Source organism: Canis lupus, chromosome 17, assembly GCF_003254725.2.
Source record: "Canis lupus dingo isolate Sandy chromosome 17, ASM325472v2, whole genome shotgun sequence".
Classification (NCBI taxonomy): domain Eukaryota; kingdom Metazoa; phylum Chordata; class Mammalia; order Carnivora; family Canidae; genus Canis; species Canis lupus.
The window spans coordinates 8,942,478-9,014,566 of NC_064259.1; positions in this window are offsets into that span (position 1 = coordinate 8,942,478).

A 72,089-nucleotide genomic window follows, 5' to 3' on the forward strand; every position below is an offset into this window, starting at 1 on the left:
GTCACCGGACCAATTATCATAATTTATCTTAATATTATCCCCCTCCAAATATCCATTAGGTCAATGTTGTTATTGTAACCATTTTATGGGGAGACAGACTGATAAGACCATCTTACTTGATGAAGCCAGTGTCAAAGAAATGAGGTCTAACTGTGAAGTCTGTGCTCCTAACTACTATTTTGTATCAGCTCTTGAGATCTGGGAAAATGAATGATGCTGTGGAGAAGAGTAGAGAGACCATGGCCCTGGGGACTAATGGACAGGCTGACAGGCTGTCATTTACTTTTAAATGACAGGAAATCCCTAGCAAGTTCCTCCTCTTTCTGGATTTTGGTTCTTCTCCATCCACATCTAGGTAGACAGATTCACATGGACATGCCCAACTTTAGGTCTCTGAACACCTAGGGTCAGCAAAGCTGGAAATTAGGACTTTGTGAGCTGTTTTTCACCAGATAGTGCTAAAAAAATTTTAAATATAAAAAATTTGGAAGCTTAGTATAATGAACACCTGCATACCTGACATTTAACATTTGTTAACATTTTGCCATATTTGCTTCCCATTTTCCTCACTCTCTCTTGCCTTGCCCCACCCGCATTTTTGCTGAACTCTATGAAGAAGACATATATATCATTCAGTTAAACCCCATGTATTTTAGCCTCCATCTCCTCTGTATCAAGGACAATCCCTTTCATAACCATGATACTATTAGCAGCCCTAAAAAGATTAACAATAATTTCACAATATCATCTAGTATCCTGTCTTTATTAAAATTCTAGCAATTGCACCAAATTGTATTTTATAGATTTTTTTAGAGATTTTAATTATTTATTTGAAATATATATATATATATAGAGAGAGAGAGAAAGAGAGAGAGAGGGAGAGCATGAATCAGAGGGAGGTACTGAAGGAGAGGGAGAAGGAGAAGCAGACCCCCTGCTGAGCAGGGAGTCTGATGTAGGGCTTGATGCCAGGACCCCAAGATCACGACCTGAGCTGAAGGCAGACACTCAGCCAACTGAGCCACCCCAGTGTCCCTATAACTTCTTTTTAAAAATGAAGAATCCAATCTGGGTATGACATTTCATTTGATTCTTATGCCTTTTCAAACTCTTTTAGGCTAGAACTACACTGTTCAATAGAGTTCCTCGGTAGCCTTAGCCTCATTTTAAGTGCCCAATAGGCACTTGGGGCTAATGGCTACCCTATGGGACAGCAAAGAACAGTTTCATTATTGCTCTATGTTTTGTTGAACAGGTCTGAGAACAATTCCTGTTTATTTTCTTTTCATGGCATTGACTTCTGGAAGAGTCCAAGAATTCTATCCCATAGAATTCCCACATTCTGGGTTTGTTTATTTCTTCTCAGTGTCTTAGAATAGGAACTCAGATCTAAATTTTGTTTTGATTCAGATTAGACATGTTTTGGTGTGAATAATACGTGGGAAATGCTATATTTCCTAAGGTATCATATCAAAGGTCTGTAATATCAGATGTACAATGCTGCCAATACTATATTCTATCATTTGTTAAAGAGGCAATCAATCATCAGATCTCAAAAGGTATATTTTCCCCTTATAACTATTTAGCGATGTGTAAGGTAATATTTGACACCATGCAAAGGTCCTGTTTCCTGAGCAGACATCACCTAATGCATTCTGCATTTATCGATCATTCTTGCTTGAATCAATTATTATATACTGAACATTGAAAACTTATTTTTAATAAAATTTTATCATTAATTATATACTTATTAACTGGCATTATTTTGTAAAATAAAGTTTCCTTTTCTCTTTTTTTTTTTTTTTTTGGAATGTAACTATTAACTCACAGTTTTTCACTTATTCAAAGTTCTAAAATCAATTAGATCCCTTCTTTCTTTCTCTCTCTACTCACATATCCTAAATTTGGTCAATGGGCATTTCCTAGAGCTGACTGCTCAGTCATCTTATTGTGATCATATTAAACTTCAAGAATTTCCCTTTTGTTTCTGGCACATCAAGATTTCTTAAGCTCATCTTGTACTTTCTCTGGCTTAGACCTGGAAACAGCAATTTTTCCAAGGAACCCAGGTTGTCTCATGGTTGGGAAATGATAATTGGCATCCACTATGGGTGTAGGCAATGTGTCTACACGCTATTTTAATATCCAAAAAAGCTAACTGGTAAAGCATTAAGTCTCTGCTTTCAAATGAAATTATATCAAATTTATTTTTATATAATAAACATTATATTGATTATTCCATATGAGTTAGAAACTCTGAAAAAGATTGCCATTGATTTAAGTTAATCAATAAAGGGTAAATAAGCAATGCTTTGTTTGCCATTGCAACAGGATCATCTTTTTCTTTTAATTTTTTTTTTTATTTATTTATGATAGAGAGAGAGAGAGAGAGAGAAAGAGACACAGGCAGAGGGAGAAGCAGGCTCCATGCACCGGGAGCCCGACGTGGGACTCGATCCCGGGTCTCCAGGATCGCGCCCTGGGCCAAAGGCAGGCGCCAAACCGCTGCGCCACCCAGGGATCCCAGGATCATCTTAATCCCCTTTCAGCTCTCCTTCTCTATTTGAAAGGGCAATTTTCAATTTCAAGCCATCTTTAATGATATTTTAAACTTCTATCCATCTCAGGACCAAGAGTATAGCAAGATTAAAGACAGTAATCCTGGGGCACCTGGGTGGCTCAGTCAGTTAAGCATCTGCCTTCAGTTCAGGTCACTATCTCAGGGTCCTGGAATTGAGCCCCACATCAGGCTCTCCACTCAGTGGTGAATCTGTTTCTTCCTTTTCCTCTCCGTCTCCCTCTTCCTCTGTGATCTCTCTCACTTTCCTTCTCTCTCAAATAAATAATTAAGATATTAAAAAAATAAAGTGGGTAATCCTGAAACTTCAGGCTAAGAAAACTTCCCAGAGGGACTGAGATTTTACAAATTCTGTGGCTATTTAGTTCTCATATGGTAAATGGACCCTACATTACCATAGAATGCAGTTGAGTAAAACTGATTTGACAGACTATTTAGGATGGAGCTTCTTCTGGTGAATTATATTTTTTTGGTAGACTAATATATAATAAGAAAATCTGCTTTATTTCGCCTTTCCCAAATGTCAAAAGTTTACTTTTAAAACTTTAAATAGTCAAACACCTGTTATATGCCAGGTGCTTGATAGAACACTTCTATATGTGTCATAAGTTATAGACTTTAAGATACCACCCATTATACACCATACATCTAAGAACTAATTTTTAAGGACAAAAAAAAAAAAGGTACAAAATCTGTAGAGTATATTTTAGTAATTGATGGGACCATTCATTTAGCTGTCCAATAGAAACCAATCTCTTTTTTACTTTTATAATGAGGTTTAATTTAAACCTCTTCACATTTAAAAGATAAAGACTTATTTGAATCACTTGCAGCCACTGGAAGACAGTCATAGGTTACTGAATGTGATGGCATATTGCTCTCCATAATCCCTGATCTGATTTAGACTTTTCAACAGCTGACTGATCAATGTCAAAACATACTGAAGAGCAATAGGGCTTTGTATACATTTCTTCTTCAATTAATTTTAAATTTCTTTAGGTAGCATATTTTAATAATTTATTGAGGTATAATTTACATAGTGCATCCACTGAGTTCTGAAAGATGTGTTTACCTGTGGTATCATTGTAATCAGTGAGACAGGATATTTCAAAGCTTCCTTGTATACCCTCTAATCTCCCATCTCCAGAAAGCCCTAATCTACTTTTTGCCCTTATATGTTAGCTTGTATTTTAAATAATTTTCTGTAATAGAACCATCCAGAATGTACTTTTTTGTATCTAGATCCCTTTACTCAACTATTTCAAGATTCATCCATATTTTATTACTGAGTAGTATTCCATTCTTTGGAAGCATCATATTTTGTTTATTTGATCACCTGTTGATGGGCATTAGGGTTGTTTCCATATTTTTACTATTTTTAATAAAAAATAACATTTTATTTGAGATATTGTATCTTTGAATTTTAAGATTTCCTTTTGGTTCTATTTTGCATCTTTTATTTCTCTGATAAGATATCCTATATTTTCATTTAAAATGGACTTATTTTCTTTAACCTCACTGAGCAGATTTAGAGAAGCTGCTTTAAAGTGCTTACCTGTTAATTTCAACAGTTGCATAATCTTAAGTTTTTGTCTCTGGTGACTATTTCTTCCATTGAGAATGGTCTCATTTTCCTGGTTCTTCCTATGTCAGGTAATATTAGCTTGCATCTTACACATTGTGAATGTTTGTTGATGAAGCTGTGGATGTATTACATTGCTTTTAAGAATGTGATGCCTTTGTTTTAGCTGACAATCACTTGGCTAATTCAAATTGAAATACTGTCTCACTCATGTTGTGAAACCATATTCACTTTTTTGATCTTTTAAGGGGATTGTTTTGAGTTTGCCCCAAGAGTGAGCCAGAATCTTTTGGAATTTGCACCCAGAATCTGGGGTTTCCCCTTTTTCTCTCTTTTCCAGAAATCCCCCCTCACCTTCTGGTGGATGTTATTACCCCGGTTCTTATTCCTCTAAGTAGAAAGGGAGTGGGGTTTCTATTGGAGCTTTAGCCATCCCATGCCTTGGTGCAACATGATCACCCTCTGGCAAGACCTGCAAAAATGTGAGACTTAAATTATATTATTTCTTTATTCGAAATGTCAATCTCCCTCTGAAATCTTTCTGGTTTTGATTTCTATTCAGAGTCTTCTAGAAGTTGTTTCATGTATTTTTTTTCCATGTTTGTTGATCTTTTAGAAACTTAACCCACCATATATGGGTGGAACCACCTTAGGTAGAAACTATATGGTAGTATAGTTTCTAGTGGTCTAGTGAGAAGTCAAAATGAGAACAGCTTGTTTTTTGCTTTCTATAGTTTTCAGAGTGAAGATAGAGTGAGGAGCTGATAAGATGAAGGAGAAAGGTTTTACAAAATTAGGCCAAGAGAGGATGCCTATTTGAGGTTGTAAGGAGGGGGGCAGATTTGAAAGGAATTTAAGTAACATCAACAAAGTTCAGCATGCTAAGATTTGGTCAGAGAGAGTGGTACATGAGAGTGAATCTCAATGTGTTTTTGGATGAGTGACTACATAGATTATAATCAAAGAAATAGAAGGAGCTATTTTTCATGGGAAGGAAGTGGGTATAAGGAGACCAGTTTTGGAAATTTTGAATTTGAGAAGCCTGTGGACAACCAAAATGGGTATGTTTATCATATGCAATTTGATATGTGGGTTTGGACCCTTAGCAAAGAAGTCAAGATTCCAGAGTCATCAGCACATACGTGGCAGTTGAAGCTCTAGAAGTCAATGGGACGTTTTCTGTGGGTAGCGGCAGCTGCCAGAACTTTGTGGGGAGGGAACAGAGGTGACCCAGTGGAAAGCTTCATCTCCTTTAGTGGAGGGCAGCCTGGACTATTTGGGTATGAGCTTGAGACCAGGTAGGTCAAGTAATGAACCCACTTCAGGAATCCAGGCACGATAGCATCTGAGGTGATATGTCTCAAAATAAAGAGGGTTCGAGTAGAGATAAATAGATATGAGACTCCTGGAAAGTTAAAGTGAAAAGAACTTTGAAAACATTTATACATTCTCTTAACACATATTACTCTTTGGTTATCAATGAAAACAACCAAAATAAAAACAAGGTTTCCCACCAGTACATCATGTTCAGCCAGTCTTCACACTACACTGTTGTGATCTAGTGATAGGGAGGGAGACCACAGTCCCCTGATGTTGATGTAGATTGAGTAAGATAGAGCAATGGCTGAACTTAATGGAGAAACTAGATTTCAAAACAAAGGCCTAAACCTCCAAAGATCACATTCAACCCTGGAAAGTCTTAAATTATTCACTCTTTTTACCACTTGCAAACTCTTTTCCTCTGACATTCCACAAGGCTATTTCTCTCCTCTGAATCCTTCAGAGCCTTGCTTTTATCACTTGCAACATTAAAAATAATCCCTTAGTCTTTGGACCTGTCAGTTATTTATAGACAAATAGCAGAGCTGCCATGCCAAGGCTGTGGGTACTAAGTGCCTGAAGACTCCTTTATACTGTGCATTATTCATGTCATAAGAAGCCTAACTTTTCCTGAAGTCCCTCTTCCTTGACTTCTTTTTACATTCTGGAAGCTCCCAAATTGAACTTTGGAGATGAGAATAGTTCTTAACAGACGGCAAGAGGAAAAACAATCTCCTTATCAAGAGTAGAGCTATTTTTATTCACAGGCAGCTCCAAATAATGCAATTTGATTTCGTTGATGAAATGCCATGATGCAGTGAGCTGAAGCTGTCTTTGTGTTTCAAGAAAAAGTGGGTGCATCCATGCCTTAAAACAGAGATATTGACCACATGCCTATCAAATTGTCTTCTGATGAATAATCAGACTTAGATTTACCTTAAGATATGTATATATGTATGTAGGTAGGTATTATTAAGTACTTACACAAGACTTCCCAGATGGCCAAGCTGCCTTTTAGGTGATTTACAAATATTTACTTGGGAGATGATTAGGTTTTGATGAGGTCATGAGGATGTGGCCTTCATGATGGCATTAGTGTCCTTATGAGAAGAGAAAGGGAGAAAGCAGATGAAGAGAAGGCGGCCATCTATAAGCTTGGAAGAGAGCCTACCTCTGTAAGTGAATCAGCTGGCTTCCTGATCTTGGCTTCTCATCCTTCAGAACTGTGAGAGACAAATGCATGTTGTTTAAGCCACCCAATCTATGTTTCTTTTTTCTTTCTTTCTTTTTTTTTTTTTCAGTAGCACACTTAGACAATAGATTGACCCTCAATGGTCAATCCCAATAACCCATGTCTTATGAAAAGGTCATAAGACATGGGTTAGATAATATAATTTTTAAAAATTTCATCATGGTAAAAAAGAGAGAGGGGGAGGGAAAGAAAGAAGAGGGTGGAGAGGAGGAGAGGATGGGGAAAGGAGTATTCTGTATGATAAGAGAACATTCTCATATATTATCTGTTAGGAGTATAATTAAGTACAAACTTAGTGCAAGTCATAAGGCGATATGTACTGAGTTTTACAAATACATCTATACTTATAATGCACAAATTCTCAAGGAAAATGTGAAAGTGAAATGTGGTTATTATCTTAGGTTACATTTACTGAACTTGACTGAGGTATGTGTTTTAGTTTAGTTTTGTCTTGAGCCACAAGATGGTTTAAACAAGAGAAATCTATTTTCTCCTAAATCTGGAAACTAGGAGGTCAAAATAAAAGTTTTAGACCATTTGACAGTCAAACTTTGTCTTGCATCTGTGGTTGATTTTCGACTGGAACTTCCTGCCTTTCCTTCAGTGGTAGGACATTTCTGGTTCATACTGGATTCGGATTCTGGGTTCAAGATGATTTACTTCTTCTCCCATTGGGATAAAGGATTTTTTTTTCTTCTATCCTTCCTCAGCTGCAACGCGTCATTGCATATACTCCAGACATGATGCACCTTACTCCCCTCTCCCTAATGGCTTAAGGTATTCCAGTCTAAGAAAGTGGGTGGTGTTTCCTGAGTGGTACCTTATGGTTGTCAGTTGCCTCCTGCATGTCTGCATAACTGAAGAGCTTCCTCCAATTGACACTGCCCCCAGTCTTTCTAGGGAACAAAGTGGTCGAGGTCTGAGCAAGGAGGTTGGATATGAGTATAAATTTCCCTTGGTGGTGGTTATCCTGAAACTACACGTGAAACACACTTGGCCTTTAGCAATTTGTTAAAATTTGAATCGCTTTCTTTGTACTCACCTATATGGTAGCCACTTATAACTCTTGTGTTTTGCTACAGGTGAGAGAAATTGAGTTCCCTCTTGGGAAAGATTGAGCCTGTTTAGAATTCAGGCTACGTGGTTGTCTCACTACATCAGCTCTCCGATGGGCTCAAGAAAAGTGGTTTAAGTGATCAAACCAGCTATATTGTCAGAGGTACATTCTTTGCAGCTTTCTTCACCCCAGGTGGAAGCAGAATCACACCTTTTTAAGAAATGAACTATAACATAAGACTTTTAAATGAAAAAAAGAGTTGAGGGCAGCAGTGGAGGGGAAGAAAGTAGCGCCTTATCATTCATAATGTACATTCCCATGTCTTGTGTCACTAACCAATTCTTATCAAGCCTTCATTGAGCTAGATCTTAAGCCAGCCTATGTTAAGCAATTCATGTATCTAATCTCACTTAGTCATCATATCAATCTTATGACATGTATGTAGCGACTATACTAATTTTACATATATTGAGACTTAGAAAGTTTATGTTATTCAAGGTTATCCAACTAGACTTTTTTCTTTTTAAAAAATATTTTATTTATTTATTCATAAGAGACAGAGAGAGAGAGGAGCAGAGACATAGGCAGAGGGAGAAGCAGGCTTCTTGCAGGAAACCCGATGTGGGACTCAATCCCCAGATCGGGGATCATACCCTGAGCCAAAGGCAGATGCTCATCCACAGAGCCACCCAGGCTTTTTTTCCCCCAACTAGGCTTTTTTTCATCAGCATTAAGCTTATTCCTTTTATGTAAGCCACCCAAAAATATTTGTCGTATAGGCACTGTTGCTTTATTTTACAGATGAGGGGACTGCAGTATAGAAATAATGAGTAACTGCTTCAGGGTCATGGAGAAAATACATATATGCTGGAAACAATTGGAAGAAAATGGGTGTTTGATTTTGAATTATGAGTGCTCTTCTTTCCACAGAGGTATTGGAAATGGCTTAAAGTTGGGCTCATGGAGTATCTTCTCTAAATCTTCCACAGCACTTTGAACAATGCCCAACACATAATGGAACTTAAACAGATTCTTGTTGAATGAAAAAGAGGGAAGGATGATGAGAGAGAGGTGCAGAGAAGGGAGAGAAGGAGAGAAATAAAAATAGGAGGATTATAAAGGTGAAAAGAACAGGAAAAAGAAAAGTCCACATTTATACAATATTGTTGAATAAAACATAGACTTTCCTTTTCTGTGCTATTAGGACATGATTTTTAATTTGTGTAAGTCATTTAGTGCAGATGTTGCCTTGCATGTAGCTGGTCTGATCACCATGACAAAGGCACTGCCTCATCTATAAATAGACGGTCAGATTGATTTCACATCCTGCCCTGGTTCTCCTGACTGTTTGATGAGTGTGACGACGCGATCGATGAGTGATTCCATCCACCCCGACTGCAGAGGCTCACCTGCACTCTCTTCTGAAAGATGACAATCAGGCTCATTAAATTCAGCACAAAGGAGCTTCAAAGACATGTGTCCTATCAGAGAAATTGAGCCAGAGCCCATTTCCATTGCATCAAAAGGAACTGTGATATAATCGGCCATCCAGCCCAAATCTATTGTTAGCAAGACAATTTGGATCTTTCCTTTGCCTGTTTGTGTCAATTTCAACTGGGACTCAAAGGGGCAGAGCTGATGTCAGTCAGTGCTCAGGTATAAGAAAGCTATTCAAGTGGACATGGACAGGTTTCCACTATGTTGCTGTGATGTACTGAAGACATTTGGAACTGGGATGCCAAGAATGAACAGGGGGTCCTACCATAGAAGCTCTTGACCTTGAACAAGTCATTTAATTACCCCCAAGGCTGAGCCTTCCCTAGACCACTAAGAGCATAGCCTTTGTCACAAGACAGCATGAGTTAATGCACCTACTTAGGAACTCTGTGACCTTCACTACTAAATCACTAGTGAAGTAGTGATTTACTTCACTACTCTAAAGCTGTTTCCTCAACCGTTGGTTGAGACAGTGCTAGCATGTCCCTTAGGGGCTGTGGCCAGCACCAAGTGAAGAATGTGTCTGTGTACAGTCTCCACATCCTGAGATGATGTCAAGAAGGATGAATAATCTCACGGTGTTGTGGACATTAGACGGCACACTGTTTAAGGGGGTCTTTAAATATCTAGGTGCATTATTATTATTACAGTTAGAAATATTAAGGATCTTTAATCAAGGTGTCTAATAATATACATTCATTTAATTAGTATTTATCATGGATATATGAAGCAATTGAACTACCTACAAAACTAAAAAAGACTTTTGTCCATTGTAACAATGGTCAAACATCATATACCCCTTAATCTATTAAGACCAATCTCCTTTTTACATTAAGCAATTCTGTACATGCACTGCCATACAAGTGATTAGAACAGATGTCATTCCTCATCCTCGTCTTCAAAGCTGGCATGTTTGTGAACAAGAAAGATGAGGTCAGAAGAGATAAGACAACCTTGACGTTGCTGCTCTAAGTATCCAGAATTCCCAAACCCTTCTATTTAGTTTACCCTTATCTAAAGATTTCTTTGATATTCTGCGCTTGTTTTGTACCCTGTAATGATATACACACTTTCACAGCTAAACTAACATATCTATGGAAAAGCCAGTGAGGGAAACTGTATACTATTTAGGGTAGAAATTTTGTCTCTAAACAAATGGATTGTTTGACACAAGTGTTATCACCTTCCCCAGATGGTGGAATTTGAGGTCCAAAATGGAGTGTGCTGAGGTGGAAAAAGTCCAAGTCATGAGAGGCCCTTTGTGTCATGTTCAACTTTTTCCTGTGGCAATGCAGAGCCAGACAGGATTAAGGAACAGAGTGAATTTGAGTGTTAGAAGGGTCACTGTGCTCAAAGCATAAGAAATTGATCATGTGCTTTAAACCTTGCTGTGATGCTGAGAGATTTTCAGCATCCATTCCAAAATGTTACATGGGCCACGTAAATTGCACCAATTGGAGAACTGGTTTGGTGTTTGGTCAGCCTGAGCGATTTTTACTTGTGGCTGGATTGACTTGGAAGTTTAGTCAGTAATGCCTGAACATGGGGAAACCACTCAAGAATGGATGCACAGAGATCCTTTTACTGAGAGTGAGACCTTCCATTCCTCAAAGGAAGCAAATTTACAAGGCTAATGTCCCCGACAGGAGAAGTTAGGTGAATGAGCAAGCTCCATTCCTTCCTTTTCTAATTGTTGGAGGGATACAGATTGGGATTGCAATGGGGGGATGCATAGTACAAAAGGCAATAATGGGGAAACAAGTGGATTGTTAAGATGATTAAAACAGGTGGAATAAATTGAAGGATGTGTATTCATTAATAAGAGATTCAAAAAAAATGAAAAAATTGTAATTATTGTTCTTATTTCACTAGAAAGTAGGATTTCTTTAAAAAAAGAAGTACCATGCCTCTGCATGTAGACAAGTAGATAGCTCACTTGGGTGCAGGTCAATGCCCCTTTGTATGTCCAGTACAGGGAGGGTTGTTTTGGTCCCTCAAGGCAGCAGGGCGGGAGACAAGTGGAGGGAAGGATGCTCAGAGAAGGTGAGGGCTGAGCTGCAGAAGGATGGAGACCTCAGACTGTCACAGGATTGGAGCCAGAGACTTGGATCTTTTTTTGAATAGGACTTCTTTCTAAAGAATGAAATATAAGAAGTGAAATTCAGATTCTTGTGGAATCGGTTTCCTTTATTAATGGTGCCTAATGGCCTGTAATTAAGCACAACTTGTTAGCTAAACCAATAATTACTGTTTGTTTGAAGTGCAGAGAGAAAAATGAATGCCCTTACTCAGCAGTTTGCCTCTTTAGCAAGCCTTGGCTGAGTTTCAGCGTCGCTGTCTCCATCTTCCTCCCTTTCTCTCTACATCCCCCACATCACCCAGACACATATGCGCACATACACAGAAGTTGAGTTCCTTAATTTATGCAGAAATTAGCCTTCTTTTTTTTTAAGAATGTAGGGAAAATTTCCCTTCATTTAAACTTATCTCACAGTTTTCATTACCATTCCACCTTTGCCCCAACTCTTGGTATCAGTATCAAAATGAGTTTCAAACAGGAAGAAGGATGAGGGTGGATGGATAGGATGGTCAGGCAAGTAGCCATGGCTTGGTAAGAAAACATCTGAGAAACAGGACTACATTGACAGTTTTGATTCAGCCCCATTATGAGAGAGATATCATATTGGAAACAACTGCTGTTGCTGTAACATAGGAAGAAATGAAAGAGAGAGAGTGGGAGAGAGAGAGAGAGAGAGAGAGATAAAGCTATGACATGGAGTGTTTTTGGAGACAAATGCATTTGAGTTGAAGGTCTAATCTGTCATTTATTTACTATCAATGTGAATTTTCAACCTCTTTTTAGTTTTTCTTACCTTTAAAATGGGGCTATAACCTCATATCCATTTATGCAAATGCTAGAAAGATTTTATAAGTGTAGAATAAAATAATGTAAACATTCATAGTATGATGCCTATCATATAAGAAGTGCCCCATATATAATAATAGCTGTTATTTATTGCCATGGACTGAATTGTATACCCCCCAGAACCTATGTTAAACTCCTAGCTCTCAGTGTGTGACTATATTTGGAGATAGGGCCTTCAGGGGGTAATTAAGGTTAAATGAGATCAGAAAGGTGGAGACAATGGAATATTACTCAGCTATTAGAAATGACAAATACCCACCATTTGCTTCAACGTGGATGGAACTGGAGGGTATTATGCTGAGTGAAGTAAGCCAGTCAGAGAAGGACAAACATTATATGTTCTCATTCATTTGGGGAATATAAATAATAGTGAAAGGGAATATAAGGGAAGGGGGAAGAAATGTGTGGGAAATATCAGAAAGGGAGACAGAACGTAAAGACTGCTAACTCTGGGAAACGAACTAGGGGTGGTGGAAGGGGAGGAGGGGGGGGGGTGGGAGTGAATGGGTGACGGGCACTGGGGGTTATTCTGTATGTTAGTAAATTGAACACCAATAAAAAATAAATTAAAAAAAAAATAAAAATAAAAAATAAAAAATAAAAATAAAACCAAGTATAAATGATATGTAAAAAAAAATTAAAAAATAAATAAATATTAAAAAAAAAAAAAAGAAAGGTGGAGACCTAATCTTATTGGATTGGTGTATATACCAGAGCTTCTTCCAAGAGGACAAGAAAAAAAAGGCAATGTCAGGACACAGTGAGAAGGTAGCTGTCTGCAAGTCAGAAAGAGAGCCCTCACCAAAAATTAAATTTGCAGGCACCTGGATCATGACCTCCAGCCATCCCAACTGTAAGATGACTCTTGTTTAAGTCATCTAGTCCATGGTGTTCCACTATGGCAGCATAAACAGAATAACAAGTATTAACTGCATCTTATATTACCTCTCTTGCCCCACCCCAACCACCTCAAAGTCATGTCCCCAAGGCCAAGAATAGAACTTTGTGTTGCAATGCAGTGGGGCTGATCTTAGGGGGGTGGAAGTGGGGTTTGGGGCACTCACTACCCAGAACATGAATCATGAAGTCCCTCACAGCCCTGATGATCCCAGAGACCCTGACTCTAGCTCCATCTAACCCTCTGTAGTTCTTGGGTAATGTACAAAACAGATGCACACAGAAGAGGTTAACTTCTCCTCTCTAACTTTATGTGAAGGCCGTTTTCTTCCAGACTAGGTGAGCTCCGAATTACATGAAGAATTTCAAAGAGTATACGTGGTTTCCCCAGGCACAGTATATATATTTTTAAAGAGGATTTCAGTGAGTCCATAAGAGAAAAGACTGGGGAAATGTCCAACAGGATTCTTTTAAGGTGAAATCCATTAATACTATGGGTACCAGTGGTGGCAGTGCATAAAGAAGTGAGCAAGGTCAGTAATCAAACATGATTAAGTCATGTTGCTGCAGACTACTGTTCCCCAGAGGTAGAAATCCAAGCTAAAAATATGACTTCTTTCTAGCTATGTGCATTCCAGTGCACACACCTTATAAACGGTCTCTGGTTGTAGGTAAAATTCTCTCACGGCAAACTCAAAGATGGTAGGCAGGGCACACCATACCACTTGATATTGAGCAACCAGAGTTTAAGTTTGAGGATAAAGCAGATTAAAATGAGCTATTTTCAGATTCTTTTGACTCATAGCCCCTTCTTTGCCCCTCTGTTATGTGGATCATAAGGGATGATGAAAACAGCATGGATTATCTGCTTAACTTCTCTGGGTCCAGTTCTAAAATCTGCCAATGTTGAATTGAATCACCTGGCCTATTACTTCTCAGGTTTCAGCATCCTCATCTGTCAAACCAGACTAATAATGCATATTTCTCATAGTGTCTGGATTATATTTAAAATATTAACTACGAAGCCCATAGAAAAGTTCCTGGCGCACAACGGCTGCTCAAGTATGATCTGATTTCTTCCTCTTGTCATATTATTGCATTCTTTTAAACATTAAGAAGAAAGCAGGATCCATGGGTCTCGATGTCAGAAGAGCTGGGTTTGAGACTCAGGTCTGGTGTTGAATGACTGATAAAATGGCTATGGGAAAGGCACCAACCCTCATAGATTTTAATTTCCTCATCTGTACAATAGAAATAATGTCCCACATACTTTTTTGGGGTTTGTCCTATATTATTGTTGTTCGAGTTTAAATGAGAGAGAGAGAAGGAAAGTGTTTGAAGGGCTCTCTAAAGCATCAAACTAATGCCTGGAAGGTAAAGGTCTTATTGATGAGACAATTCTCTTTCTCAGAATAACCTCATGTTAATAACATGAAACACAAATTTTCTCCCTTGAAGAATGAGAAATTCCAGGAGGAAAATGTGCATATAGTAAAAGGCGGTACTTTTACTGGACACATCTAGCTCTTAGGTTATTCTAAGATGTCCTTCCTGATGAGAACTGTCCCAGGACACAAAGATTGGTAATACTATGCTGACCAGAGAGGAGTAAATGATAGTGTTATCATCAATTCCTAATCACCTGCATATTTTTATTTGGCTTAGCATTTAAACTAAGGTGCTTCTGTGTGGCTCAGTCTATTAAGCATCCGGCCCTTGATTTCAGCTCAGGTCATGATCTTAGGGTACTGAGACTAAGCCCGTGTTGGTTCCACACTCAGCACAGAACCTGCTTGAGTTTTTCTCCATTTGCCCCTCCTCCCAATGGCATGCACTCATGCACTCTCTCTCTCCCTTCAATAAATAAATAAATAAATCTTAAAAATAAAATAAAATAAAATAAAATTTACAACTACATTATAAAGTGAGAATTATTGTCTTCATACTAAAAATAAAGTTTTTTAAAACTATGCAGCTGCTTTAAGAGAAGATGAATTTCAATCATGGGGCTTGAATTCAGATGCATGCCTGTCTCACTCACTGTCTCCATCCCAGATGTGTGTACTTAGTGTCTCAAGGTCCACTAACTGTTCTTGAAGGTAGAAGCCTCAGGATGGAGACTCCATTGCTCATCATTAGATGGGTGATATTAGGTAGGTATTAGTTTTATGTGTCACTTTCCTAATCTGACAGGTGAATATATTGGTGAGTAAATGAATACTGTAGGGTATTTCTATATAACAATATTTAACTTCCAGCAGTTGTGTAGAAGAAAAAAATCTGTTAGTCCAAATTTTGAATTTTTCTCAGTCAAGGACATGGATCTATTTCTTGACCATAATATTATAGGTGAGAGAGTGAAAATGAAATGCTAGAGGAAAATTAAGGATATGAGGGGATATTCTGGAGCTTAGGACTTCCAAGTTTGTAAACCACCCTTGAGACCCATCAGTAGTGTTCTACAGAGTATACATAGTGGGCACATCTTAGGGTTCCCTTTCCCCACTGGTAGTGACTTTACTGGCTCTACTATGTTATAATGCTTCTTCTGCTTTGCAAAGAAATGATAATTTTTTTTGTACTTGACTAAATGAATGAAAGAGTTTGAAATTATTTACATAACTTGTGAAAAATAACTTTAAATTATCTAACAATTTCAACATAAAATACTTCATTATCAATAGAAAACCCCAAACCAGGGCACCTAGGTGGCTCAGTGGTTGAATGTTGGCCTGTGGCTCAGGTCATGATCCTGGAGTCCTAGGATCAAGTCCCGTATGAGGCCCCCTGCACGGATCCTGCTTCTCTTTCTGCCTATGTCTCTGCCTCTCACCGTGTCTTTCATGAATAAATAAATAAAACAAACAAATAAAAAAAAGAATAAACAAAGGTAAACTCTAAGTACCATCTCATAAATAGACACATAGACTCACATTTTGGATGGTCACCAAAGATTGTCACCAATAATCCCTCCTCTCCCCAGACACACATCTTGTTCCTCCTCTCAGAAGTAGAGGCAATTTCATCTTCTCTTGAATCCAGACTGCCTGATGACCTGTTTTGACCAATACAAAGGTTATGGAAATGTCCCTGTGGACTTCTAGAACTTGCCTTGAAGAGGCATGGAAGGTTGCATTTTCACTTTCTTGCCACCTGGCTGCCATGCAAAGAATGTCCAAGCTATCTTGCTGGAGAGAAGGGCCACAGACAAAGAGACCTTTAAGGATAAGACCTCACTTATCCATAAGGGGAGTGGGGTCACATGGAGGAGAATTCAGATGTCCTATCTGACAGTCAGCTCCAAGGCCCCAGAGACAGATGAGAGGCCTTCTTGGATATCCTAGGCTAGTCCAGCCATCAACTGAATGCAAAACCATTAAGAGACATAGTAGATACTGTGGGAAGCAGAAGAGCTACTTAATCAACCTACAACATCATGAGGAAAGAAAATCATTGTTCCTTAAACCAAGGAGTTTGGGGATGGTTTTTCATGATATAAAAAGAGACTAAAATCAAATCTCCAGTCAGGGTGTCCCTGTCGTGCTATAAATGGGATGGGATAGAATATTGTGTGCAAGGTGTGTGTATGATGGGATGCAGGGGTCTGTGCACATTCCCTGGTACCAAACTGCAGTGGCTGTGGTGCCATTGATAAATACATGAATGGCTTGTTCAGCTAAACAATTATTATTTATTTATGATGTGTCTTGAGAATGTACTGATTAGCCTTGCCTCTGATGTTTGCAAATGTTGCCGATGAAAGTTTACAGTAGTTCACTCCACAGGGCTCCTGATTAAAGTTATACATCAATCAGCTCCCTCAAAATCCATCAATTTTCTGGACCCTGTTGAACTCTATGCTTATTCCCTTGATCAAAACTGCTACATAAACACTTGAAGAAATTCCCTCCTTGTCTCTTGACAAAACTGATGTGAAGCAATCAATGCCACTGAAGGAAATGAAGAGCAAGTAATGTGAGAAGATTCAATTATATATGAAATCCTGGGTTTAGAAATAAGTGGAGTTCCAAAAACAGACCTGACACCTTTAGTATTGCCTTTAAATGGTGAGGAAAAACCATGGAGAAAACACAAAGATTATGAGTTAACTCTTCCTACCTTACCCCTCTCAAATAGATGTCTTGTGTGTATTAGTCTCCTGTCACTGTGTAACAAATCACCACACACTTAGTGACTTAAAACATTATGAATTTGTTATCTCAGTTTCAGTGGGGTCAGAGTCTGGGTAAAACTTAGCTGTGTCCTCTGTTCGTGGTCTCACAAGGCAGAAATCAAGGTGTTTTCTTTTTTTTCTTTTTCTTTTTTTTTCCCAAGGTGTTTTCTGACCTGCATTCTTCTCTAAAACTTGTAGTCTTCTTCACATAGTTGACAGAATTCAGTTCCTTGAGGTTATAAGACTGAGGTTCTTGCTTTCTTAGTAGTTGTCAGTTGGGGTCAGTCTTAGCACCTAGAGGCCACCCAGAACTCCTTGCCACATGGTCCTCTTACAGGTTCCCTTTAATGGCTCACTTCCTCCAGGTCAGCAGAAGAACCTCTCATTGAAGCCTATGATGGAGTCTAATTAATATAATATAATATAATATAATATAATATAATATAATAATCACGGGAGTGACTATCCCACCATCTTTGTCATAGTTTATTGACTAGACATAAGTCACAGGTCCCACCTGCTTTCAAGAGTCTGTAAGGGCAGACTCCTTGGGGGTCATCTTAGAATTCTTCCAACTGCATTGTGTTGGCAGTTGTCATTCCCAAAATGTCTTCAGATAAAGATTGCGATCGTTAAAGCCAGCAGTGTGTGGCATAGCCCTCAGAAGATTGTTGATCCCTCTGTGAAAAGGCACACACGATGCCATTGTAGAACTAAAGGAGGCTGATGAAATTCAGAGGTAGAGGGATGAGGTGTAGGATAAAGATTCTGTTGTCGGAATGCACATTTAGAGTGCCAAGATGTTAGAGCAAAAGCTGTTAGATGAAAATCCGAACGTGTTGAGTGTGGCTGAAAGAAATGTGTCCTTCTCAGCATTTTCCTTAAATCCTGAGGCACTCCATCAGAAAGTTCCCCATGATTATTTTCTTCTTGGTCTCCCCAAGTGAGTTAGAATAGCTAGAGAAGGAAGAGTCTAACTCGTGGAAGGGTAACTGTGTGCAGGGTTGGGGACTCTTGTGAACAGTGTTCTACTGAGGACCTTGCTTTTGTGGAAGTGAATTTTAACTGGGCAGCCACACTGTCTCAGGCAGCTTCGTGTAAGAATTGCATTTAATCTTCCCAGGGAGATAATGCTATTTCCACTTTCAGTTGTAGAAAAGAAAGCCCAGAGAAATTAAGAATTTCCTTTATCTAGATTGTGGTTGCCTTAAGAGCAGGCAATATGCCTTGGCTGGGTCTGCATATCCAGTGCCTTCAGACCATAGGCAGTCAATCATATCAAGCAGTGGATAGCACACAACTGCTAAGTGGTATTATCAGGATTCAATCCCCAGTTCCTCTGACTTTAAAGCCCCTGCCGTTCAACCACCACAGCACCCTTTCCATCAAAGTTAGGAATTCTTTCTTTCTTTCTTTCTTTCTTTCTTTCTTTCTTTCTTTCTTTCTTTCTTTCTTTCTTTCTTCTTTCTTTCTTTCTTTCTTTCTTTCTTTCTTTCTTTCTTTCTTCTTTCTTTCTTTTTCTTTCTTCTTTCTTTCTTTCTTTCTTTCTTTCTTTCTTTCTTTCTTTCTTTCTTCTTTTTTTTTTTCATCTTTATCAAATGATTCTGGGTGGTCATTGTTTCTGTTACTCACCATGTGAGCTATCAGTGGGAAAGCATTTAGCATTTCAGAAGGGGAGCCTTGCATTAGAAAATGATCACAAAGTCTCCCAAACTGACCTTTTTGTGGCATACGGTTGAGACAGTGGAGGGAGAACAGGAATGGGACAAGATGTGATGAGCCTAGGGCACTGGACTTAGGCGCAAACTCTGAGACACCAAAAACCTGAGTAATTTCAACAAATGATACTTCAATATTTTAATGCATTATTTAAAAAATAAAATTAATGCAAAACATCCATGATATATAAAATATCAAAATGTTACACAAAGGCAAGGATCTGGCTCTGCACTTGCCTTCCCCCATCACTTACTTCACTCTCATTGCTGCCTGGAGGGAGGAGAGGTAGAGAAGGAAGCAGTGAGAATAAGGTCAAGCAGAATGAGAGTGGAGAAGATATCTTTCATTCTCCCATCTCTCCAGCCTTCCAGAAACTGAAATTGGGGACAAGCAAGAAACCCCTGGTTCAGAGAGATTATATTCCAGAGACATGACTGTAGTTTTTAGAAGAAGTGCTAAAGCACAAAACTTACCCAGTAAACTCCCAAATACACTGTTAGGGAAGATTAGGTATCAGGAGACTGTACTAGTCTAAACTCCAACACTAGTTCATTGTGTGATATGGGTCTAGACTCACTCCTCTCTGGGCCTCAATTTATCTACTTGTAAAATGGAGTGTGGGAACAGATGCTTTCTGAGGTTTCATTTAGTTCTGACATTCCAGAAGGCTATGGACTAGCAGCTTCCAAGGAGGATGCTATGTCTCTTCCTCCACGTGAAAGTACAGCATTCCAGAAAAAGCTTTCCAATGGGTCAATCATGGACGTCTGCCATCTACTGACCTTCCTGGGCTCTTCCTCCTCCTCCTCCTCCTCTTCCTCCTCCTCCTCCTCCTCCTTCTTCTTCTTCTTCTTCTTCTTCTTCTTCTTCTTCTTCTTCTTCTTCTTCTTCTTTCTTCTTCTTCTTCTTCTTCTTCTTCTTCTTCTTCTTCTTCTTCTTCTTTTTCTTTCTTTCTTTCTCTCTTCTTCTTCTTCTTCTTCTTCTTCTTCTTCTTCTTCTTCTTCTTCTTCTTGATAGTCAGTGGATCACAAGAAGAATCTAACAGCTTTTCCCAGTAGTCCCCAAACATGAGTCCTGTGGAGAGTCAATTGAAGTAATTATCTTCTTCTGACTCTAGAATATCAGAGGTAACAGTATATTGTTCAGCTATGTCAAAACTGGGTTTATGTGTAACACAGTGGCCTCTGTGTAAGAATCCATCATTATGTAATATTTGAGAGGCAGTATAGCATAGTGGTTGGCCCCCACACACAGTTGGCTGGTTTAGAGTTCTGGCTCTCCCCCCTTACCAGATGCATTGGTCAGGGTACAGCCAGAAGGCAGGTCCCACAAGTCACTTTGACCAATGGAGAGAATTCAATACAAAAGATTGTTAACGAGGTATAAAATTGTCAACTAGATCACTGAGAAGGTAAGAAGTGGTTTCAAAGGTAGCAACTTCAGGATGCATCTACAGCCCCTGAGGCTAAAGGGATGAAGAGTATTAGGTGACTAAATTATTGAACCATAGCATAGGGGCCCCTGGAAATAAACCACAGACCTCAAAGAAGAGGGCTGGCTGATGTCCTTAAGGCATCCACAGTAGAACTTTTCCTGCAAATGGCAGGAAAACTACAAGGTAGAATCAGCTGCTGCAATAGAAAGGAATTGCTTCTTCCAGAGGGAACCAATTTTTATGGGGAAATAGTAGCAGTCAGGGAATGATGCAAGAAGAAAACAGGAAGGAACAAGTCCCTTCAGCCTGGCAGAGACTTGTGGGTATCCAGTTGGCAAAAGAGATAAGTGCTTTGCAGAGCCCAGGTCCCAGCACCACGAAGCAGAGTAGGGTAATTTGGAGTTGAGACTCCATACTTTAGTAACTGGCACAACTGCTGCTTGATCTTAGGCAAAGCACCTAACTTCCTCTGTATCAGTTTACTCACCTGTAAAATAGGAATAATAATGAATCCTCTGCATTAGGTTTCCGTAGAGATTAAATTATTTAATACATGAAAAGTGCTTAGAACGGCTCCTGGAACGTGCTTGGTTAAAATTTACTGAGCATTATTATACAAAGGGAAGAGAAGAAAACAAGTATGTCTGCACTTCCTGAGGCTCTGGGGTGGCATTTCCCACATATTTTGTGGCTTAATTTCCAGAGTGACTTTGAGAAGTGAGTGTTGATTCCCCTGATGTTTATGCATGAGGGGAATGAAGTCTGAAGATTCGAGGAGTTTACTGAAGTCACTCATGTGGAAGGATTTGGTCGAGCTGGATTTCAAGTCTAGCTGTGCTCCACTCCAGTGACCATACTGTTTACATAGCAACATGCTGCTTCCCCTGGAATGAGAGACACAAGGCAATTCTAGTTCTTATTTCACCACTCACTTATGAAAAGCTAACCTAGGCTTCACTCCCACTACACCCAGATAAGCCACCTGTGAAATTAGAATAAAACACTTGCTTGGAACACCTGCTCAAACTTTATAAAAAATAGCAAAATTGATCTATTAAGACAACAACTCCAGCAAGATAAGAGTCACAGAAACCTGAAGTCCTGTACAGTAAATTCTGCTATATCACGACATATGTCTTCCTATACATGACAGGACTGGGCAAAAGTATGTAATTAAAAACCACAGAACTGGGGCAAAAAGTGGGGTTACAATGCTCAAAACCTCAGTGACACACATTCACAAAGACAGGTACCTAATAAAAATGGTAGCAGAGGGTTGCCTCAGTGGCTCAGTCAAGTAAGCAACTGAGTCTTGGTTTTGGCTCAAGTCATGATCTCGGGTCATGGGATAGAGCCCTGTCTTTGCACTCAGTGCAAAGTCTGCTTGAGATTATCTCTCTCCCTCTCTGCATTCTCTCTCTCTCTCTCATAAATAAATCTTTAAAAAATGGCAGCAGAGTTGTACTCATGTTAGATGGTGAAGACATGCATACCTACTACAATAAATATGCTACTTTTCCTTTGAAAAGACCTGGAGTTTGCTGGCTGGAAGGGAGCAGCTTGTGAGTGCTTCTGAAGTAGAGGATGGAGTGTGATCTGACATCAGAGAAAGTTCTAGCACCAGACATAGTAGGGTGTGATCACATGATCACTGTATATGCGGCCATGCGCCGTAGCTAGTAGATGTATGAGGTATGTGCGCTTTGCATATCCCTATGGCGCTCAGGTTAGCTGTATGCAGTTTCCTGCACATGAAATAATGCATATACAAGCACATATTCACATTATGCTCAGATTATCCCCTTATGGATCAATCATGCTACAACAAACTCATATATTTCAAAACAAGTGTTTTGAAACTGCTTTTGGATCAAAAACCTTAGCTGGCAAAATACAAGATGGAAGATACATGAATTAATGATCATGTGGGACATCTCCTGGGCTGGAGCACAGTGCGAAACCAGTGTAGTAGGTTAGTGAAAACCCAGGTTGCCTTAGGAAGTGATATAGTGTGACAACAGCAGCAATGCTAATGAATAACGATTCAGTGTTTAATCTGTCCTAGCTGTGACACAGGGTGCTTTACTTATATCATCTTGTGGTATCCCCTGATTCTCCAGAGCAGCGCTAGGAGGAAGAATCATGCCAAAGAAGAAATCGTGGTGTACGAGTTGTAAAAACGTGCTCAAGGGAGATTTGAACTTAGACCTTTGTCCCTGAAGGTATTTCAACAGACTAAATGGTCATGTTCTAGAGAAGAGACACAGGTGTCCAGAAAAAGTTTGCTTATGCTTGTTCGTGTGGTTAAAAATAATAAAAATCATCCCATGTAAAAAAATGTCTTGGAACTTTTAGAGCATTCTTCAAAAATAATGGGAAGTTTTACTTTAAAATGGGTTATTTTAACACTTTATATTTCCTCTTACAATGCTTTCTTTTATATGACCACCTCAACACTGTGAAAATAAAGCAGATATTCCATCCCCATTTCATAGACAGGGTTCTGGATGAGCAAGATAAGGCTCATTTATTCAACACTCAGTTAGAGGGAAGCTCTTCTGTGCTAGGCAGAGCCAGCACCTTCCCGGGGGGGGGGGGGGGGGAGGGATTCTGGTTTGCAGAGATGAGTGACCACAGAATATGTTTACTGCATCAGAAAGCACATAATCCCCATTGATGCCAAGACCAGGATTTAAAGAATTAAATGGTCCAAAAATAACATCCACTGCATGATACTACTCCCTGTGTCTTCTAGAAAGATGACTTGTGTCTTTCCTGCCCTGCAAGTTTAAGTTTACTTTTTTTTTCTTCTTTTTTGTTAGAGAGAGAGGGGGTTGGAGCAAAGGGTTGGAGCAACTAGCTCTCAGTTAGGGAGGGAGAAAGAGAATCTCAAGCAAGCTGTGCACTGGGCCCTGAGTCTGAGGTGGGGCTCAATCTCACAGCTCTTGAGATCATGACCTGGGCAGAAATCAAAAGTCAGACACTTAACAGACTGAGCCATCCAAGCACCCCATAAGTTCATCTTAAATGCCATGTGCTCTCCAAATAACCAACCAGGCCAGACTCTCTTGGGCAGAGTCGCATCACTAGGACACGGGGTAGCCTGTATCTAGATGCTTTGAAACAGAACCAAAATATCTGCCCAAACAATGACATTTTGTTCTGCAGAAGTTCTCCATGCCCTCCCACCCTTGCCACCCCCACAGCTGTGCCCCTCGCCATTAGTAAGGGCAGAGCATCCTCCTCATGCCACACTGGTGTGACTGTTTTTGGACCACCCTCCATGCTCCCTCCCTAACTGAGAGCTCCCAGGAAGCAGGAACTGGACTGTGGTCATCTCAGGATTACAGGATTCCATGTAGGGTTTCCACATACAGGTGCACACACATCACCTCCATGAAGGTAAGGACTGTGTCCTCATGTTGCCTGCAGTGTCTAGGCCAGGCCCCAGCATCAAGGAAGCATGCAATAAATATTTGCTGACCGATTGCATGATTGTTCATGAAAGGTAGTTTTTGATAAATCAGTGAATTAAATAACAATACATCTGTGCAAAATTCTATGGGCAAAAACAACAACAACAAATCCCATGGCTTTTTGATGACATGAAGGAATGTTCAGAATATAATGATGAGTGGAAAAAAAAAATTGGGCTATAAATATTTAAGTTCCCTGTGATCTCTAGTATGTTAAAGAAATGGCCTCTGGTTTACAAAGTCTGTCTCTGGATTCTGAGAAGTGGGGTGACTTTGATTCTTTTCATTATACCATTGGGTCAGTTTTCCCCAAATTATCTAAAACAAGGGGATCCCTGGGTGGCTCAGCGGTTTAGCGCCTGCCTTTGGCCCAGGGTGGGATCCTGGAGTCCCGGGATCGAATCCCACGTCGGGCTCCCGGTGCATGGAGCCTGCTTCTCCCTCTGCCTGTGTCTCTGCCTTTCTCTCTCTCTCTCTCTCTCTCTCTCTATCATGAACAAATACATAAATAAATCTTTAAAAAATAAATAAAACAAATATGCCTTACTTTGGAAATTGGGAAGAAATCACTCTAAGAACAAATAATTTCATTTGATGCTTTAGTTGGTGTGTTCATTCATTTGGGTGCTTTCAGGGATAGGATGACTTCCGATAAGGAAAAAATTGAACAAAATTGTTTTCTTGGCCTTAAGAAATCCAACTTTTTTCTCAGTTCAGTGATTCTGGGAATTCTTACAATTAACTGGTGGTCTCCACAACAGGGGCAGGCGGAGGGTTGCCTGAGGGAGAGTATCTTTATTTCTGAGTTTCTATTACGGAAGCAAGAATAAATCCAAGAACATGAGAGCCTTCCAGCCTTGTTTTATTTTGCTTTGTTTATTCTAATTGTGTGGGTTTGTTACAGTGCCTGAGGGTGGTACAAAATTAAAATACACTAGCATTGATTGAATCAACAATGATTTCCAGTATTGTTTTTTGCAGGGTCTCTGAGTGTTCTGTGGAAAAATTGTTTAAAACATTAGTCACACACCTTCATTTTTATTTCATCACAATATATAACACTTCAAAAATAAAAAGGAGAATCACCTCTGTGAGTATAAGCCCTTTACACAATGATACAATCACTCGGTATTCAAAAATCCTGGGGTCAACATTGCGTGCCTCATGAGCCAAATCTGGCCCACAGCCTGTTTTTACATTCCCGTGAGGTAAGAATGTTTTTCGCATTTTTAAATGATTGAAAACAAATCAAAAATGAATAATGTTTCATGAACTGTGGGAATTATATGAAATTCACATTTCAATGATCACAAAAAAAATTGTGTGGGACACGCATGCCCGTTCTTCTGCGGGCTGTCCCTCTTGGCTTTTTCTTAACAACAGCAGGGTTGGGTAGTTGGAATAGTGACCAAATGGCCTGCTGGGCCCTCTACAAAAAGTTTGCTGACTCTCATAGACCTATGTTAGTACTAGAAAGGTACTTGGAATGATGTCAACCTCTATAAAGGTGAGACGAGTTCAGACTGAGAAATAGATGTAGAATTTTGAGGTGGGAAAAATTGGGAAAACATATGGACTTCTATGGAGACACGGTTAAGACCCTCACCATCTCTTATTTCAATGGCTCTAGGAGCCTCTGAACCTGCCCCTGCCTCTCACCTTGACACACACTCTACATACCCTCCGTCTAACCCACTTCTCACTGCCTCCCTCCACAACTGTGCCACATTCATCTTTCCAAAGGGAAAATGTGATCACACCACTTCCGGCTTTGGGGAGCCCTCGACATCGTGGAGAAATACCTAAGGTGCAGAGATGGTACATGAGAGCTTGTGGAGCAGGCAGATTTATGGATCCTCCTCTCTGTGCCCTCATTTCCACCAGAAAAGCTCTATTTTTGCCTTATTTACATATTATACTTTATTTGAAGAAAGGATTCTGTTGATTAAAAATAACAGCTTGAAAACCACTAACGGGTAGAGTTTAAGCTTCTTGCCGTGGTCCTGTGTGACCTGGTGCAGTAGACGGTGAGTGCTCATCATATGCTTGAGGTGCCCCTTCCATGCCCAGTCTCCCTTTTAGGTAATGGGGTCATGTGGCACATGTTTGCCAATGACCTATGAGTGGAATTGACTACTCTCATTCCTGGGCTGAGGTAGCTAAGCACCAGGGCACTCCTCCATTTCTCCTTTTCATGATATTGTAGCTAAAAGATGGGAAGTCATGCACCAGCCCGGGTTCCTGAACAACCATGCAGAAGATCAGCCTTCACTCTCACCTATTTTAGACGTATAAAATTGAATTAAAAGAAGCTTCCATAGCAGAAACCTCTGGAATTTGGGAGCCTATGTATATTATTAGAGAATAACACTCGTGTCCTGACCATCCAGCTGGCCCTTGTTCATTCATCATTAGTCAATTGGTTGATGTGCTACTTGATTGATTACCTGATCCATTCATCCCACAAGAACAAAGACAGGCATGTGTGAATAGACTAGAATATATTATGCAGGGTAGTAAGGATATAAATATGTAACAGCCAAATTCCCAACCTCAAGGGGTTTGTGGTTGGGTTTTCCATAGAGAACACGAGAACTTGAGAACACAAGGCCCCTCTACTCCCCCCACGGACCCCATAGCTCAGTCGTTCTAAACTACATGTATTTTCCTGAACTCACCAAAACATTAAACATCTCTGTGCTCTTTCCAACAATGCTTTTCTTGACTATGGATGGAGAAGTCCCAGAATCTGAATCACCGATTCCATAACCTGGTGAAAACATATGAGAGCTGTGGCTTGTTGTGCACAAATCTGTTAAATTGTTAGAGGAAAAAAAAAAAAGTGAATGTGGAGCCTAGCAGAGGCAACTTTGCCTATATTGATGTGGCTATTGTGTCACATGATCTAACGAAGCGTAAAAAATGTTCACTGTTCGTTGCGATGCCTTTGTTTTATGGTGCCAAGACCTCTGACCTTAAGAAACACATATGGTGCACTTCTGCCTATGATGATGTGAGTGTTTCTACGTCTACTTAAGATCCAGCAGCCACTGGCCATATGTAGGTATTAAAAGATGACCGTGAGGCTACAGTGATGAAGGAAGTGGATTTCACCTTTAATCACTTTAAATTTAAATTCAAGGCCAGCCCGGGTGGCTCAGTGGTTTAGTGCCACCTTCAGCCCAGGGCCTGATCCTGGAGACCCGGGATCAAGTGCCACATCAGGCTCCCTGCATGGAGCCTGCTTCTCCCTCTGCCTGTGTCTCCACCTCTCTCTCTCTCTCTCTCTCTGTTTGTCTCAAATAAATAAATAAATAAATAAATAAATAAATAAATAAATAATCAATTTAAAAAAAACAAAAAAATAAATAAATTCAAATAGCCACATGTTTGCTCATTGCCACCTTAGTGACTATGGAGCTCTAGAGGAGATTTAGACTTGCTTGTCTATTTTTTTTTTTTTCCTTTTGTCAGCATAGCCTAAACGTAATATTTTTAAAAATACAACTGTGGAATACATTTGGAAATAACAAAAGAGAGGTTGTTGCCAGCTAAATGCTAAGGCTTAATTTTCTCCACAAGTGCTTCCTTCAGGCTTCTTTTGGCTCTTCCCTCAGTGAACTGCAGCTCTGGGCTAAAACCCAGGCCACTACACCGCCACCCACCATTGCCAGTTAAGAGGTCCCCTGAGTTGCTGAGGCCTCTGCTAGGAGTCTGTCTTCCAAATCAGCAAAGCAATAAATTCCGTGATATCATTGGAAGCATTCAAATAAAGATATTTTTAAGATATCCATGCATTCTTTCAACAACTACAAAACATATTAAAAGCCCGATATATGGCAGATACTATTACTCTAGGGACTTGGGTTACATCAGTGAACAAATCAGAAAAAGATTTCTGACTTTCAAGAGCTTATGTTTTAGTATGGAGACCCAGACAATAAATATAAATAAATATAATAACTAGGGAGTATTACGAATGCTATTTAGTAAAAAGTAGGGTAGGATAGGAAGGGATACACAGTGATGTTTGAGAGAAGACTAGAAGATGGTGAAAAAGCTACATGAATACATGGGTATGGTACATTCCAGGCTTACCTTCTAATTCCCTGCAAAGTAGACTCTTTAAAGTCTGAGGAAGGACAGGCTCAGCACCTGGCACCCATCCTGAGTGGGTCTGAACCAGAGTCATGGCATCTGTACCTGGAAGACTGGGATAGGATATAGGGTGTCTCAGCAAACCAAGCAGGAGGTGACCTTGAAAGTCTGGATATTTATAGATTGATTGCATTTTTATATTAAATAACTTCGACTTTACCCCCCATCGATCTCTTAGCAAACACCCACCATGCTTCTGGTCACTAGAAATCCAGGCTTCTAGTCAACCCCTCACTTCTAGGTATAGAAAGATCTTTCTAAATAGGACTTCCTTATGGATCATAAGGTGATTGTACTGAATGATTTCTAAATGTGCTTCCCAGTTCCAGTAATCCCAAGTCTCAGAAATATCAGGCAAATACAAAGCATATTAGTTTGCTGGGGTTACTGTGACAAAGTGACAGACCGGGCAGCTTACATGGGAGATATTTATGCTTTCACAAGTCTGGAGGCTAGAAGTCCAAGGTCAAGGTGTCGGTGATGTTGGTGCCTTTCAAGGCTGTGAGGGAGGATCTGTTCCAGGCTTCTTCCTTCCTTCTCCCTGGCTGCTGGTGGTTTGCTGGCAATGCTTGGTGGTCCTCGGCTTGGAGAGGCATCACCAGGATCATCACTGCCTCTGTCTTCAGACAGCACTCTCCCCACAGACGTGTCTGTGTCAGAATTTCCCCTTTTTGTAAGGACACAGTCATACTGGATCCAGGCCCACTCTAGCCCCACATGACCTCATCCTAACTTAATTAATTACATCTGCAACAACCCTATTTCCAAGTAAGTTCACATCCTGAGGTGCTGGGGTTCAGCCTTCACCATGTGCACAATTTAATGCACAATTTGACACTGAGAATGGTAAGACTGAGAAATTCAAAAGTCTGTCCCAGAACGGACCTGGTCCATATTCTTTGCATAGATAGGAGTAAATCACAGGTCCCCCCTGCCCCCAAACTCTTCCCTCTACACCACTGGGCATTCATGACAAGAGTGATTATTGAACAGCCTCAAATATCATGCTGACATGAAAGACACTGATTATAATGATTTTCAATGTAAAATATATGAAAAAAATCTTATTTGGATCTCTTTTCTTCTAGAAATGGATGTCTATTTTGAAAATATTGCACTGGCAGCTTCGGCAGAGGCAATGTATCGCCCGCAAAGGAGGAGCTGAGCCAACATATGCGTGCAGATATCAATACAAGTCTGGAGCTACACATAAGCAGAGGGAGTGCTGACAGGGAGCTGGGCAGCCTGCCACTGAGGAGCTCTTTTATAAAAGGCAGCGTTTCGCTTCCCTTACAAAAGACTAAAGGGTTGTACTTGATATTCATAGAAGCTGGGGCAAAAGAAATCTCTGGTCTATTCTGAGAGTAACGTGCCATTGATATGGATCCAACTGGAGAAATAACAATTCTCTAGTTTTCAGAATTGATCAATGTACTGTGTCCTTACCCTAAAATAGGGAATGCTGTGTTTTTACTTCTACTTTATAGAGCAATACACAGAAGGCCCAAGCCACCCATTCAAGGTCACACAGCTTGTATAAGGCAGAGCTGGGATTAGAAATCGTTACTCTCGAAGAATTGCAAGGTTCACTGTCTGCACTGGTTCTGGGCTGGAAAATGGGATTTGAAATCTAAAATCCAAGGGGGCAGTGGGGGAGCTTTCAGATCAATACATTTCTGATTAAGGAAAGTAAAACAAGATAACACAAAACTCCTTAAAGTCGTGAAGATTAAAAATCTCCCACTGTGGAAGAGTATGATTATAGGATTAAGAATACCAAGGGGTGCTTGAGCGGTTACTAAACGTTTTCACACTTATGATCTCATTAAATCCTCAGAAGTTTACAGGATGGTTTCTTGTTCCACGACAAGGAAACTGAGGCTCAGATTGGGAAATGACAAACTTAACATGGTCCTGCCAGGATGTGGTTACATAGAATTCAAGCCAAAACCAAGTCAACTATTAATTCACCTAATCTGCTTTTATCCCTTACCATTTGTTTGTTTTCATTTCAGACCTTTAATGGCACTGGCAGGTCGATTGGGGAAAGTATATGATGACCTATCGTTGCCCTTTGCTATGCTGATGGACCTTCTGATGCCTCTCCTCCCCACCATGCTGTTCCCCTTCTGGCTTCAGGGTTCTGGTTTGGCCTTGCAGGGAGAGATGTGGGAAGTAGGGCCGGGGTGGGGTGTGGGGGGACCCTCTTCTCTGGCTTAGTTGCCTTGCTCTGCTTTTCTCTAATCCTTTAGTTTTGGTGAAGAGATCATCTCTCGGCCCATTTTACCCCTGAGCAACCCACATCACTGGCCTGGCTGCCTTCATATCCCTTAAGGCTCATCCTTCCCACTTGATGGGAACTGGAGCATGGGTGGTGGCCAGGAGACCAGACTCACTCATTCCTCTCCACTGTCAAAGCTTTGCATGGACAGTGCCTTTCTTTAGAGCTCAGATCCACACTGCTAACAGCTGCTAGATAGGATTCAAACAAAAGGAGATGAAGGACACTTTGTGTGTCCTGGTCCTTAGGTGAGTTCCCTCTAGGGCTGGCCTTGAGTGATGCCTCTACGGGACTCCTGTACACCGGTACCTCTGTTTTTCCCTTGAGCTTGTGGAGACTTGGAGACAGAGTTCATGCTCCTCATTCAATTTTGAATGTATGGCATCTAACACTAATAGATATTTGCAGAGTTTTGGAGGTTTTTTTAGAGCATGAGTGAATGGATCTCTAACCGAAAGGGTGGATTCTGTGATGACCTGCTGAAGGAGTGCTCTAAGAAATCTTCGGAGGTGAAAAGCTGTGAGACAGTACAGTGAACAGATAAATATACTAGAAATCAGGAGATCTGGATTTTCAGCTGAAGTCTGGAGGACTTATGGGATAAATCCATCTTAGAATTTACTGGCGGGGGGAAAAACGATCTTCCAAATACCTGTTTTTATTTTTTTCCCTTTTCAAGATAGTAAAAACTTATTAAGTCCATTGTATTTCTTTTGTAGCTTGGCCCTATTATAGAGTGTGGTATTACAATTAATGCAATAAATTAGTCTATTTCAGGGCACGAGAGTGAGGGGAGAATTTAGCTTTCTTGTCCCCGACAAAGGGTCCTTGATTGGATATGCACTGTAAGGAAAATTTTTATAATATTATTTATTTTTAATTTTAGGCTAAACTTTTTTTGCAAGGTAACTTCCAACAACCTTAGCCTATGAATGCTAATTCAAGTTCTACATGAGAAAATAATTTTAATTCAATCTTTTAAATGTCAGTGACATCTGAATGCATTCTGGATGATTTTTGGAAGAATTCGTAGTCTATTTAGTGGCCATTTCACGGATTTGAGGTCTTTCTGGTCTTAAACTCAGAATCTCAGGGCCATACCCACCAACCCTAATGTCTCATGCATCAGTTTGAATTGTTCTGAAGCCAGGACATGCACCGCCTTCTGGGGCCTCCAGTCTGTAAATGTGCATAGGTTATACCTTAGATTGAGCCATTCTTTATAGGTCTCCAGGTTATTGATTAGCATTTGATGTAAAGCTTAGTATCATGCAGCACGTTTTTCTATCTCAACTACATGTGTGCCCTTGTAAGTCTATCTGGGTCTACTATAGTTTACTTATTTATTTAACAAATGTGTAAGTATCAACCTTATATAAGATTTTGAATTCTTTCTACCACTGATTTTTCTCCCTAAATATATTTCATTGTGTTTATTTTTATTCTATGGTTTTCCAAGTTTGCTAACTGTAGATTTAGTGTTTTTGAGCTAGGTTAGTAGTAGGAAAAACTTACCGTAGAACCTATCAATTATAGGAGAGGAAACTGAGAGCTAAGGAGGAAAAGTAACACATGAAAGGTCCTCCAGCAAGTCAGAGGTAGTGCTGGGAAAGAGCATGAGCCCTCTGCCTTGTCTGTTCCACGCCCTTCCAGTTCCATCCCGTTTTCCACCAGAGACTTAGGGAAGCTTCCTCCATTGTGTTCCAAAACCAATGTCTGCATCTGTTCAAATAGGTCACCTATTCTTTCCATTTTCATTCGCACATATATCCCCTAACCAATACTTACAGAGCCCAGGCTCTGAGTGGGGATAGAGTCAGATGTGATCTCACTTAGCCTGACAACAACACTTCTGATTCGGCGTCACTTTGTTAATGAAGAAACTGGAGTTTGGGGAGAAAAAAAAAATGATACTTATCAAATCACACAGGAAATGACACATGTGTAATTGAGATTCAGGTCTGCCTTCTGCTCAAGGCAATGCCTGTTTAAGGCCAGGCATCATGGCCTCACTTCCCACATGAAGCACAGCACCCGTTCTTATGCCTTCAGTTTTTATTTTTCTAAATGCAGAGGTAATGCAACAGAATTAAGCTGGAAATTTAATTTTCTGATGCAGAAAATCAGAATGGTTGTTACCCTGAGACAATAGTGATTGGGAGGGAGCAGGAGGGGCTTCTGGATGCTAGTAATCTTTGTTTCAGATCTTGTGACAATTCATTGAGCTGATATTAGTATTTGCATATTTTTCTGTGTTTATTTACAGTTTAATATAAAATGTAAATATTTTATAAATGTATTTATTTGGATTCAAAGCATATGGTCCCTCTTTTACTCTTTCCACCTAAATGTACAATGGATATGTTGAAAAGTGTCCCTGTTCCTTGTCTTCTTGGGTTTACTAACCACCCCTTACTCATCCCATCACTCCCTCTTCCACCCTGGTTGGCAGAGGGCAAGTCAGTGATGTCCCTCTCCAGCCCCCAACTAGTGCCCCTGACCTCTCCCACCCCTTTGACAGGCTCTTTCTACCCTATGGAACCCTCAGTCCTTGATATCATTGTCCTCCACAATTACCTACAGGGCATAGCAAGGGACAGGCCCAGGCCCAAAGGGTCAGCCCAACCCCAGCTTTCTTCCCTACCCCTACAGTCTCTGGCTTCCCAGTGGTGGAAGTACCAATGCACGTCAGCCTCTGCCCAGACGCACCCTTATGACCAAGCCAGTCCCAGCCCAGGTGGGGAGTATCAGGGCCACAGGGGCATTCAAATTCTAACATTCCATGTGAACTTGGACAAATCACTGGGCTTCCCCATTCTCTTTTCTATGCTTAAAGTTTCCATTTCAATACCTGTCATGAAACCTTCAGGAGTGCCATGAGCATCGAATTTTTACAAACAGCAATGATAACAGCAGCAGCAAAGCATCGGGCACAGGTGCACTGTGCTTAGTGACTCAACTGCGCAGGTGCGCGTCACACCCCCACATCACCAGTAAGGAGGTGAAAGATGAGTGGCCACTGCCCTCGAGGAGTTGCCAGTTTCAAGGGGGGGGGGGACAACAAAGAAACCAGACAGTTAAACAATAAGCTCTGCAAAATGTCTATGTTTTGCTAATATTTTGCAGCTAAAACTCATTTCATTTCATAGTGTCTTATTAAATTTATTTTTATAGCAACCCCGTTGGGTACATGTTATTAATGCTCCTCTTTCAACAGAGCAGAGTGAGTTCCAGCAAAAGGAAATCTTTTTACTCAAGTTGGTAAGAGACAGCATCGGTATTTGAACCCAGGATTGTTGCTGCTGGCTCTTTGTTTTTGTTCTGTTGTGTGGTGTTTGTAAAGCCTTTCTTTGTTGTCAGCATCAGAGATGCTTATGTCGTTTCATCCAGGGTACTGTGTATGAGGGTTGTGCAACATTTCTAAGAATATTTCACCATTGTGTGTGACATTTCCCACCAAGCTGTCACACCTTTCTGCAAGCTTTGATGCTGGCAGGTTATTTAATTACTTGATTATTACTTAATTATGTCTCCAGTAAAGACTATTTGTTTCACTAATACCAAAGTAATGCCTCCCTTCTCTGTTTTTGTGCCTTTTTATGCTCAAATGGCTTTTGGTTTTACTATTGAATTGTAACATGATCTCCTTGACAACATTTTAAATTCCATACATGCATATTAATAACATACTCAACGGACGGGAGCAGAGATCACATGTGCAGCTCTGTCCCACACATGACCACCGCAGCAGCCGCAGCATCACCACCACCACCACCTGGCTAACAGCAATTTTGACAAGCTTTCTGATTTTGAAGATGGGAAAATAGGGAAAATGTCTGACTCAGAATTATGAAATATAGCATAGTTTTTTCCTAAGAAATCTGTTTTTTTCTGGTTAGCTTATGAGATCCTTTCAAAAACTGGGTCTCACATACATGTATTTGGTATTTAGAAAGCCAAAAGAAAATATCAGGAGTCTAATATTTATTAGGAACTTACAATATGCCAGGTAAGAGATCCCCATTATCATATGTGCTATTTAGTTGGGTCATCACAATAATCCAAGGTGAGTAGCAATTCGCCTGTCGTACTAAGTTTCAAAATTTTTTGTTGGTACATCTAGCACACCTCAAGACACATAAGGGGCTCATGACAAATGGGTGCTTATGAAGTGAATGACTATGTAGAGATCTAACAACTTGGTCATAGTCAGGCAACTAGTTGACATCGAATCAAAAACTGGTCTTGGCTTGTCTGACTCAAAGCTCATGCATCTGGCAACATGTTAGCCTGAGTCTCAGTAGGTGACCACATGGTCTGGCAATGAATGGGAGCCAAAGATGTTTACTAAGTGAATTAGAGAGTTAAAGGCAGAAAGTGGGGAAGGAAGGAAGGAAGGAAGGAAGGAAGGAAGGAAGGAAGGAAGGAAAGAAAGAAAGAAAGAAAGAAAGAAAGAAAGAAAGAAAGAAAGAAAGAAAGAAGAAAGAAAGAAAGAAAGAAAGGAGGAAGGGAGGAAGAAAGTAGTTAGAGAAGGGAAAAAGAAAAATTGGGCAAAGACGAAGAACTGAAGGAAGAAGCTGTCAGTGATGGCTAAACATTAGGTAACTGGATTGGAAAGATACTGTTTTTACAAAACCGAAGTTGGCTTTTTTACAGATTTTACTAGTTTTACAGTGATCCCAGAAAGTTCTCCAAACATCAGGTTTTGAAGACAGGAAAGAGCTCTCCCATGCTGCTTGTTCCTAGGTTCTTGACCAACAGAGGGTTCGTGAGTGATACATTTGCTTAGGGCAAGCTGAGAAAATCAGTACCCCAGAAAGCATCTCACTGGTCAGCTCTGTGAAAGAGTTAGAGTAAACCACCCAGGATTTTATATGTAGCATGCATACACTTAAATGGATAACTTATTAAGAATTTTGTGGTGAGACTCTCAGGCATCATTTATTTGAACCCACTGAATACTTAGACTCAATCATTAACCCCACAGAACAGACAGGAATGCTCTATTCAGAGGAAGACTAGCTTTGAGCATTTTAATCAAGATCCAGTATAATGGGATATGGGTGAGGGGGAGACTGTTTTTATAGGCATTTTCTTCCTCCCTAATCTCCTTATCATTCTTCTTATCCTTCCTATTCTGGTTGAAGTTCCCTTCCAAGTCAGAAAACTCTTGGTCTGCAAAGCAGGAGCATTAGAACCAGAGGCAGGAGATCGGGGTTCTACTCTGGCTCTTACTCAGGCAAAGATTTTTGGTGATTAAACTGAAGCCAGGGTCCTCATAGCCTTCTGCTCCACTCAATGTCTAGAATTCACCCTTGGCCTGTAAAGACTTGAACAAACACACATAGTTCTTTTTCTTTTCTTTTCTTTCTTTCTTTCTTTCTTTTCTTTCTTTCTTCTTTCTTTCTTTCTTTCTTTCTTTCTTTCTTTCTTTCTTTCTTTCTTTCTTTCTTTCTTCTTTCATATTTCTTTCTCTTTCTTCTTTCTTTCTTTCCTTTTTTTTTTTAAGATTTTATTTATTTATTTGAAAGAGAAAGAAGAGAAGCAAGGGGAAGGACAGTGGGAGAGGGAGAGAATCTTAAGTAGTCTCCATGCTGAGCAGGAACGTGATGCAAGGCTCATTCTCAGGACCCTGAGGTCATGACTTGAGCCAAAATCAGACATCAGATACTCAACCGACCGAGCCACCTTGGCGCCCACACACACATAGTTCCTAACTGCTCCAGGCTGATCCCTGGAATAATGGTAGCTCCCCTCAAAGCGCCTTCCTAGGAAACTCAAGGTTGCTAAGAGAACTGTGTGTTCCAATCACCACCTGAAGACTGGTTCCCCGACTCCCAGCCTCTGTGGGAGGGGAGGAGCCTAACATCCACAAAGCACCAGATAGGATCCCAGATGAGTTTCACATGAACCAACATGCCCCTTCCCACTTTTTGTAATTTTTACCTTTCCTGACTCTACTGAGGACTGTTTCCTCCCTCTCTAGTCCCTCACTGTGGCTTCAAAATGCCCAAATACCTCTAAGCAAGTGAAAGCTGAGTTCAATTCAGGCTGGACATTCTCTTCCTTGCCAATTGCAATAGTATATTACTAATTAAAATCTGTCCTTATGAATTTGCCCAGTGTCTGGCCTTTTTTATTTTTGACACTACATAGCTTGCCACATGACCTTGCAAAAAATGCTTCACTCTTCTTGGTCTCCTTAAAATGGAGAAAGCAAGCATGGAAGAGTCATTGCTAGAAAGATAGTCATTCTACAGTCTCAGTGTCTTAGGGCTGTAATATGTCACCAAGAAGAGCCTTCTGTACACCTAGAAATATTGTTTTGTTTCTAAATAACAGGATTTATTTGTTTGTTTGTTTATTTATTTATGAAGATTTTATTTATATATTTGAGAGAGACAAATCAGGAGAGACAGAGCATGAGCTGGAGGAGGGGCAGAGGGAGAGGGAGAAGCAGACTCCTCTCTGAGAGGGAGCCCGACTTGGGGCTTCATCCCAGGACCCTGAGATCATGACCTGAGGCGAAGGCAAGATGCATAACTGACTGGGCCACCCAGGTGCCTGACTAATAATGGGTTTTAATTGAATGCTATAGTATTATAGAGTTCTGGTAGAAACTTTGGAAAGTGTGGAAAAATTCAGAAGAAAAGCAAAGATAATCTCATCATGCTGAGACCACTGTTATTAGTGTCTTGATTTACTGTCTTCCAGTATTTTTTATGCACATAGACATATAAACATATTGATGAGTGTGGTGTATGTAGGTTTTAGCTTTTTTTTTAATTATTACTTTAATCAATCTCCCACGTCATTAAGTTGTTTTTGAAAAACCTGGTTTTAAATAAGTGACTGTGTAGAAATTCATAAAATGAATCAACCATAACTAATCTGAACATTTTTTCCAATGTTGGTCTTTTCGGTTGTTTTGATGATTTTTGCGATTATGAACATGCTGCTTTGTGTAACTATGTACGTAGATTTATGCATACGTTTAAGCTTTTACAAATAACAAATTTTAAGGATCTGAATGAATCCTTTAGCTTCAAGGATGAGGACAACATGTAAATTGCACCAAAGACCGGTGGCAGCAATGTGCCACACCAGGGGGTCCTGGGGATGTTCATTGTACTTCACGCTTGCCAACATCAAATCACATGTAACCACAACAAGAGAAACTCCACAACATGTTCGCCCAATGCACTAGGAACAAACTTTATTTTACTGATACATTATTATTCATTTCTTTGATTCGTAGCAGGGTTGGTATTTTATTTTTATTTGTCACATGCAAATCTTTTCTTGGAAACTGCCTTTTGTAGAATTTTCATACTTTATGCATTGGGGTGCAGATGTTCATTTTTTCTTACAGATCTGAAGTCTTTAAGTGATAAGGATATAAAACATTGCTGTTTGCTGTAGGGTTTCTTTTTTTTTTTTTTTTTTGCCGTATTTTCCTTTTTTATTGTTTAAGGTACTTTGTTTAGAATGTCTAAGGAAATATATTTTTAGGACAGAAGTCAAGTTCCCTGAAGCCATGGAAATATATCACTTCTCACAAGAAATACATTTTTTTTGGTATTAGAACAGAGCTTTTAAAACAATAAACAGAGGATTCACACCAGAATTATCCCTCTTAATCTTTTCCAGGAAAGCCCCATTCTCAGTTCCTAAGAGCAAAACCTAAAATTTCCTTTGTTTTCAACCTTACATAATTTGTTAAAGCAACGTGTCCAAAGAAATATGAAAAAAAAAATCACTTTAAAGATGATTTTTCCAGTCCTTCCTCCTATGGTCATCCCTGTGAAGTCCGAACTGGTTTTCATGAAGGAGCATCCTTGTTCCAGAAGGTCCTAATGGGAGATAACTGTAGCAGTGGAGTCTTTACCCAAAACTGGCCAAAAAGAGGGATGAAAGTCTTTGCCTGAATCCATGAAGCAACCGCATTTCCAGCTGGGATCCCAGAACCTGAATCTTCTATTGTCACTGATTTTTCTTATTAGCCTCGACTCATTTGAAGCCTTTGAGAACATAGGTCTATTTTCATGTCCTCCTTTTGTTGGCATCTTGAATAACTGCCCACCCTCCTTCTCTCCTTCCAGCTGTCACATCCCTCTCTGTGCTCTTCAGCTCGTGTCCTGTTAAGCATATGCTCTCATGTCTTTACTGTTTAGTGTTAAGGGTGAGCTCTGGCCTAACCATCTCCTGCATGCCACACACCTGGCCCTGATCCTCCCTGCTCCTGACCTCACGTCCCATCTTCCTGTAAAGAATATGAAAGTCATGCACTGTACCCCACTGAGTTATGGTTACCGCTAACATTCTGGAGCCCTCCTCTCCAGTGTTTTGTCCTATGCTTACATATTAATAATAGTTATGCTGCTGTGTCTTACTTTTTCCTTTAAAGTTATGTTGTCATCTTGTCCCCAAATTATAATTCTTAGTGGCTTTATGATAATCAATTCAGCTACGCCTCAATAGATAGACATGTAGGGTACTTTTAGGTTTTCCCGACTTTTGGTACAGAGGGACCATAGCCTGATTGCACTAGTTACTGTCTTAAAGTGGATTCCTGGAAGCAGCGACATTATTTGAAAAGGTATGTGACCATATAAGCCTCTCAGCATATGAATTATAAACAATAGAAAGGAAAGCTAAGTGTGGTTTGTTGTTGTTCATACTCAGAAATTTCTGCATTGAGGAGGGGAGAGTGTTTGAGTCCCTTAGTGATATTCTTGCTTGTGTTCCTCTCGATGTGTGTCAGTATTCTCAATTTTTAAGACTAATAATCATTACCTAATTTCAGTGAACAGGAATTTAAAGAGCAAACATAAAGCAAAAGCATTAACATGGTTTCTAACCAATGCCAAGAGGCTCCGGATTGAGGAGTACTCTCGCCAGAGTTTCCATCCCTTAGCATCCAGGACTTTCTGCTCTTAGAAGTGGCAGGATTTCCCCCACTCTGAAAACCAAGGAAGAGAAAGTTCTCTCTTTAGCAGAGGGGAAAGCAGAGCCTGCAACACGGGCCCCGACAGGGGAGCTGATAGACATCTGAGTGTAAGACCAGGGAGCAACAGCCTCTGTGTGCAGGGAGAAGAGGTCGCCTGGGGCTCTATCTGGTCGCCAGTGGGCACCTGTGGGTCCTGCGGGCAAGCACTGTGGCAGCAAATCTCGATAATCCAGTAGTGGAGACAAAAGTTGGCTTCACCAGTGACCAGTAAGAACTCTAATCTCAGATCTCCTTGGGTTTCCAAATAAAACTTTGCACCAAGCACTGCCTATGACCTTCACCTAAAATGTACAAGGAATTTCTTGCGTAAAATATGCAACTATCAACAAACTGATCCCAGCCTACTCTTTTCAATTTTACCTCCTGCTTCTCCTTCTCCCTGCTGCTGTCTCCCACTAAAGCCCTCTACTCTACTCTCTTCCCTGGATTTACCAAACATACCGGTTCATGTCTCTGGGCTTTTACTTCATGCTATGTCTTCTGCCTAGAAAACCTCTCTTCCATTCGGTGGTCTGGAATCCCACCTGAATTTCTAAACTCCCAAACTGCTTTCCTACTTACTATCTCCATGGAAAAAATTGCCCTCCTCAAGGTCTTCTGATGGCACCAGGGGCTCACTTCCACCAGAGTAACTGCTTCACTGCCTGGGAGTTAGCAGGGGTGTCTTTCCCACTTGTCTGCTGACTCCTGGAAGGCGGGTTCTCTGTGTGCCCTGAAATAATCCTTAGAGTTCTAGGGCCTAGATCAATACCCCGAAGACATGGAAAGCACAAAATAAGTATTTGTGGAGGGAAGGATAGAGGATAAATGAAAGGAAGATGTTATGAAGTGAATGTGTCCTCCTCAGCCCCAAATTCATATGCCAAAGCCTTCACCTCCATTGTGAAGGTATTTGGAGGTGGAAGGTATTTGGAGGTATTCAGAAGGTTATTAGTTTTAGATGAGGTCATCGGGGTAGAACACCCCTGATGGGTTTAGCAGCCTTATAAGGAGAGGAAGAGTGACCAGAGCATGTTTATGCCCCCTTCCCCGCCTTGGGAGAAGAGGGTAAGGGCAGCCTTCTGCAAGCAGGAAGAGGGCTCTCGCCAGGAATCAAATCTGCCAGCATCTTGATCTCAGACTTCCTCTCCTCCAGAACTGTGAGAAGTAAATGTCTGTATTTAAGCCACCCACTCTGTGGTATCTTGTTATAGTGGCCTGAATAGACTAACACAGAAGGGAAGAAGTCAGGCAGAGAGAGAGGAGGGAAAAATAAACCTAATAAAATGTTTACTGTGTTAAATTTAAGCTACTACATTCAAAGTATAAGCGTGTTTGAATTTGGTGTCTAAGACCTGGAGTTATACAAATGTGTGAAAAATCTCTTAGCTGAAGATCAGTTTAACTCTCTGGAACATGGCCAGGAGTCTGAAGGAAGTAGAAAAGACCTATGAATAGCACATATAAATATATGGGATCTGTACACAAGAGCCCATGCATTAGAAGAGGTTCCCCGCCTCTCACGACCTCACTCAGCGGCGGCTTTTTCTGTGTTATTTATTTATTTATTTATTTATTTATTTATTTACTTATTTATTCATTCATTCATTCATTCATTCACTCATTTATTTACTGCCCGGAGACCAGAGAGCTTCAGCTATGGTGTGCTTCCAAGAGCATATACTTTTCTTTTTCTAAGCATTAAATGCTGTTTGAATTGTTTACATAAAGGGTGGGGGAGGCTGTTTCTTTTAGGAAAGGCACTTGTATTCACACAAGTGTTGGTAGATGAAAGTAGATGAAAACTCAGATTTAGCACGGCTCGGGAACACACCGTGGCGGGAGGTGGGGGGTGCCCATTCACTCTAGAAAACTGGGATATTTATGACTCCTCCACTGCCAAAGGAGCATGAAGTGGCCATTCCTCTTCATGAATATTCAATGGAAAATGTCAGATTTGTAGGTGACGGAAGGGGACTTTGTTCAGCAAAGCCACCTTGGGTTGAAACTAGATATCTGGGTGGATATTGCACGTGGATTCCCCGAAATCAAGACTTAGACACTCAACCGACTGAGCCACTCAGGCACCCTGAGCAGTCCCATACTGATCAACACCTTATTTTATTTCAGGTTCTGCTTGTTTGCTATTTACAAAAATTCCAGCTCAGGCGATTTTTGGAGGGCTTTGTTCACCCAGGGGATCACCTCCATACCTTTTGAGCACCTTTCTCTTCTCTCACTCATCCACTGTGCACAGATGACCATAAGAAAAATCTCTGTCTATAAGATGAAGTTTTTAGGAAATAAGTGCAGAGTTCTGGGAGTTGGAAGTTTGGCCTGCACACAGTTCTCTTTAATTTCGATTTATTCATTTAGATTTTGAATTCAGAAGGAACAAAAGACTATGGAGTGGAAGACTCCTTCCCATCCTTCCTCCCCTGTCATTCAATTTTTAGAGGCTACTACTGTTACCTACTTGTGTGTCTTTCCAGAAGTGCTTGATGTTAATACAAGGATATGCATATACATATGTGTGTCTAAATGTATTTGTGCATGTGTTTACTTGTTGGTGTGTATGACATGATATATGTTATATTTGCATGATATATTTGTCTGTATAGTGTACTTGTCACACATCCATGCATACAGTCAGGATTATTTTATAAAGATTTATTTATTTGTGAGAGAAAAAGAGAGAGAGTGCACAATTGCGGGAAACATCAGAGGGAGAGAATCTCAAATAGACTCCCTGCTGAGAGTGGAGGCCGACAAGGAGCTCTATCTCATGACCCTGAGACCATGACTTGAGTTGAAATCAAGAGCTGGATGCTTAACCAACTGAGCCACCCAGGTGCACCACACGCAGCCGGGATTTCTGTCTGCTTTTCTATACAGATGGTAAATGTCACATATTTTCCTGCAATTTAACTTTTCACTCACTAGCGTACCTCTGAGAAATGGTCATACCAACATATAATGAAATTATTCATTCTTTGCTGTGGATGCAGAGCATTTCAGTGTGTATACTACTTATTTTATGAATCCATATTGAGGTACATTTAGGCTATTTCTAATCTCCCATTATTATAAGCAATGCTTCAGTGAATAATTCTAAATATACTTCGTTCTGTACATATGCTGGTTTAGCTTAGCTGTAAAATAAATTTCTAGAGTGGAAATTGCTGAACCAAATGCTAGGTACATTTGTAATTTTCATTTCTGAGCTCTTTTTATTTTATTTACTTTGTGAATAGGTAATGCATGCATGTATACAGAATTTAAACAGAACAAGAGAAGAAATAGTGAAAATGAATCATTCTCAAACGTTTTTCTCCCAGGAACCAGTTTTTCTTCCTTTAAGAAAAAAATAATTTGCATCCCTTATATGCTTGTTTCCAGTGGGATTCAATGCATCTGTGAGTGTGTGTGTGTGTGTGTGTGTCACATACAGGTATGCATGCATGTATATGTGTATATGCGTACATATAGGTGTGTGTTTTATACATGTATCTGTGTGCATTCAGTGTTTTCATCAGTGAGCTCAGAAGGACCTTGGTAGGGTCCTGGTCATAGATTGGCATTAGATATCATTTTCCTCATTTACATTTGGGACTCCTGCCTCCTTATTGTTTCATCCTTTAGTCTCAGCTATATTGGATGATAGCAAGGCTGATGATAATATAAAACATGAGCAGTCTTCTTTGAGTTTGGTGGAAGGTCTATTTTATAACAAGTATCAAAATTTAAAATACACTTAGCTTTGCTTTACCAATGCCACTATTTAGGAAAGTCACCTAACGTCAGCACTTGGAGATGTGCACCAAGATCTGTGTAGAGGAGCATGCACTGCAACATTGTCTTCAACAGTAAGTAGCAAACAAGCAAAACCTGAAATAAAATAAGGTGTTGATCAATATGGGACTGCTCAGGGTGCCTGAGTGGCTCAGTCGGTTGAGTGTCTAAGTTTTGATTTAGGCTCCAGTCATGATCTCAGAGTCGTGAGATTGAGCCCCAAGACTGGCTCCATGTTTAGCAGGGAGTCTGCTTGAGGTCCTCTCTCTCTCTGCTCCTCCCTCTACTCTCTCTCTCCCAAATAAACAAATAAAATATATCTTTAAAAAAATATACGAGACTGCTTCAGTGAGTATGGCACATCTTGGAATGCTATGGAATCATTTTGTTTTTGTTTTTGTTTTTTTAAATGGACTCTTAACATGATAATACCAAAAGATCTCCAAAAACAGAGGGCTGTAGAACAGTTTGTATTACAGGAACATTTGTAACTTTCAAAGATGGTAACCTTTGAGGAGAGGAAATGATGGGTATGGGAAGGCCTTTACCTGTCATTTGGACTTTCTTTACTGTAAATATATACTCTTATATATGCACACACACACACACACACACACACATATATATATATAATTTCTAAAATATGTCAATACATGTCAAAGATAATATACCATAGAGGAGCCCTGAGGAGCCATTTTTGGTTTTATTTTTGCCTTAACTTCCCCATATTAAACTATGCATCTAAAATGAAAATGAAAGAATCACAAACGTGGGGAAGAAAGGAGTTACTAGATCTGAAAGGTGTAGTCTGCTTAGTAACCCAGACAGTAGCTTCCTGTGTCTTTCCCTGAGTGCGTGAGGACCACACTGGGAGCTACATCAAAATACTGATTTCAGGCCTCAGTTCCGGAGCTTCTGATTGAGTCCGGCTGAGGTGGAACTCAATGTGCACGAAGGAGACAAATAATGACAAAACTGTGAGCCCCTGCTCCATGGGACAGCTGCTAGCCACGTCTACCGGGGTGGCTACATCATCAAGTAATTTTCAGAGCTGGCATCATGGTGCCAAGTGACCAGTGTTATCAGATGGATTCACCTCGTTTGTACCAACTCAGTGTATCTGAGGGATTGAGCACAAACATGGACTTTGAAGGCACAATAAAATGAGTTTGAACTGTGACACTAAAAGGTGCTCACTGAATAATGCTCAGAAATTCTCTAACCTCTCTGAGCTGTTATAGTTACCTGCTATAACAGGACTAGTATGAGAATTGGGCCCACTACATGTAAGACACTTGACAAGGGGAGGTAGGGATACTTGCTAAGTGGTAGCTATTGTTATTTATAGAGTCAGACACAATGCCACTTGTTCATCTTTCTATTATTATAAATACCAGCATGTGACAGGGGCAGGCAGTAACATTAGCTGTGTGTATTTCAAATATACTAAGCAGAAGAACATTGGAAAAATGGTAATTTAGGCACACAACGGAGACTCTTGGGCAGTTCTGCTCTTTCAGAATGGCTTTTAGAAAGCTACCCATCTGGTCGTTTAGAGAAACTTTAATTACATTCATCTCAAACACGGTGTGATTTCATCCTGAGTTCCAGAAGCAAACACAGCCTCCAGGAGGGAGGAATTAGTAATCAATCACGGCATCTGGAAATTAGAGAGGCAGAAGTCATATCGATGGTTATTTAGCTCACCTCTGGCCTCGATATTGGGTTCCAGGAAGCACTCAGGCACACTTTAGACACCCTGCTTTTAAATACTCCAAGGAATATGTCATGACACACAATCTAGAGTGTGAAAGCTGGAAGACACCTCAGGGAGCACCTACTTATTACTTCATTCATGAATTTATGTGCCCAGAGAACATAACTCCAACTGCCAATGATTTAGTATCCACCATGCGCAGGGGACTGTGCTAGTCACTTCATGTGGATAATCTTGGAGCCTTCAGCCACCCATCAAGAGGAGGATCTTTGTCCCAGTTTCCATTTGAAGAACTGCAATTCAGGCAATCTAAGTAACCTGCCCAAGGTGACCTCATGCACCAGCGGGGAGCTGTGCTGGGAGCCAGGTGTGTCGGGGTGCAAAACCCATAACCTCTTGCTAGACCCTATTAAATGCTCTACATGCCGAAGAGTTGTGCATGGTGTTGGTGCCCACCGAATGGCACTGTGATGTGGCAAGTGTCCCTGTGGCCTGGGAAGGTTGAGTGACAGCTCAGGAGAGGCTCTCCTTCTGGCTTTCCACCCAAGGGCTGTGTGACTCGGGTCAGGCCCTCAGGGGAGTCGCCCTGCTTTCAGGGTTTCAAAGAAAATAGGACTCACCCCCAGCTCTCTGTGGTGGAAGCCAAGACAGCATTGGGAGTCTGCAGGAGGGGCTTGTGCTCTTCACGGCCCCTTTATGCTCTGATCTCATTCCTCTCAAGCAGAGCTGAGGATTATTTGACGTCTTGTATTGCAGCTCCTTCTACAGCATGTTGCATTAGATGAGAAATTCATCCTTTTATTTCTTTTAAACGCTTTCCCTCAGAAAAGCATGTGCACCAGATATTTTTGAACGTGATAGTAGAGTTGATGGGATATTTTCTGTGCCCTGCCCCCATTACTAGAATGATTTAGCCTCACGCCCCCTGTCCTCAGCTCCTGGTTCCTGGCCTGCATCTGCATTGACACCTGCCAATGAAGTCCCCTAAACAGGAGGGCTCAGGGAAACCCCGCTTTCCTCACGTAGGCACTGTGCTAAGGGCAGGGCAGGGAAGGCAGAGGCTGGGAGGGCCACGACCTACCCTCGGGGGGGGGGGGGCTTTGGGCTCTGAGCCCACGCATCCGTGCTTCCCCAGGAAAACAGATCTGCTGGAGGAGGGCACCTGCAGAGGGTCCTCATCAGCTTTCCCAAGTTCACTCAGGTGGCTGCTAGAGGTGGGATGGAGGGCGTCTTGTCACCATGCAGAAGTGACCTTGTAGCCACACTACCCGGCCCCCCCCCTCCCTGCGAACAAGTGCACCCAACCTTGTAGCTCTGGTTACACAGGGGGGAGGCTGCAAATACCGCATGGACCATCCAGGGAACCGTGAAGCCAAATGCAAAGCTGGATTCAGGCTCATGTTCTAGGTAGGAGGGAGAGGTCTAAGCAGGGGACTGTCAACTCTCACGCAGGGGGCTCACGTTGCACTCGGAAATGGGGGTCGTGGTTTGCACGCCTCTGTTCTCTGTGTGGCTTCACCCCTACCCCTCGCCCCACCGTCTCCCGCCACCACCCCACCAGCAGCACCTCCGTTTGGGTCCTGGGCCCTCCGGGAGAGGAGAGTAGACTGTCTGGCCTTGGTCTCCACTGGCCAAACAGCAGGCTCCTGTCTCTGGGTTTAATGAGGAAAGCCCAAGTCAGGAAGGCTGGGGCTGAGGTTTTATGGAGGCTCTGGGCCAAATGGCTTAGCCAGGAATTCAACCAGCATTGCCCTCTATCCCCTGGGAGCTGCAAAATGCAAACAGCCCTGGTAAAACGGAGAGCAATTTCCCAAGCAGGAGACGGGAGCTTTTAACGAGCTCCAGTGAGCCTGGCCCGGTCCTCCGTGGTCCTCCCGGCTGGCTAATTAGATTGCAGGCTGCAAAGGGCCCTTTGACGGCCCAGAGACGGCCAGAGGGTGGAGGCTCCGAGAGGCAGCAGCCGGGATGGAGGGGACACTAACGAGGAAGCCATCTGATGGGCTCTCTGGCTTTTGGGAAGGTTTTTCTTCCTCTCTCTTCTCCCTTCCTCCAGGTCATGCCTCCAATCCTAGTAATGGCACAGTCTGGGATTTTTCAGAGAAGGGAGGAATGGTCGAAGCATGAGACTTTCCCTGGAGGAAGATGGGAAGGCACTCTTAATTATGGTTTTCATGTATTCATTCATGCATTTTTTTTTCCCCCACTGACCTAGTTAGAGTCTGTGCAAGAGTCTGGGATACAGAGATGACTTTGTTTAGCGTTTAAGGAAGAGAAGAAATTGAAATGCATACAGAATTGTCAAAGACTTGGGAAAGTGACCACAAGGAAGCTGCAGCTTAAGTGACGTCAGGAATGAGGGGGTCGGGGGGGGAGCTAAATTGGAAGAGGGGACATTTGACTGGGTTTTATAAAATAGATCATTTTTTTTTTTTTTTTTTTTTTTACTTTAAAACACAGACAAAAGTAGCAAGGTTAGGACACATCTGGGTGGCTCAGTGGTTGAGCATCTGCTTTTGGCTCAGGTTGTGACCCCAGGGTCCCGGGATTGAGTCCCACATCAGGCTCCCCGCAGGGAGCCTGCTTCTCTCTCTGCCTATGTCTCTGCTTCTTTCTGTGTGTCTCTTATGGATAAATAAATACAATCTTTAAAAAGAAAAGTAGCAAGGTATGTGAGAATTAGTCAACCAGAAAAGATAGGACATTTCGGGATGTTGGAATGATATGGGCAAAGGTTGGATGTTCGAGAAAAGACCGTATACCAGTAAATTTCAAATGATGGAGATGCGGATGCTGACCTAAAGGTCCCCCAAAGCCAATGCAAGAGGCTGAGTTCCTGTCCTCAGTGCTGTGGTGGTTTTATGGGGGTTCCAGAGGAAGGGTGTCTCTATCCTCAGCTCTGGTGGCCACCTAAGCCTGGGCCTACTTCGTATGATTTTTAAAGAGGGGATCTACGATAGACTAAATTTTTATGTCTTCAAATCCATTCTTTGAAACCTAAGCCTCCATGTGGCTGTATTTGGAGGAAGTGCTTAGGGTTGAATGAGGTCATCAGGGTGGGACCCTGATCTGATGAGATTTGTTATAAGAAGTGACACCAGAGAACTGGCTCGCCCTCTCTTTCCTTGTGTGCACACCAAGGAGAGTCCCTTCAAGGACATGGCACTGAGACAGCTGTGTGCCGGCCAGAAAGAGTTTCCTCAGCAGAGGCTGGATCAGCTGGAACCTTTATTTTGGACTTCCACCCTCAAGAACTACCAGAAAATACATTTTTGTGTGTTTGGATTTTGTGGGGGGTTTTTTTGTGGTTTTTGTGTGTGTGTTTTTACATTTCTGTTGTTGAAGCACCCCAGGCTGTGGTATTTTGTTAAGGCAGCCAGAGCAGATGAAGGCATGGTCCCAGGAGCTGCTGAGATTGCCCTTGGTTGTAGCTGGACTCTTGCTCTCAGGGGCTACACATCACCTTCTTTGTCCCAATGTCTGCTCTGTCAGTCTCCCCTGCACCGCCTCCTTATTCCCCTTATCACCAGAATGGTTCTTTTCTTCTTCTTCCTTTTAAGAAAACAAAACAAAACAAAACAAAAAACAAAAAAAACCTATTATTTATTTATTTATTTATTTCAGACACAGAGAGAGGCAGAGACATAGACAGAGGGAGAAGCAGGCTCCCTGTAGGAGCCCAATGCAGGACTTAATCCCCGGAATCTGGGAACACGACCTAAGCCAAAGGCAGACACTCAACCACCGAACTACTCAGGCCTCCCAGAATGGTTCTTTCTTAACTTTCAATACTCTGCTCAGGCATCCATACCTGGGTATCTCCTCCCAGGGCCCTGTAAGGGAGGGTCACCCCCCCATGTCCCTAATCTCCTGTGCATGGCTTGCTCACTGCATTCACCAAGGGGAACTGAAGGAATCTGCCTCTGCACCTCTCTCCCCAACTAGCCTTCAGAGAGCAGGGACCTTATCTAATTTATTACCCTCCACAACATTTGCTAAAGGCTGGCACATAAAAGTGGCTTAAAAAACAAGCCATTTCCATGCTAAAGATATTTCAGTCCTTAGAATCTCTGCTCTGGTGGATCCAGTCTTTTTAGACACTTGTTGAGCTCAGGGATTCAGTTCTACAGGGATAGAGATGACTGCACCCAACATTTTCACAGCAAGATTAGGGAGCCTGTCCATAGATATAAAGGAGGAAAATGCAATCTCAATGCTCCAGCTATAGATTAAAGTCATAGACAACTTTTGATCAACAAGAAGATGAACAAGTCCTTATGTGCCCAGACACTGCCAAATCTACAGTGTAGCAGGGCTGACCTCACCGTGCTTTCCAGGTGCTCATGCTGTGGCAAAGAGGACTAAAGGAGGTAAATCAGAACTACTCTGGCAAACATGTAGAGTCTGCGATGCACAAACCTCTCGATCTCACAGGAGCACAAGTGCATACACAGGCATGAACCCACACACATATACTGCACATTCACAATACAAATATATGCACCCACACATACATACATGTGCACACATGTATACCACACATGCACACATATGTGCACATCTGTCAACAAATCAAAAGAATGACATTGACCAGAAGAAGATGAAATAATCTAAAATTACAATATTAAAATCGACTGAGGTGGAGAAAGTACTGTGCCCAGCACACAGCACATTCTCAGTAAGTATCATTTTATATTTTGGGTCTAATTTTAATTCAGTATAAGACCAGCAAAATAAGGCTGTTTTAAGATAAATGATAATTAGAGAAAAATTTATATTTAAAAAAGAACTTGTGTGTTTACTCTGTACTTGTTGCTGTGCTGGGTAGTGAGAAAATGGAAGTAAGGAGACATAGTTACTGTCTTCAAATATCTCTGAATCTGGTGAGAGAGACAAAGCCTAAAATAAATAATTCAAACACTTGTTAGAATTGCTGTCCTTGATGCTTATGAAGAAAACAATGGAAATAACAAGGAGGGGGTCATCAATTTTTACTTGATGGATCAGGGCAGTTTTGGAAGAGATAAGTGATACAAGCTTGAAAGATGACTTAGTGCTCAGTGGAGAGAATACACACACATACACACAGACACACACATAAACTGATTTGTGACATAATATGCATGGACTGTATTTTTAATGAATAAAAGTAACTCTAAATAAATGAATTTCTCTGGAGATGCAGAGAAATGGAGCCAGAGAGAATATCTGATATGTAATACTGGATCAAATGTAATTGATTCATTAAACAGACAATATTCATTGACATTTTCTGATTTCATACTCCTTATCCAATTAAACTTTCTCCTAGACACGGGTATTTGTGGATGAGAAGAGCTTCACTGTTACCCCACAGAACAATAATTTTCCATTTGCCTGCTAGCTTAATGATTCCACTTAGGATACGTTGTAGTTTAATGGAAAGAAAAATGGACTTGGTATCGGGAATACTTGGATCTCTATCCTCTATCTCTATGAAATTGTGCTTTATTGGTCAAATACCTGAGACTCGGTTTCCCATCTGTGGGGTGAGAAGAAAATGAATCTAAACATAAAATTAAAAATGGTAACAAAATCAGGTTCCAGTCACCCAATAGTAGTGCCAGTCATCCCAGCAGTCAACGAGATAGTGTGAGTAACTTTGACCTTCCATGTTAATTAAGCTTATTAGGAGTTAAACAACTTTTACTCCTTCTAGAAAGCAAATCCACAAATTATCTGAAAGTTGTGAAGATTTGCTATTCTTTAGGAACATTCAAAATGGTTTGTCTGGGTTCTGAGAGTAAATAAATAATAAAGTTTAGAGTACTGTATCCCATTTGGGGTCTTAAAACTTGGGACTTTCAAGTTAGGACATTTTGGATGAATCTTGAGTCTAGAATTTAATAGCTGTGCATTCTTGGGAAAGTTGTTTTGTATCTCCGGGGCTACTGGGTCATATACTATAGCAAAAATGTAATAATAGATGATCTACACATTTATGAAAATATATTAGTGATTAGATATGTAAAGCAGTTACATCAGTGTAATCACTATATTTATATCAATTTTCTTCATCTTTCAGTAAAATGAGCCCCAAATGAAAAACCTTACCTTCATATAACCAGTACTGAACTTTGACCTGGACAAGGGGAGTCCTTGTCCAGAGCTCCACATTTTAGAGTCTTTTCTCTTCCCTCAAATTACAATCTTCCCCAAGCGGTGAGAAATCATTCCCATACCTTATACTCATTCTCTAAGGGTCTAGGGTCCTGTGATTCTCTGCCCACATTGCCTAGAGCTCCCTTCCCAGACTAGCACAGGCCTCCTCCCTTGGTCCATGTGGCCATAGGCTGTGTCCCTGGTGGTCATATTCTTGACATAAGGGATAGTCAAGAGTTGACTGCTGGAGGAATGTGTCCACAGGCCATGCAGATTGGAGGATTTATGGGTGAACTGGGAAACTGAAGGTTCTCCATAGCCTTCTAGGATGAGATTTTTGTCAAGGCAAGGAGTTGGATATTCAAACAAATGTTATTTTATTGAACAAACGTTTAGCTTGGTTTATAATTTTTAAATATATAAATGTAGGGTATATGGGCCCACATTTATAGATATTTTCAAAGCCTAACCAATATTAAAGGAATTGCTCATTCCAAATGTCAACTGTGTGCCTTTCAAGCAAGAGGCCCTTAGCATTTATACTTTGTTTTCCTCCCTGATGCGGGATAGAAGAGCAGAGAGTTCAAGGGGAAGCCAATGGAGGTTAAAGAAAATTCTTGGAATACCTAAACAGGCAGGTGGAAACATTCTCCAGATACTTTAAAACTGCTTAAATTTCCCCAAGAATTGCTAAACGTCAAAATGGGCCATGCCATGATGCCGTTTTATCTTCATCATTGTAACTCCTTTACTACATATAGAAAAAGAATGCATTTAAGAACGCTTGCAAATGAAATAAATCCTCTTTTGCACTATGTGTTCTCAAGGAAGGATTTAAAAAAAAAAAAATTATTTATTTATTTAGGAGAGACACAGAAAGAGAAAGGCAGAAACATAGGCAGAGGGAGAAGTAGGCTCCCTGTGGGGAGCCTGATGCAGGACTCCATCCCAGGACCCTGGGGTCACAACCTGAGCCAAAGGCAGACGCTCAACCACTGAACCACCCAGGCGTCCCAAAGAAGGATACTTTTAAAAGAGCCAAAGAATTGTACAAAATATCCCCTAATTTGATAGCAGATTTAACTTCCAGGACCCATGTCTGACATCACTGCTCTCCTGCTTAAAATCATTTCGAGACTTTCCATGTAAAAAAGGTCAAGTCAAAATTATTCAATCTTCATATAAGACTTCATGACTTGGTTTCATTTTGATCCATTTGTTTGTACACAGAGCTTCATCAGGCCAAATTCTCCTCTCCTCCAAGTCCTGCGGTGTGCCCTAATGCTTCCTTATGTTTGCACTTACCAGTGTTTCCACCGCCACGGTCCTGATCTAGGCTCCCCGACTCCCAGTGCATCTGTAGATAGAGCGCTTGTGAATTTGGAAAATAATATTTTCTTGTTTATTATCACTCACATCAACTGAAATTTGCCATTTTCTTCCATTATGAATTTAGCAACACACCACAGCAATAGTATTATTAATAACTTGTGATTTTGTCACTAACATAGAGCACAGATTTTTTTTTATTACATTACATCTATGGTAGGTAACTTGAAATAACTGTTTATTCTAACCACTACTTTAAAAATATGATAGTTTTTAGACTCCCACTAGGGGCATTGTATTTAATAAGATCTATTAATACAATGACAAAGAGAAAATATATGACAATTTTTAAAATATTTAAAAATTTTATTTTTTATTTTTATTTTTTTTAATTAATTATTTATTTATGATAGTCACACACAGTGAGAGAGAGAGGCAGAGACACAGGCAGAGGAAGAAGCAGGCTCCATGCACCGGGAGCCCAATGTGGGACTCGATCCTGGGTCTCCAGGATCACGCCCCAGGCTAAAGGCAGGCGCTAAACCGCTGCACCACCCAGGGATCCCTAAAAATTTTATTTTTTAAAAGATTTTACTTATTTACTTGAGCGAGACAGACACACAGAGAGACAGACAGACAGAGAGAGAGAGCATGAACACAGAGGCAGAGGGAGAATCAGACTCCTGCTGAGCAGGGAGCCCAATGTGAGGCTTGATTCCAAGACCCTGGGATCATGACCTGAGCCGAAGGCAGAGACTTAACTGACTGAGCCACTCAGGCACTCCGAATATTGTATTTTAATACAACATTTTAAAACCGTATCATTTGTTTCCTTTGTAAGTCCAGATATTTGCTTTTATGGATTTTAATATCATATCATATTTTAATGCTTAAAAGTCATTACTCTGCAGAAGAATTTATGGGATTCACTAGACTATTGAAGAGGTTCATGTCATAAAAGAGTTAAGGAAAGCCTGAGCTAGATTTCCCTTTGTTCATTCTTAGCAAACTTCTACTCATCCTTTAAAGCCCATTCAACCATTAACCTTTCTCTGACGCTTCTCCAACTTTACTTGGCATACAAAGTCACTCTATTATGATCCACACCACTATGGAATTATCTCTATTATAGACTTTTATCCTGGATTGAATAATCAGTTTCCCTGTCTGTCTCCCCAGCTGGACTGGCAGCTTTTCCTTTTCACATATTTGGTGACTAATAGAGTTCCCGGTATGATGGATGTGTTCAACTTCTTATTTGGTGACTCATTGGAATGAATGAATCGGCAATGTTTGACCATTTGGGGGAAACAAAGGTTCGGATCAGTTAACTTCTTGGAATCAGAGGCAAGGAGCAGATACTTTCAACTACAGCAGCACACACAGCATATGGCACTTTGGAAAAATCTGAGCGTGAGATGCACACGCCATAGTATGCTTTCTATAATTGGGCCACCTTTATCTCCTCTTTCCTCCAGAAACTGGCCTTCAGTTCTAGAAACAACCACAGTAACCCTGGACTGGAGTGCTTGCCTTAGCTGGCCCCACATTCTGGAATGCCTTTCTTTCATCTCTGCATGGCTGGCTCCTTCTCAACATTGAGATCTCAGGACAAATATCACTACAGTGAGTGAGACCACCCCAGGTCATGTTAGCACACCGACTGTTTTCCTTGTGCGAGGCTATCTCTGAGCTGTGTGGCTTGGGCATTGCCATGGCTCCAAGCTGGGAGGGTGGGGGTACTGAAATCTGACCCACAGATTCCTCCTGCGAGCTAGAGGAATGGCACTTTTGTCTTAGTAAAAAGTGCTATTGAGTAAACAAGCTTTTCATCACAGAGGGAGTGGCACTTCTTTTTTCGACTTTGTCCACCCAGAGAGGGCAGTTCTTTCTAATTCATACAATGGTATCTTGAGAGCATGTTTGTATTATCAGATATTTCTAATTTGGTCTGCTTTTTATTTGTCAGCTCATTTTTTACTTATTTATCATCTACTTCCACCCACTAGTATGTAGATTCCATGAGGATAATGACCTGACTGGGTCTGAGTGGTTCATTTCTGCTATCCCAGATTTTAGAATATTGCATGGCACATAGCAGTTCCTCAACAGATAATTATTGGATTAGTTAATAGGAAACCATCTCTATTCATAATTTAAAACAACATTAAATGATACATCACGTGCTGTGAATTTCTAACAAACGTCCATCATTTCTTATACCCTCCATGTACGTCCTTAAATGGATCTAATTTCTGTGCCCGCAAATGTCTGGCATATCTTGAACAACAGTCCTTTATTGTTTAGGTTTGCTCTGACTATAATGTTCTTTCTGCCTCCTAGCTATGTTTGAAAAAAATCCCATCTTCCTAAATAAATCTTGCATTTTCTAAATAAGCTTCTTAGCTTTTGCCCTTGGAAATCTCTCCTCTTTTCCCATACTCACCAGGAAGATAGTTCAGTGCTTGGAAAATTCTTAGCGAAGAAATTTGGTCTAAAGTAGGTTCTTGACCAGGGCCAATTACATTGGAGAATCTTACATTGGAGAATCTTTGAGCTAGCACTGTTTTTTATCAAAGTTATTTATTTTACTTTTCTTGTTTCTATCAGAGTATTTATTTTATGAGAGTATTTTGATCACATATCCTCCTTCCCACCCCAACTGTACAGTCAGTTTACAGAGGAAAGGGATTGTGTGTTTTATATCTTTGTATTATCCACAAGGCATGGGTTAGAAAAATAGTGGCTAAATGTTTTTTTTTTTCTTTGTCACTCTAAGTCTTTTTTTTATAATAAATTTATTTTTTATTGGTGTTCACTTTGCCAACATACAGAATAACACCCAGTGCTCATCCCCTCAAGTGCCCCCTCAGTGCCTGTCACCCATTCACCCCCACCCCCCGCCCTCCTCCCCTTCCACCACCCCTAGTTCGTTTCCCAGAGTTAGGAGTCTCTATGTTCTGTCTCCCTTTTATTTCTTTACAGAGAGAGAGCATGTGAGAGTGGGCGGAGAGGCAGAGGGGCAGAGGGAGAGAGAATCTCAAGCAGACTGTCCACTGAGCACTGAGCCAGACACAGAGTTCTATTCCACAATCCTGAGACCATGACCTGGGCTGAAATCAAGAGTCAAACCCTGAACTGACTGAGTCACCCAGGCACCCCCTGGTTGAATAGTTTTTAGAAAAAAAAAAAAAAAGCATCTATCTTAGATATCTATATTAGATGCTCTAACAGTCTACCTCCCAAGGGTATTCATGGGTGATGGAAGGGAGTTGGATCACCTGCAGGTCCATCATTAGGATGGTAATGGAGAGAGGGGCACAGTTAGGCAGCAGCTGGAAATAATGGACACGTGGCACAATAGATTCATATTAACAACATAATGTACATGGACAAAGTTAGAAACAGAATGGGATATAAAAACTATGCCACTTAGAGAAACTAAAATGCATGCGTACCAACCAACGATGCAGAGAGTATAAAGATATGCAAAGGTAAAAACTAACCAGAATAGAATTGCTGCTGACAGTGGGGGCAGGAGAAATGGGAGTGAGGAAGGTGAGAAAGGGAAATAAATCAGTAAATAGACAAATATATAAATAAATCAAAACAGAAAAGGGTCTTTATATCAGCACATGTAGATCATCAGCCAGGATTGAACAGTATAGTTAAACTATGCCTTTATAATCCCCAAGCCAAAAGGGACAGCCAAACCAAAAGAAACAAAGATAGCTTCTACTGGAGGCACCCCCAGGTGCTGTCCTTTTCCCCACAGAGCAGCCTGGGAGTGGCGCCTGGCCTCAGAGTATCCAGTCCCCTGTTGGCTTCCATCCTACAGTCTATCTCAAGACACTGCAATCTTCTCTGCACCTGTTTGTGCAAACTTGGGCAAAGCAAGGCCTGTCCTAATCTCCTTTATTTTTCCAGCAAATTGCCCCGCACTAGATATGTAGTGTTTGATAAATATTTGTTAAGTGTTTGATGAATATTTGTTGACTACATTAATTACTGATGGTGGTGTATTGGATGTAAGGTGATAGAAGTTATCAATCTTTGTCAAACTAGGCCACTTCTGCTTGCCTACCCCCCCACCAATATACATAAATAGGGCTATAGATATATTTTATGTGTTTTTAAAATGTTCACCGTTGTCTTCAAAAAAGCCATCAGAAAACTCCCTTCACTGTAACTGCTTCAAAATAACAAATCATATTTCTGTCTCTTCCTGAAGTTTAATTCCACAGAATCAGACCAATCTACCTATTCCAAGCGCCTATCAAAATTAAATTTGTTTTTTTAATAATAAATTTATTTTTTATTGGTGTTCAATTTACCAACATATAGAATAACACCCAGTGCTCATCCCATCAAGTGCCCACCTCAGTGCCCTCCACCCAGTCACCCCCCTTCCCCTTCTACCACCCCTAGTTCATTTCCCAGAGATTTAGGAGTCTTCCATGTTCTGTCTCCCTTTCTGATATTTCCTACCCATTTCTTCTCCCTTCCCCTCTATTCCCTTTCACTATTATTTATATTCCCCAAATGAATGAGACCATATAATGTTTGTCCTTCTCCGACTGACTTACTTCACTCAGCATAATACCCTCCATGTCCATCCACGTCAAGCAAGTGGTGGGTATTTGTCATTTCTAATGGCTGAGTAATATTCCATTGTATACATAAACCACATCTTCTTTATCCATTCATCTTTCGATGGACACCGAGGCTCCTTCCACAGGGTGCCTCTTGTGGACATTGCTGCTAGAAACATCGGGGTGCAGGTGTCCCGGCGTTTCACTGCATCTGTATCTTTGGGGTAAATCCCCAACAGTGCAATTGCTGGGTCGTAGGGCAGGTCTATTTTTAACTCTTTGAAGAACCTCCACACAGTTTTCCAGAGTGGCTGCACCAGTTCACATTCCCACCAACAGTGTAAGAGGGTTCCCTTTTCTCCTCATCCTCTCCAACATTTGTGGTTTCCTGCCTTGCTAGAACTCATACAGCAATTTGGCAGCGTGGCAGGATACAAAATCAATGCCCAGAAGTCAGTGGCATTTCTATACACTAACAATGAGACTGAAGAAAGAGAAATTAAGGAGTCAATCCCATTTACAATTGCACCCAAAAGCATAAGATACCTAGGAATAAACCTAACCAAAGAGATAAAGGATCTATACCCTAAAAACTATAGAACACTTCTGAAAGAAATTGGGGAAGACACAAAGAGATGGAAAAATATTCCATGCTCATGGATTGGCAGAATTAATATTGTGAAAATGTCAATGTTACCCAGGGCAATTTACACGTTTAATGCAATCCCTATCAAAATACCATGGACTTTCTTCAGAGAGTTAGAACAAATTATTTTAAGATTTGTGTGGAATCAGAAAAGACCCCGAATAGCCAGGGGAATTTTAAAAAAGAAAACCATAGCTGGGGGCATCACAATGCCAGATTTCAGGTTGTACTACAAAGCTGTGGTCATCAAGACAGTGTGGTACTGGCACAAAAACAGACACATAGGTCAATGGAACAGAATAGAGAACCCAGAAGTGGACCCTCAACTTTATGGTCAACTAATATTCGATAAAGGAGAAAAGACTATCCATTGGAAGAAAGACAGTCTCTTCAATAAATGGTGCTGGGAAAATTGGACATCCACATGCAGAAGAATGAAACTGAACCACTCTCTTTCACCATACACAAAGATAAACTCAAAATGGATAGATTTCAAAATTAAGCACTCAAGGCCAGTATCTGAAGGCAGACTGAACCTGATAATTAGGCTGAATCCCAGTAATAATGGCAGGATAAGAAGGCTGAGAGGTGGGCATTTCACCCAGAACACTGAGTCCTTTATTTTTTCCCACTAACTTTAGTATGTACATGCAAGACTGAGAATATTTTTATCCCAAGGCTGTTTCTGCAGATGTCAGAGAAGCCTTGCAAGTTAGCGCAGTGTCCTGGTTGTCGAAGATAAGTTATCAAACAGTTCAAAGGCAGTTAGGTCTCCTAATATGTGCTTTTGTCGTGGCAAATGTTATTTGCCTTCACTGCTGAATCTGAAACCACTTATCAGTGCAACAGCAGCCGTAGAGCCCTGAGACAATGGCCGATTAGCGATGGTTTTATGAAAGGGCGTGTTCCAGTTTGTGTTTTATCATAACTACACCCCTTAACTACTACGAGCACCTTCTCTTGTCCCGAAGACCCCTTCATCATGTCTCCCTAAAGCTGCATGACTTCAGATGAGCAAAATATCTCATCATTCCGCTGCACTCACCAAGCCTGAGGATATTATTAAAAAAAAAATCAAATAGAAATGGTGCTACATCTGAACATGGTGTTTATTTCAAATGTGCAGTTCCACTGAATGTCCTGCTATATTTAAGAAAGGATGTCTAGCAATTATAATAACTTGACTCAAGAATCAAATATTTAGGGCAGCAAAACCATGTCTATTTCGGGCTTTACAGCTGACGTGCATTCTTAGGATATACAGGATAAACACAGTATTTCATTTCAAGTTCCTAAAAAGGGAAATGACCATGAGCATAATGAAAAGGCTTTGTTTCTACACATTGTACACATTTGCAGCTAGCTGGAGTTTGGGCAGCTGAACCAGGCCATTAATAAAAGTCTGACACAGCCTGTGGCTGAGGACATTGAAAAGGTGGATGTAGCTGAGTCTTTCACAGAGGCATAAAGACATGTACATCCTCAGAGTTATTAATACATTAGTCAAGTCTGTAATTATTACCCTAATGGCTCTTATCAAAAACAGCAAGAAGTAGGCAAGAAAGGGATAATTACAGGATGAGCATCAGGAGATGGCTTTTCTTGTTTTCAAAAAGCTTTCCATCAGCATAATGACTGAGGTATAGGGGACCCTTCTGAAGTGCATTAACCAGATGATGTGATTACTAAGTCACTTATTTAATTAGCTCTGTTCTCTCTAGTTCCATCCAGAATCCTCATCCTCTGCCCTACCTACCCCACCTGGAAACTGTCCTTCTTCCCTACCATCCAACAACCATTCATCCTCCTACACCCAGTGTGACTGTGTTATTGCTTCGGTGATGCTTTCCATACTTCCCTGTTCATCCATCCATACCTCCATACATCCATTCAAACATCCACCTTTGCATCAACTTAATTTCCTATGTCTTTCCATAATGGGTTTGAATTGGCTAACAACAAAACATTAAATACAATAAGCTTTCTTTTTTTAATCTAGGAAAGGAAAAATGAAAGAGACAGGTGAGGGAAATAGAGAGAGAGAATGAGAGAGAGAGAGAGAGAATGAGTGCACTGAAGTATAGCTAGTATACAGAATGCTGCATGGTGCCGTAGGATGGCTGGAGATGGTCCTCAACTTGGCTTTTTTCTCCTTCATTGGCAAAACAAAGAAAAAAATACACACATAATCCCTTGTAGAATTAATTGTACCCTTAATGCAAAGCCAGCCACTTGTTAAGGGGAAGAACAACTGTTTTATTTTTCTAAGATCAAGATGCTTCTCACCCTCGACCTTCAGCAAGGGGCTACATGGGAGGCTGTAGGTAGCATCCCACACAACATCTGTCCCTCTGTTAACACACTGGAACATTTCCTATGGATGTTTCTTTTAATACCCCCTGGTGCAGCCAGTGGCATAATAGCAATATAAAGGCAAGTAAAGGAAAATTAATGAAAGGCCAAAATAACGGGGTCCCTTAGCAACTTTGATTATTGCAGTTTTACCAATTATTGGGATGTTTTACAGCTTTTTGTTTAGTTATCTGTCTCTCCATAAAAGTCAGTTCTTTGGGACAAAGACGAGCAGTTTGCTCACCCATGAATCTGCAGAGATTAACACAATGCCTAGAACAATTAATATTTCTAAATGAATTAATTCATATGCTTTAAATGTAGGTTGTTTTCATTTGTATTTTTGTTTTTCAGAAACCTTCAACCCCCGAGAGTAAAATGTTGATATCTTCTTTTAAGATGATCAGCAGAGAAGCACTGAAGAGGCATCCTCATCTTTGCTATATGTATTTATGGCACATGCTCATTCTAAGAATGTAGCAGTGGTTAATTTTGTGTCACTTTTCCTGAGCCACAGTGCCCAGATGTGCAGTCAAACGTCATTCTGGATACTTCTGTGAGAGGGTTTTGGAATGAGACTTACATGTAAATTGGTAAACTTTAAAGCAGACTGCCCTTTATAATGTGGCTGGGCCATACACAGTCAGTGGAAGATCTTCTAGGACAAGAGGATGACCCCTCTGGAGCTAGAGAGAACTCTCCAACAGATTGCTTTCAGACTTCATGTGCACCATCCATGTTCCCTGGTTCTACAGCAGACTGACTTCAGATTTGAACTGTAGCTTTTTCCTGTTTCTAGCCTGCTGGGCTCTCCCATCAGATATTGAACTCTCCAAATCTCCACAATCTCATAATCCAAATCCTTAAAATCTCTAGCTAGCTAGCTAGATGATAGATAGATAGATAGATAGATAGATAGATAGATAGATGATAGATAGATAGAGATAGAGAGACAGAGATATAGTGTCTTCTATTGGTTTTGATCCTCTGAAGAACCGTGACCAAATACAAATGCCATCTACTCACTGGCCATGAAATGTAGATAGCTACACTTCAAGTGTCCTTTCTTGACCTGACACATCCCAAGATTCATCCCAGACATCACAAATGTCTGCTACTGACTTCATAGCCTATGGCTGCCTGAGACCCCCCCTATGGCTGCCTGATACAGCAGATCCTGGGTGCCTGGGCAGCTCAGACAGTTAAGCATTTGACTCTTGGTTTCAACTCAGGTCATGATCTCAAAGTCTTGAGATCGAGCCCCATGCTGGGCTCTGCACTCAATGGAGGGTCTACTTGAGATTCTCTCTTTCCTTCTCCCTCTGCTCCCCATCTCCACTCTCTCTGTCTCTCTAAATAAATAAATAGATAAAATCTTTTTTTAAAGATACAGCAGATCTACTGTTAATAGGAATCTAGATGGGGAGGAAGCTAGGGCATGGAAAGCCAGAGACATGAAGATACAAATAATCAGTTCATCCAATTAGGGAGCAGCTACCTCAGGCTGGACCCAGAGAAGCTCTGCAGGTAGGAAAAGAAGGACATGGAAATGATTTTTTAAGGATAGAAACTAGAACCTGGATAGGAATCAGGGGTCATAGGAGATGTTAAAGTAGACAGACAGTAAAATCTAACATTTCAGGCATTTGTTAAGAACCCAGAACACAGTGTTCTGGAATTTGCTGGGCTCAAGTGTGTAAATCCATCACTGATTAAGGTCTTACCACCTAGCAAAATGGAGGCTTGAAATAGACATTCAAATCTGTTTCTAGAAAATAAAGTTATATTTCCTGTAGACTTAACTTTTTTGGTGCCTAAGATTTGTATCTGGTGCAAGACAATGTTCTAAGAGTAAATGGTGATATATCTCTTAATATTTAAATTACATATATTAAAATATTGATTTAGACAAAAACGGCAAAATAACATGCTTAAATACTTTGGTAATTGAGAAAACTATAAAGTTGATGCACAACAATGTAGAATAAACCATTGGTTTTGTTGTTGTACAGAACCATGGTTGTATCCCAGATTCATGGCTTGCCCAGGGAACTTCAGCCAGGTGGTGAAATATTCTTAATTTATATGCTTATCTGTAAGACGAGAGAAGCTCTTCCGTTGGACCATAGAGGACTTTTGTGAGGGATAAATATGATTATAAATATAAATCAGAGTCCAGCTTCTAACTCAGTAGGTGGTATGCTTCCTTAATTCTCTCCCACAGCATAAAATATGAATGAGTGATAAGAAAGTCTGGAAGAGAACTTGTGAAATGAAAACACTTTCATTGGGGTGATAAAAAATGATGCGTGATCAATTTTTTTTCCAAGTTTTCTGTAATGTCGCATCATTTTCTCATCAGAAAATACAAGTATTAGAAAGTTTTCCATCTCTGCTGCAGGCCCCGTGGTCTACAGTGTAAACACCGAGACGTGTCAGATGCATTTGGCTTCTCTCTGAGTTCTGCTGCCTTAACGCAGGGAGGGGAAGGGCATCGTGGAGCCTGGGCACTTCCTCCTTGATTAATCTCAGCCAGGCTGACTGATTGCAACACTCCAAGCCTCGTGCTTTTCCTAGCCTTTGAGTATCTTGCTGAACTGCTGTCCAAGGGCAAATTTTTTTTTTTTCTGTCAAACAGACCTGCAAGGTTGCTAGGCATATACAAGGATAAAGAAAGCTTTGGGTTACTCAATACTTGTTTTGCAAAGTCTGTTTTAAAAAATTGCATCATATCCCATTGGATGATTGTGCAATGCAGGGTGGATACCTACCCTGAAAGCTAAGTAAGTCTGAGCTCTAGGCACCTTTGCAATTTAGACATCCATTTATACTCAAGTGGAAAATATTCAGCTGTTCTCAGTTTGAAAAAAAAAAAATGTAGACAGCCAATGGCAAGAGACCCCGATGTTCCTTGAATGTATGAAATACACGTAGAATGTCCCATCCTATTTCTTTCTCAGGTGCTTGGTGTATTATATTCATGTGATGAATATAAATAAGATTAGTCCTTGATTCTTGAGAAACCGAATTCCTTTTAACAGTGCCAACTCACTCAGGGCTGTCTTTTAGTACAAAGAACAACAATGATTGGATTACCAGTATGGGTTCAAATCCTGGTGCTGCCACTTACTGGTTAGATGACCTTGGGCAAGGGACTTAATCTCTGTGTGTGATTTCCTTCATCTTTAAGATGGAAGTGATGATATTTAAGTCCAAAATTAATGGAGGATAGCTACGGAGGGCTGAGGACACAGCCTGGCATGCAACGGGGATCTATACACTCTAGTTTCCATCCAGCAATGGCCCTTCCCTATTATTAAATTGCTCAACATAAGCAGCCCCATTCCACAGTCACTACTGTACATCATGGCATCCCAGGACTGACACTAGCATTGGCAGGTGGCGGGGGGGGGGGCACAGGTAAGGGGGAGAATCAAACATGGGCAGTACCTTTCATGCTGCTCCCAGCTGGGAGACAGGCGCGCCCCCTAAGTGATTCCTATGAGGCAGACAGTGATGCACACTGAGGCAGAAATTCATGGAAGCAGAGAGGAGTGGATAGTATTAAAGGAGAGGGGAAAAGGAGATTCTTCCAAATAGAGCTCCCAGAAATTCCAGGCTTATGTGGAATAATGTCCTATGAGCAGGGCACATGCTAGAGAATTTGTGTTGTGTCCCTAAAAACAAAACAAGCATCTCACAGTTTATTTGCACAGGTGCTTCTCTACTTGGCATTTCTTTAACCTCGGGGAGTCAGTTACCCTCCATCAGCTTCTGTGTCCCCAATCTCTAAAATATGGCCAGCATTTCATGCTTCCCAATTCTGAGGGAAGGGTGAGAGGTAGAAAGGAGTGGGACAGGGTACGGGAGGTCAAGGCTTAATGACAAAATTGACAGGCAGGTTTGTCATGTGAATGTGAGAGACGGTTATGGTGCAGAATTTATTACACACTTAATGCAAGAGAAGCGGCTTTTCAATTAGACAAAGGGCTCAAGGTTTTGTGCAAATTCAACACTGGCATTTCGAACAAAATGGATGCCCTTTTATTGAGATTGAGGAGAGAAACAGGCAATCTCAGCCTGGAATTTTGCACAGGAGACAGGAGCCCATCGCTGGCCTCAGGCTAATCCCTCACCCAGCACATTCTCTATCGCACTCTGCTGTCTTTGGCTCAAGAAACACACACATGTTTTCAAAGGGCACATGCCATTGCAAATGACACATTTTCCCCAAACATGTGGGATTTATTGTGGCTGGGATAGGCCTGAAGGCTTAGGGGATAATCAAACTGGAACATTTCTGTGATTTTTCTGAGTGTATTTTTCTATTCAGAGATAGGTACACTTTTTTAAAAAAAATTATTGATGTTATAGAATAAATAAACTTGAGATGAAGCCTCCATTAAAATAAGCCTGACACCATGTAGAAACTGAGAATCTTTGGCATCATTGCAGCAATGATACCACTTGTAGGACCTTAAATTCAAAGTTCATCTAGTATTTGTGTTTCCAGAAAAAATAGAACAGGGTTGTCATCGGATGCTGAACCTTCAGGTGCAGTTGTTAGAGCTCCAACAATGTTGACAATGGTAGAATAATTATCCTTTAAGGTTATTTACTCACATATTCATTCAAAAATATTGAATGATACTATTCTTTGATAATATAATTTATTCATTCATAAATGCTAGAGAGAAATTTGTCTATTCCTTTCATTATTAATTGACTTACTCAACCATTTATTATCTCAGTGTGGACTTCTTGACATTTATTTTATACTTTGATCAGAATCCCACACTACTTTATTCATTTTGTTGTCAAAAATGTTCTGTCTTTGGCCATGGGCAGCTCTCACTTGATTCCTGAGTCCCTTCCACACACACCATCATTGGGCACATGCGCTTGAAGGTGTGGACTGAGCCCTTCCTTACTTTCTGCCATTATGAAGAGCTCAAAGCTCACCCTGGTCCAACCCCACAGTATCTATTTCTCCAAGAAGCCCTGGTTATTTATTTTGAAAAATGGTAATAGAATCCAAAATCTGAGCCCTGGGATGCTTGTTCAGCTGGAGCGTATTGCTTCTGCACCCTCTCAACTCATGGAGTAAAAAATATATATGTATGTATTCTAACCTGCTTATATAACATATTCATAAATATTTCCACCTTTAACTGTTGGTAACTATATTCAGCTATACCTGAATTCACAATGACGTCTCCAACTCTAATCTATTGCCACATGGATCACATCCTTTCTTATCTGCAGCTGGCCACTTCACAGTGAGAAACCTGGCTCCCGCCACCCACCATCCATTTACTTAATTGTTCAATTCTGGGATATATGGATAGTAGTATCAGAAATGTCAATCTGGACTCCAGTGGGAAACAACTTTATTTAGGTACAGTTCCTTTTGCCTTTATTCCTGCTGTCTCCCTCCACTCATTTCCAAAGTTAATGAGGGTGGCATCTCCTCTTACCCCTTCACTGAGGTTATTTCATGCATTTGAAATACAGTTAGATTATTTTGTGACAGTCCACCTTTTATGCTGGAACTAGGGTTGCTAAGCCAACCTATATGTTTTTTCTAATTTGCATAAATTAAGTTTCATTATTGGTGCTGTTCATTTCTATGGGTTTTAGCAATGCATGGGGTCATCTATCCACCATTATCGTGTCGTATAGAATAGTTTTGCCCACCTAAAATAACTGTTTGCTTCATCTACCCAAACCCCTGAAATCTCTGATCTTTTTTTAAAAAAATTAATTATTTATTTTTGAGAGAGAGAGAGAGAGAGAGAATGAGAGAGGCAGAGGGAAAGAGAGAGAGAATTCTCAAGCAGACTCCCTGCTGAGTTGGAGCCTGACATGAGGCTTGATCCCAGGACCTTGAGATCATGACTTGAGCCCAAACCAAGAGTCAGATGCTTAACTGACTGAGCCACCCAGGTGCTCCTGAAAGCACTGACCTAAATCTCAGCAGTTTTGCCTTTCCCACAGTCATATGAATTAACTTATACATGCATAGCCTTTTTAGATGGGCTTTTTTATATACTAAGGAGAATAAGCTGTTTTAAGAATTTTAATAATTACTAATAAATTATATTAATTAATCATTGCAGATCATAGCCCTAATTTTAGTTAAGAAATATTTGAAGGCTTCTTTCTATTAAGGTATGTATTTTGATGCGACTAAAATATATTTTCTTAAATGCTTCCAAGCCAATCAAAATTTGTAACATAATATAGACAAAGAATTGTCAGAGTTTACTTATAGACACTTATATGAATCAATAGGAAAGCTCCTAAATTCAAAGATCAAAAGATATAGCCTTGAATTTTGTATAAACAAAGGTAATCTAGGGGAACGTAGGTGACTCAGTTGGCTAAGTGTCCAACTCTTGATCCCCGCTGGGGTCATGGTCCTAGGGTGGTGAAGACTGAGCCCTGCCTCTGGCTCTGTGCTTAGGGCAGAGTTGACCTGTCTCTCTCTTCTTCTCTCTCTGCCCATTCCCTCTCTCATGCTCTCTCTCTCTCTGTCTTAAAGTAAAAAAATAAAATTAAAAAAAAAAAAAAAAGAAATGCAATGTAAAAAATCTCTAGGCTGTTTTCACCTGTCCTGTTATTGATAATTATGTTTTAATTATAAAAGTTATACTTGAGGCACCTGGGGGGCTCAGTCGATTAAACATCTGCCTTTGGCTCAGGTCATGATCTTGGGGTCCTGGGATTGAGCCCTGCATCAGGCTCCCTCTCAGCGGGGAGTCTGCTTTTCCTTCTCCCTTTGCTTCCCCACCCCCAACCTCTTGGCTCATGCAAGTGCTCACCCTCAAATAAATAAATAATCTAAAAAAATTACACTTATAAACAAAATGTTGGTCAGAATGTTATTTGGTCAAACATTTTTTGAAAGACTTTTGATAATATGTATAGAAAAATTTAAAATATACTCCAAACCTTTGACCCAGTAATCTCATTCTGAGGCTTTATTTTGACAAAGTTTCCAAAGTCATGGAACAGTTAGAAGAATGGTACTGCAGCCAAATGGCAGCAGGTGAAAAAAGTAGATGTAAAGTCTGTTTGATAAATATGCTTCTACGTGCTGAGACATTCTTAAGACATTTTTATTTTGAACTAATTTTAGTCTTACAGAAAAGTAACTGTGGTGACACTGAGAGTTCCCACGGAGTGGCAACCAGTTGTTGCCCTAATAGTTGCCACCTTAAATAATGATGGTGAAATTAAAAATGCTCTAGTCCAGGAAGTTAATGTTGCTAAATTAGATAGAGTTTAATTGAATTTCACTTGATTTTCCATGAACGAAACTTTTCTGTTCCAGGATCTTATCCAGAATCTGTTTGCATTGAGTGTTATTTTTCCTTAGTCTCTTCTAATTAGTAAAATTTCCGCAGTCATTCCTCGTATTTTATGATAAGAGAAAATATTAATAGTTCATGCTGGATGAGGAAAACAGGACACACACACACACACACACACACACACATACATACACGATGATCTCAAAAATGCAGAGAGAGAAATGACTAGAAAAATATTAGGAGGAAGCAATCCAAAATATTAATAGTCCTAGTTTATCTCTGAGTGAGGGATTATAGGCAATTATTTTCCTACTACTTTCATTTCCTGTGTGTCTTAAAAGTATATTTTCAAAAATGGTCACCCAATATTTAAAAACCAGAGGAGGGAAAAGCCACGGAATAGAAATTCTCCAGCTTGGAGAATTCAGCTACATTAAAGGATTTGTTCTTTCATTTAATCTGACTGAATGATATTTCATCGTGTTGTAGGTATGAACACAGTTCCTTCTTTCCTTTTTTTTCTTTTTTTTTTTTTTATGATAGTCACACACAGAGAGAGAGAGAGAGAGAGAGAGAGAGAGAGGCAGAGACACAGGCAGAGGGAGAAGCAGGCTCCATGCACCGGGAGCCTGACGTAGGATTCGATCCCGGGTCTCCAGGATCGCGCCCTGGGCCAAAGGCAGGCGCCAAACCACTGCACCACCCAGGGATCCCCCCTTCTTTCTTCCAGTTTTGATCAGCTCATATTTTGCCAGCTGATTCTTTCTTCATTTTTTCCCCCAACATCTCAATTTCCACGTGTGGAGGAAGTACCTATATATGAATGATTGAGAGGCATGAGAGTCTCCTCATCCGGAGGGTCAGAAATACAAATGTTCCCTGGAGACAATAGACACAGCAGAAATCCCCCTGAATTGGTTCTTCCTGATGAAGAAGGGAGCATTATGGAAGAATGGACCTCGTCTTCCAGTCTCAAGCCCCCCTGGGAAATTTTGATGAGCACTCTACCATGGGGCTGAAGGAACATATTCACTACATCTATTCAGAAGGTGCTACGAACAGGAGGCCAATGTTCCTAATGACATATCACAAGGGCTTTGTATGACACTATACTCTTGGCTGACTCCTGATATTGGCTATTTTTGTCACTTCTAGCTTGTCACCAAAGTGAATGACAGCAAAGTCCTGAAAAAGAAGAGTCTCCATTTTTTTCATGGGCAGAAAGGAATAGCAGTTCCAGTGAGGGGGCCCCTCTGCTTCCCAGCTGGATGTACAGAGGGGGATGACTGTCTCCACTGAGGACTGGAAAAGCAGTCTCTAGTGCCTATGGCCATGGAACAAGGAACAGCAGAGGAGGCCTGACTGGTCAGGTCCCAGAGGAGCCTGTGTGGTGAACAGAAAACACCTATTCTTTTGAGCCTATAGAATTTGGATTTGAATCTTGGCTTACCCACATGTGATAACATTTTTTATTTACTGAGTACCTACTCTGTGTTTTACCTCAATGCTAAATCTTTAACTATCCTACAAAATAGGTTAAAAAATCCATTTTACTCACAGGGATGAGACTCTTACAGAATATATAACCTTGAATTACAAAATTCCATTTCCTCCTCTGTATGATGAAAATAAAAATCCCTTCCCCCTAGGGCTTTCAAGATTAAATGAACCTCACAGAAAAAGCACTGAACACATTTCCCAAAACCCAATAGGTTCTTTGATGCCCAGATCCCACAAAGATGCTGTTTCTGGGACACTTTCCCTAAAGTGCGATCTGGTTCAGATTTTTAAAATTTAAGTCCAAAAACCCAAGGACCTGCCAGAGACAGAAACTCTTCTTGGAATCTTCCTGAAATGCAAACAGTTTAAAGGTCACTGAAAACTTCATCCAGCATATATTTATATTTGTCTCGTAAACTCTTGAAGAGAATTTTCCAGGAGACGGTGGCGTCTCAGGAGACTTCTTGCTGAGGCTCCCGTAACTCATTTTCTGTTTTTCTTGGCCTCCACCTCTTGAAAGGAAAAGGGAACTCAGTGAAAAATGTTAAACAAGGCCAAAGACATAAATATATTTAAAAAGCACTAAATTAAAAGTGTTTGAAACCATTGCTTCAGGGGGATTTCTCAGTCAGTGATGCCAAGCAGAGGACTAGCTTTGGTACCCATGAATATTCCTCCTCCAGGCTTCCTAGAGCTCCAGGCATCCTGAATGAAGGGGGTTCAGTTTTCTTACTGCCAGTGGTTGGGGTGTAAGATGAGGGTGAATGATGGGAGCTCTTTGGAAAATGCCCCAGCAGGTAAACGTGGAGTACTTCCTGACTTTTGTACTGCATCATTCTTTTGTAGAAATATATACATATGCATCCAGGTTGAACCTCAGAGAGGGATAGAGTCATCTCTTACCTGCCGTGTGCTTGTGTGTGGGTGTACATGTGTGTTTGCGTTTTACTGAAATAGATTGTATACATTCAGTTTGTAACAGGTGATATCCTTAAAGTATACAGTGTGATGATTTGATATACATACATATTGGAAATTATTACCATAATACTTATCCATTCTTAACAAAAATGTGTATATTTAAGGTGTACTACATGATGTTTTGATATACATGTACGTAGTGAAAGCTAATTACCACCTTTACCTCCTCACGTAGTTACCCTTTTTAGTATATATCTGGTGAGAGCACCTGAAATCTGCTCTCTTAGCAAATTTCCAGTAAAAAATGCAATCATCATGCTGTATTATTAATTAGTCATCATGCCGTATTTTGCCTTTAAATGTTTGGTGGAATTTAGAGATTAGGGATTAAGTCATTAATCACTAATAATAGCAATTGTGTGATTAATATGTTTCTCACAGCAAAAGGCACTTCACATACCAAGACTCATGATGGTGACTGACAGAATGAATGAACAAATGTACAATTAAGCTCAAAATTGTTCCTTCAATTGTTTGATGTCATTCCCTCATGATCTATTGACTGGCTACTATATTTTGTGGTATTCAGATAATACCCACATTAAGTTTGAATTCCTGCAATATGCCTCATGGCTTCTGGACCATTTCTATTTAATGTAATCATTTTACTGTTGGATTTTAGTCTACCGTCTTGCCATTTGCTTTCCATTTGTCCCTCTGCTTTTGTTTCCTCTATTGTTCCCTTTCTGTTTTCTTTTGGGTTAATCGGATATTCTTTAGTGTTTCATTTTATTTTATTTATTAGCTTTTAGGTATGTCTTTTTTTTTTTTAACTATTTTTAGTCATTTGTTTTACAGTGATCAGATTCCAGCAATGTGTATCCTTTAATTTACTCTACGTGTTAGCCATTTGTATTTCTCTGTGCTCTACATGTCATATCTGACACTTTCTACTTCCAACTTCTTGAGGCACACTTCAGACTTCCCAAACATATAACATTAAAACAGTATAATACCATGTACCATTTTCCTTTGTTTGATTATTATATTGTTCATTTTGCAGAGGTTGACTATGATGTGTATAAATTCAGTTCTTTGTTTACATTTAACTTCCTGGGGGTTTACTGAAATTACTGAATCTCTGAAGCAGTGTTGTTAGTCTGTTGGTTTTGTTTTTTGTTTTCATCAAATTTAGGAAGTTTTCAGTCATAATTTCTTTAAATATGTTTTCTTTCCCCATATCCCACTTTATCCTTTTGGGACTCCAATTACACATATGTTAGATACTTATATCATCCCATAGGTCCTTGAGGATCTTCAAATTTTATTTATTTCTCACTTCCCCATTGTACAAATTGGAAAATTTATTTTAATCAATATTTAAATTAACTGGCCCTTAGTTCTGCTCATCACCGCATTGTTAAATGTTTAGCTGATTTTTTGTTTCAATTATTACATTTTTTATTTTAGTACTTCCATTTTGTTCATTTTTATAGTTTCCACGTTTATTCTGAGGTTCCTTATCTACTCTTTCATTAATACTCTTTCTTTAATTCTATGGACATATTCTTATTTAATTCATTAAACATATTAATAAACACTGCTTGCATATGTTAGGTTCAACATTTGAGCCATCTTGGATTTTGTTTCTATAGACTGCTTTTTCACTCCCCTTCAATTGTGAATCATGTTTTTTGTTGTTGTTGTATGCCTAGTGATTTTTGATTACTAATGGATATTATGAGTAATAGGTTATAAAAACTGTAGATCCTATTATCCTTTCCTGAAATGTTGATTCTTGTTTCAGAAGGAAGTTCATTGAGTGGATAATCATCTTGAACCTGTGTACACTTGTTTTTACATTTTGTTAGTAAATATTTGTGCAAGAACAAGGTATATCTAAACCCATGTAGCTGGGCAAGACTCGACTTTCTAATTTTCTCTTACCTAAACATCCTTTTGGGACTTTGTTTTGGGCTTTTTAAGAGCTAGTCTACAGTAGGTTTAATTCTATGTCATTATTCTTATTTTTAAGACTTTCTGCAGTTGATATGGTCTCTCCACTTAGTCAAGGTGGGAACTCCATGAAAGCTCTTCCTCCTGCAATATCTGACCTCTGATATCTCTGTTTGGCTTTTCATCCTGCAGCAGCTAATCTCCACTAATTTCAAATGGTCTTGAGGTGCCTCAGTGGTTCAGCTGGTTAGGCATCTGGCTCTTGATTTTGGCTCAGGTCATGATCTCAGGGTCCTAGGATTAAGCCTTATGTTGGGCTCCTTGCTCAGCAGGAAGTCTGCTTGAAGATTCTCTTTCTCTTCTTTTTTTTTTTTTCTCTCTTCCTCTTCCTCTGCCACTCTCTCACTCATGCTATAAACAAACAAACAAACAAACAAACAAACAAATATGTAAATAAGTCTTTTTAAAAAAGAAATTCAAATGATCTTG